We start from the raw sequence: 72089 nt of genomic DNA on the forward strand, positions 1-72089 counted from the left end.
CCCCTGTGTAAACTCTAGCCACCCCTGTGACCAACCCGATATGATTTTGCTGTTGACATTATTTATTTAAGTCTACTTACATAAATGCAATACAATGCAATATTTCAATAAATAAATAGCAGCCACTAAATTATTGTGGATTGATTGGTGCCACTGACGTAGCTGGCCTCTTCTGGCCCCCCTTAAGCAAATTTTCAGGGGGGCACCACTGGTCTATTCTCTGTCTTTAAGTGTTTGAAACTGAAAATATCTCATCATATAAAACAAACAAAAATGTTATGGTTTATTAGATTAAACATTTAATATGTAAGTCTATTTTAGTATTTTGGTTATTGTTATTAAACAGTGCAGCAATATGAATCATATCAAAAAGCATGAAAGGAAGAGGGAACACGACACAAATTGTGAGTTTGCATATAATCTCTGAGAGCGCTCAAGATAATTTGTGTGTGAGCAGTGCATATTTGCGAGCGAGAGAAAATTTGCGCATGAGCAGCGTATATTTGAGAACTCGCAATCAGTTTTGTCCACAAACAGAGGAAATCCGTGCACGAGCATCACACAAGGTAGCGAGCAAAGCTCTTCAACTTTATGTGAAGAAAACAACGTTATTGTTTGTATGAAGTAGCCTACTTCATTAACAATATGTGCTACCATTTTACATTGCTGCTAGACGGATTTGCAACTCCATCTCTTTAGCACACACGAGATTCAATTGACAAAATTCCAATTTCACTCAATTTAACTTTGCGGCATACAGGAGTTGGTCTACTGCTACCACATTGAGGTTATGTAATTTTGGTTAATCACAAGTTGATCACCGAAGACATAACATAGCACAACTAAACTTAATGAATTAGACAGCAGGAGACCTGAAATTTCTGTGTGATGTGAGGCAAAATGGAGTCTTTTTTTGGTGGAACTCGTTCTTGTGCATTATGCTGTGTAGACGAGACCCAGCACTGTTCAGTACTTTTTCAGAAAATTGCATTTGTATTTTTATATATCTGAGCAATGTTCTTTCATAAAAAAAAGGTTTGTTTAATTAATACAGATCTTACAACCATACCTAATCTGTTTAAATTTTATTTTTTTGTTAAAAAGACTCGAAAAGACTCGAAAATCAAACTAAAGGACTTTGGACTTGACTTGAGACTTGTTGCCTTTGACTCGGGACTTGACTCGGGACTTGCCTGTCTTGACTCGGGACTTGACTCGGGACTTGAGGGCAATGAATTGAGACTTACTTGTGACTTGCCAAACAATGACTTGGTCCCACCTTTGGTTTATTGTGGGTATGTTGTTTACATGAAAAAATCTGTGTTACAAGTTAAACAAAAAATCTATTAAACAATAATATTTTTGAATTTAAATATTTTTTGTCTTGCGTTTACATTAATTTGACATTTAAATAGCCAAAATTACAAGTTTCAGTATTTTAGGTGTGATTAATCGCGATTAATTTTTTAAAAAAAAGGTGCGATTAATTAGTTAATTTTTTTTAATCGATTGACAGCACTAATATATATATATGTATATATGTGTGTGTGTGTGTGTGTGTGTGTGTGTGACTACTATTACTAACAGCAATGTTAGGTGGGCAAAATAAAACTGAAAAAGGATACTTTTTTAAACTAGTATGGGTCTATAAATCTCATTGTCATCCTTTAAAAGGTTTAAAAACCAACATTTTTATAAATTTATATATTCATGAATGAAGAATATTTTGCAAAGCATAAACGGTTATTAACTACTTAATGCTGTGTACAATTTTCTTTAGTCACATTAAATTTAACTTGTTTATTGCTAAAAGGGTTTACATGGATATTGACATGAGACATGAGTATATGCAATTATATAAAACATGCTCAGTGTTTTCAATATGACTTTCATAACATTGGCAAGATCTCCTGCTTATCAACTTTTAATCTCAGGAATTCTTTTGATGGAGACACATCATTAATCATTTAAAGTGAAGTTCTTTAATTTTGGGTAGAATTGAATAAGAAATGTAACTTGTCTTATTTTTCTAATTCCTGTGAATTAAAATCTTTAAAAATAAATGAGGTCTGAGCTGATTAGGATGAAGCCTTTGAATAAGAATATTCCTTTAAAACTTATTACATTTTGGAAAAAAAAATTCTAAAAAATAAAGATGGAAGAGAGAACATTACAGAATAGTGTGAAAGAAAACCTCTGGTCAATACTGTGATGTTTTTAGGGATAATATTAATTATTGTTTTAAACTCTTTAGGGTGACAAGCAAAACCCCGTTTAAAGAATGGGTTGAATAATTTTAATTTAGCAAAAAGATTGTCATTTTAAGTTAAAAAAAAATCAAATGTGATTATAATCTATTTTTTTTATGCTTTATTTTTATCACTTTTAAGGAGAGAAGAAAAATAAATAAATAAATAAGTAAATAAAAATAAAACAAGGGGGGAAAAAAATACAAGAAGTAGGTAAAAAAAAAAAAATTAAGTAAATAATACAATAAAACACCAGAACTTAATTGAACGGTTGACAGGTCACATATTTCCTTACAGGTCACATGAACAGATACATATATAAATCAGATTACACTGTGTAAAGGCATAAGTACAATCCATTTCTCCCAATATTGCAGGTATTTGTCCATTTGTAGTTTTAAAGAAAAAGTCATCCTCTCCATATTTTGAACATTAGATATGATATCCAACCATTCAGATTTTGTAGGGGGTTCCAATTGTAGCCACTTTCGAGTCACAGTTTTCTTACTGGTTGCTAGGAGTATTTTTAATAAGTACTTGTCTTTTACCATTAGGTTGGCTGCAATATTTCCCAGATAAATTGTTGTAAAAGAAAGATCCACATCATCAACAAAAATATTACGTATTATTTGCTTTACATCCTTCCAATATGGCTGGATGGCTGGGCAACTCCAAAATATGTGAAAGTGGTTTGCCAAGTCTTCTCCACATTTCCTCCAGCACTGCCCCCTGTCCTTGTCCTGTGTTTGCATGTATGTTAATTTGGGGGTTATAAAGTATCTGGTAAGATTCTTCCAGCAAAAATCTCTCCACATACCAGAATTGGAAGAGGTGGCCTGTACTGAGCAGATATTCAACCAATCTTCCTCTGAGATAACTAGGTTGGATTCTCTCTCCCATTTTAGTCTGATATAATTTGTTGATTCTTCCTTGGTCGATCGGATGGCAGAATACAATTTTGAAACAAGTCTTCTATTATCTTTGTTCTTGTAGATGTCTATAACTAAGTCAATTAAATTGGGGGGATGGTTCTCTGAGCATCTAAACTCGCTATTAAAATAGGTTCTGGTTTGCAAATACCTAAAGAAATCACATTTGACCAGACCATACTTATCTGAGATTTTCTGGAAGCTATCTAATTCCCCATTTGAGGAAATCAAGCTAAATGTAGTGATGCCGAGCCTATACCAAGCTTGAAACCTCCCATCGATTTTAGTTGGTTTAAAGTCAGGGTCAAATGCTACCCATTTAATCAGTCTAGACTGTTTTTCGAGTAGTGGAGAATTACATTCTTTAAACCAGATTCTAAGGGGAACTTTGGACCACTGATTTAAGCTATTTAAATAGTGTTTATGTAAAATCTTGCTACCCAATAATGATTGTAGTGGGATATCAATTTGTGAAGTTTCCAGGTCTTTCCATTTTGCAGTGTATTCTGGGTTACAACAGATTACTAAGGGCCGTAACTGGGCAGCTTTGTAATAGTCAGACAAGCAAGGCAATGATCTTCCCCCTTTCTCCTTAGACAACTGCAATGTTTTATATTTAACTCTAGGTCTCCTGCCCCTCCATAAAAATCTTGAAATCCACTTGTCCCATTCTCTAAACTGTTTTGATGAAATTTCGATTGGTAGGGATTGGAAGAGGTATAGAAGACGAGGAACTATATACATTTTTATTGTCTCTATTCTATTGTGCATCTCTAAGGGCAACTGGGACCACCTATCTATGTCAGATTTTATACTCTTATTTATAGGGCCATAATTACTATCAAATAATTGTGTAAAATCTTTAGTTATTTTAATACCCAAGTACTTAAAACTTGTTGAATTCCATTTGAAATTAAATTTATTTTGCATATCTTTCTGAGGGTAATAATTAAAGCTTAAAATTTGTGTTTTTTGGATATTTAGCTTGTAACCAGAGTAGGTGCCAAATTTATTTAAAACTGACATCAGATTAGGAATGCTAAGTTCTGGTGTTCCAACAAACAAAAGAACATCATCTGCATACAGACAGATCTTTTGCTCTGAACCTCTAACTGTTATTCCTTTAATTCCCGGTTCGTCTCTTATTAACTGTGCCAAAGGCTCAATAAATAAAGCAAAAAGGGTTGGACTAAGGGGGCAACCTTGACGACAGCCTCTTTCCAGAACAAAGCTTTTGGTAAGATGACCATTAATCCTAATTTTTGCATTTAATGATGAATATAAATTTTTAATACATCTAATAAAGTCTTCATTAAAGCCAAATCTTGTCAGTGCTAAATATAAATACTCCCAACGAACTGAGTCAAATGCCTTTTCCGCATCTAAGCTAATAACTACAGCTCTGGTTTTCTTTTTGTTGACATGATCAATAACATGTAGCACCCGCCTAATATTATCTTGTGTTTGCCTATCCCTTATAAATCCGGTTTGGTCTAGGTCCACCAATTCTGGTATTATATCTTCCAATCTTTTAGCTAGTATTGATGCATATAATTTATAATCCGTGTTTAATACAGAAATTGGTCTAAAAGAACTACACTCTTTCTTATCTTTACCCTCTTTAGGAATAATCGAAATGATTGCCTCACTCCATGTTCTTGGTGGTTCACCACCTTTAAGCATGTAGTTAAAACACTCGTGAAGCATGGGGATTAACTGGTCTTTGAAGACCTTGTACCACTCAACTGGGAAGCCATCTGAGCCAGGTGTTTTATTTACTTTTAATCTTGAAATTGCTTTCCCTATTTCCTCTTTTGTGATCTCTGCCATTAGGGATTTATTCTGTGTTGTGCCTATAGAGGGTAAGTCTAATGATTCTAAGAAGATATTTATTTCAGTGGGATTAGTTGTACTTATTTCACTATATAGATTTCTATAGTAGGTTTCAAAAATGTTATGGATATCATCTTGGTTGTGTTTAATTCTATTAGTTATAGGGTCTCTAATTTCCGATATAGTGCGCTCCGCCTGCTGTTTTCTAAGCCTCCATGCCAATAACTTCAAAGCCTTTGGGCCGTTTTCATAAAATCTTTGCTTAGTGAATTTGGCTTTTTTCTCTATTTCTTCCTCATATAATGTATTTATTTGCTTCTTAATATTTTTTATTTGGTTTAAAATATGAGGTTTCTTTTCCATAATATGTTCTCTCTCTAAGGTCTTAAGGTTCTCCTGCAAGTCAAACATCTTTTTTACATTTTTCCTTTTTCTTATGTGAAGTAAGAGCTATGAGTTTACCCCTAATCACTGATTTTGATGCATCCCATAAGACACTCGGTGATACTTCCCCATTGTTATTGTTATCGATATAATCCTTTATTTCCTTTTGAATAAATTCTTTGTATGTACTATCATTCAGTATACTTGTATTAAGCCGCCACAGTGAGTTGTTCTTTTTGTTATCTAAATGTATCTTGCAGTCTATTAGCCGGTGTCTGTCTGAATTAAAAACAAAGAAGTAATCAATTCTTGAATAGGAAATTTGGCTTGCGGAATAAAATGTGAACTGTTTATCTAGTGGATGTAGCTCCCTCCATACATCTATCAATCCCAGTTCCATCAACAGTTTTTTAGTTACCCTTGCTCTAGGGGTTAGCCTCTTTAATGCATTAGTGGAATCAAGCTTAGGTTGCATCTGGGCATTCCATTCCAACTCCTGATGCTTCAGAAGCTATTAATTGAAAAACTTCCCTTATGCATGAGTTGTCTTGCTCAGGGGGTATATACACATTAATTAACATAACTTCTTTTTGATCTAAGAGGCCCTTAACAAGAACATATCGACCCTCTTTGTCTGTAAATTCAGCAAGCAGGCGGAAGTTCACACAGTTAGAGATTAATATTGCTACCCCTCTTTGTTTTCCCCTCCTGTAAGATGAATAAAATACATTCTTAAACCCTTTTTGTTTTAATTTTTCGTGTTCTAGATTATTAAGATGCGTCTCCTGCATAAATATAACATGCAACTTTTCCTTTTTCATCTTTGCGATAACCTTGCTTCTTTTGATTGGATTGTATAAGCCATTCACATTAAGGGTGATCACCCTATATTCCTGAAACTGCATGTGATCATGTTATAAAGCACTTTCTGTAAGGTATATGTTATTTGTGACCTAGTCTGAACTACATATGAACTATATACAATAAAAAAAGAACCCTTGACTTTACAGTCGGAAATAACAAAACTAAACAGAATGCATAGAGAAACCTCCATTCGAAGTAACAAACAGTTCTTACTTCTTATTGTAGGGGAATAGTCTAGATAAACACCAGAGCCCCTCTTCAGTGCAGCCTTAAGTGCCCTTTAGGGTATTCTGCGTGCACTAACGAACGTCAAAAGCAAATAATATATATATATATATATATATATATATATATATATATATATATATATATATATGCATATATATGTTCCCGTGTTTGTCGGTCAACTACGTTATTTATTAAGGGCGATTTTACCCGTTGCAGATCAACAGAAAAATAATTGAGGTAAGTAGGATAACAGCAACAGCCTACATGAGATAACAGTCTTAGAGTAGTAACGTTAGGGGAAAGAGAGAAAAAAAAAAAAGAATTCAGTCTTACTCCATCCCGTTGCGGGTGTTCGCAGCTGTCGCCTGGCACACACTAAAATGTCCATAACAAACGGCTGGTTCCTTCACCAACTGTATAGTTTACAGTCATTTGTCACTCACAGATAACAAACCATAAACCTTTAAATCTATCTTGGTCGGCGAAAATTCCGGAGCCTCTCTTTAATCCAATCCTGACGGGTTTGTCGTATTCGTAGAGCATTGCCAGCCGGTCGTCCGCGCTTTGCTCAAAACCTCAACTTCTGAAGATGTCTCGCGGCCGAACTGGAAGCCCCTTTTCTTCATGTCCTCGGTCGCTTCGTCTGCGCTTCCATAGGTGATCGGCCCACTGTCAAAGAACACTCGCAATTTCGCTGGCGGCGGTGTTTGAAATCTTATACCCTTCTCTTTGAGTATCCTCCTGATCTGAGAGTATGCCTTCCTTTTCGTCAAGGTTTCAGCAGGGTAGTCATGATCAAAATAGATCCTGCTGTTGTTGTGAAAGATTTCCTTTTTCTTCCACGCAGTGTGCAGAACCATTTCCTTAACTTTGAATTCTTGAAAGTACACAATCACCGATCTTGGCAGCGCCTCGTTAGGCGGTCTTGGTCCGAGCGCTCTGTGGCATCTTTGAATCCTGAGTTCAATATCAACGAGGTCCAGTTCTTTTTTAATAAGATTATCAATGAATTGGTAGATGTTGTTATTTTCAGCGCCTTCCGAGATCCCGAAAATGCGAACATTATTACGTCTCGAGCGTGCCTCCAGGTCCGTTAACTTCATCTGCATTTTTTCCTGGGCTTGTAGTGACTGGCTCAGAGCTTCCCTGAAGTCCGTGGACCACTCCTCGGCTTCGGCGATGCGGGCCTCGGCCTCACTCACTCTGTCAGTTGTAGTTTTTAGATCAGTTGTGATTTCGTTTAGCGTCTGATAAATTTCCTTTCGAAAGTCCACTAATTCTCTTTTCAGATCGTCCCGGAAGTTGTTTAGCTCTGACTTCATCTCCAAGGCCATCATCTTTATGTCTGCGCGGATGGCCGCGACGCTATCATCCACTGTTGCTAATTTTAGATTTTCCTCTTGTCCGCCATTACGCTCTCCTTGTTCCTCAGCCACGGCGGTATCCTCTAAATTACTACCTTTATCCGCTTTCCCAAGCTGTTTTCCTTTGCCCTTTTTGATCTTCTCCCCTTCCATCATTAAATTCGATCAGTAACTAAGCTTTAATTGTATTGTTTGGGGAATTAATCTCCGACCGAACGGGAGACAAAAAGTTAAGCGGCCATGCGCTTCAGTTAACCGCCGGAAGTCCAACCCTTTGCTACTTCTGATGACCCTCTTGCTCGTAGTCGAACTCTAAATGAACTCCCTACTCGTACTTTTGCTGAACTTTCTACCGAGTACGCACACCTGAATCTAAGTGCATAACTTTATAGCACATTATAAATCAAGGCTGATATTAAAATGCCTAAATGTTGATTTATATGATATAATGTACTCTGATGACTATATATCTGTCTTCTTACTGTTCAAGTGATTTAGCATGCTCCTTGAATGTATGATTTAAGTAGTTTATGCACCTGTGTTTAAAGTTGATTTATGAACACTGTCACTGAGACACTGGGTATAAAAGCTGACATGTACTCATCAGCTTTGCGCTTTTCCGACTTCTGTATACCGGGGTTTGTTGCCCTTTATCCTCAACGGAGGATAAAGTAAGGATTTTGTTTCTGTTATTGGTCTTTTGTTTATTCTCCTTTTTCACTGGATTTTATTTTATTAATAAAAGTATATTTTATTACTTATCTTCACTGGAGTGGACATTGAATTCATTCTCCAGAACCCATCAAAGTTACCCTGTGTGGTAAAGTATGAATCTAATTTGTTCTTTTGCAAAATACATTCTAAAGACGATCTTTTAACTAAACTCTAGCTGAGAAATATAGCAAAGGGAGGATCCTTATTTTATCTTTGTTTAATTAGGGTGATTAAATAAAGGCGAATCAGCACAGTGTCTGTAGCTCCGCTCACTCTCCGCCTCTTTGCCTTGTTTGGTGAGATGACGCGCAAACAAAAGGGCGATGGTTGGCCGCGCCTACTTGTGGCTTCTTTTGCACTCTTCAGAAACCTATGGGTGACGTCCCGGATACTACGTCCATATATTTTACAGTGTATGCCTTTAACCTGCGACGTGCATACCTTTTTGTTGTTGTTTTTTTTTACATGAATAAATCAATGCTGTCGTTCACCTTTTACGGCGGTCTGTTTTACAAATATAGATTAGGCAAAAACATCGAGGAAAAAAAAAAAAGCTTGTTAGTAAATCTCGTTCAAGCTGACAATCAAATCCATTGACTCTGCCCACCGTGTTGACCTGAGGTCATTTGATTACGGTAAGTAAAACAATTGTTTTGACCTTTAAATTGTTAAAATTAGATTTTGCCAAAACTTTTTGGCAAAATAGATCGCGCGCGTAGCTCACAAACTTTGTAATCTGCCGCTGAAAATGCAGTTTGGTTGTTTGTTTTTTTGTTTGTCGCCGATTTAATTATGGAAAATGGGCACCTTTCCACTGAGGTCAAGTTGGTTTTATATTCACACATTCGGACCTTGACCGTTCTAATATGATTTCAGGCGGGATTCTTTGCAAAGTCTAAGTGGATAAATCATATTAGCATACGAGACATGTTTACATTCAATGAAGTTACTTGGTGGTGCTCTGTTGCTATCAGTCTTACCGGCGATTTCAGACCCATATATTGTTCAAAATAATATTGTTTAAAGTTGTCACTCTTCAAAAACGGACGAATGCGTGAATATGAAAGCAGCTTTATCTCGATCAGATTTCCTCCGATTTTCTAAGAAATCTGATTTGCAACATGATGGAGGTAAAGTTGGTTTTATGATCGCACCCCAGGTGAAAGTGCACTTAAATACACTTATTTAAGTATACTTAGTACACTTTTCAGTAATGTACTAAAAGTGCTCTATTTTCGCACACTAATTTTGTACTTAATGTACTAAAAGATAGTATTAAGTATATGTTAAGATAAACTTAATACCATCTAAGTGTACTCAACTGTGCTATTTTGAGACACCCTGAAATTGAACTAAAATATGCTTTTAACACACTATATCTGTATTTTAAAAAAATATATATTTAGTTACAACTAGAAATACACTTAAACCCTAATTTTAAACATTTATGAATACATTTAAGAATAGCTTAAAGCATAATAGTAATATATTAAAAGAATATACAAAATGTGAAAGCAGTGTGCTAAAATACACTTTAAGTATACTTAGTACACTTTTCAGTAATGTACTAAATGTGCATCATTTTAGCACACTAATTTTGTACTTAATGTACTAAAAGATAGTATTAAGTATATGTTAAGATAAACTTAATACCATCTAAGTGTACTCAACTGTGCTATTTTGAGACACCCTGAAATTGAACTAAAATATGCTTTTAACACACTATATCTGTATTTTAAAAAAATATATATTTAGTTACAACTAGAAATACACTTAAACCCTAATTTTAAACATTTATGAATACATTTAAGAATAGCTTAAAGCATAATAGTAATATATTAAAAGAATATACAAAATGTGAAAGCAGTGTGCTAAAATACACTTTAAGTATACTTAGTACACTTTTCAGTAATGTACTAAATGTGCATCATTTTAGCACACTAATTTTGTACTTAATGTACTAAAAGATAGTATTAAGTATATGTTAAGATAAACTTAATACCATCTAAGTGTACTCAACTGTGCTATTTTGAGACACCCTGAAATTGAACTAAAATATGCTTTTAACACACTATATCTGTATTTTAAAAAATATATATTTAGTTACAACTAGAAATACACTTAAACCCTAATTTTAAACATTTCAAGAGTTCACACTTAGATACTGTTTGACAACTTGTTAGCAAGTTTGGCATGCTGTCCCGGGAGAGAACCCTGAGCTCGGAGATAGTTGAGCCCAGGGCTCCCGCCAGGTCCATAAAGCATGTGAGGGGAGTACGAGGTCAGGTGTTCTCGAGAGCTCCCCAAATGCATGAGACTCGGGACAGCAGCCGTGTATTCGAAGAAACTCCCCGAAAGGCTTGAAATGCTATATCCGGCTGCTGGATATAGTGGTTGAGAAGAAAGCGAAGGGGGCTCCGATGGGAGCAAAGGGTGATACAGGCTCCTGCGGGAACCCGAGCAGAGTTGGCGTGGGCTATGAATACTCCTGCTGGAGTAGAGACTTAAGGAAACCCCTGCGGGGGTCAGAGCTGTGGGGTGGACGGGGATCCAGTTGGAGTCAAATGATAAGGAGTGGGAAGTGAGGACTCCGGCTGGATGGGGGGTGACGAGGGCTGCGGGGGGGGAGTCATGGGCTCCAAAGGAGAAATTGCTCGAGGAACACTCCTTGCGGAGATAGAGCTGTGAGGTGACAGCACTATATATAAAGATATATGTATATGTGATATATAGATATATATATATATATATATAATGGGGAAAACTAAGGCCTTGGGAGGGCGATATTACTTGACTCCAGCGGGAGTCTAGCTCTTTTGGGCTCTCCAGCGGGAGATAGAGCTGCAAGTGCCATCTCCAGCTAGGGACGGGAAGGATGGAGGGCGGGTGGAGGCCCCAGCTGAAGGGTGAGTGGCAGTTGGGCGATGACCCCTGCGGGGGTCGAATGCTCGGGAGCAACTCTTGCGAGAGTTAGAGCTTGAGGGTGACAGCACTATATATAAATATATATTTATATGCGTGGGTGCATATAGATATATAGATATATAAATAAATTAAAAAAATAAAAGATAAATGTGAAAAATAAATAAGAATAAAGAAAAATAATGGTCTAGGGCCGGGGAGGGTCAGTGACGTGACTCGTGCTCGTGTCACAGCTCGGGGTTGGGTGAGCTATTTTGGCCAACTCCAGTAGGAGTCGGGAGAGATGAGGGGTAGATGGAGACACCTACTGGAGGCTGACGGGCATAATAGGTGCTCTGGGAGTGTTCCTGCGGGAACAGAGCATGAGGGTGGCAGCGCTACATATAAATTAATATTTATATGCGTGGGTGCATATGAATATAAATTTATATAAATAAAATCAAACAGAGAGAATAAATAAATGAGGCTATATTATATAGCATTATAAGAAATGATATATAATATATAAAAAGCTAGGGCTGGGGCAAGGCTAATATGATTCCTGCGGGAATTGAAGCTCTGTGTAACATTGTACGGGGTTCGGAGCCATGGGGCGGGGTCCTACAGAAGTCCTTAGGGGAGTGACTAGGGAGAGAAAGTTGAGTGCAACTCAAGCTATAAGAAGGAAAGGCAGTTAGGAGGCTGGGTCATGCCCGCGAGCTTGCGTGGTTGGGTAGCTCTTCCACTCCTGGGGAGCTGGCATAGCTGGGTCTTGTCATATCCCTGGATTATGCCTGTGCCCTTGGCCGCTGGAATTAGCGTGTCTGCTGGTAAGGGTCCTCAGAGCTTCCTTGAGATGGCTGTGGCTCAGCTTAAATGTAAGAATTAAAGGCGTCAGAAGACCTCCTTCCAAGTGTTTGTATGTGTTGTTAAGATAGCCCTTGTGTGCAGCTGTGGTGGCATTGTGAATTAGCAATAGAATCTGAAAAGGAGCCGTATGCGAGTTAGTGCAATTTTTTAATTCCCCTTAATAACTCTTGATAGAGTTGTCTTGGATGTGTTTGTGTGCATGTAGGAATGAGGTGTATAGTCTGAATGCAAGCGGGGAATCAGGAATAGAAGTGTTGAGTGGGGAATGGGATATTGGATGAGCTGAGCAGTGAGGAACTATTGAAATGTTCTGGGGTTACATATGGATCTTGATCCAATTTGTATGCAGTGGTTATGGGATATCATCTCAAAAGGAGGGATGGCTCTGCTTCCGGTACTAGTTTCTGGAAATAAGCAAGAAAGAGAGTCAGCAATTCTTATGCAACTAGGAACATGATACAGCCGTTATAATGAATCGTTTTTGGTTAAAGTCCAAATGCAGCGATGGAGAAGCCGCTTTAAGCATAATGATAACGCCCTTATTAGGGCAGTGACCAGCGGCTTCGTTGTAACGGTGCTGTGTAAAGAGGATATACTGGGGATGAATTGGATCGCTTATAAATGAATGGGCAGCTATTCCAGCGCTCAGGAAGTAAAACATGAAGCGGACCCCGCGCTTTTAGCGCCGCTCGGAGACGCGCTGCGTCTCGCCGTGCGTTTGGAATTCTTGACATGTTCAGTCGGGGTGCGTGCTCCGGCGCAGCCGTCAGCCATTAATATCCAGCTGTTGTCCGCAGTGCCCAGCCTCACTTTAGAGCAATTGTATTCTACGGCGCCGCGGAGCGCTACTGTACATTTAAATAGTTTCATTAAATAAATATTAATTATGTGTGTCTGGTTTGTATTGGCCTACCATCCCTTGTCATGAGCGCGCGCGGCGCCTCCGGTGCGCGACTCCTTTCAGGCCGGGACTGTTACGGCCGAGAATGGATAGATACTTCATCTACTACAGGGACCGGTGCTGCGAGTTGAAGGAGGCGAGTGACGGAAAGCCATCCCTGCGGGATACTGCGCGTGAGTTTTTAGTGTCCTAGGTTGGACAGCAGTTTGAGCTTATCGTGAACTTGGTCTTCAAGGATAAAAAGAGAGCTAATTTAAGTAGATTAAATTAGATTAAGAAGCTTGTAAATTATTATTTTTATTTCAATTGATGCTTAAGAATTCTAGACGGGCTTGGCCGGACGTTCATCCGCGATGGGGATGCCAATATTAGAAACCTGTCACGAGGTTTTGGCTCGAAGATATTATGGGGGAGATATAAGGAAATTATCTAATAGATGAACTAAGTGCAAACGCCGTGGTTATTGGTGAGAATCCAGCGAATGCTTAAAAGCGTGGATGAATGGGCTCAGGCCGGGCGCTACGGGGGGCGAAGGGAGGCATTGCCCCCTCAGAAGAATTTGAGCCCCTCAGTTTTCATAAAGGATTATTCACTCTAAAAATTATTTCAGTAGTTAATTAACACTCCCGTCATCCCGACCTTCAGACACGTTTAAATATTGTATAATATGAAATGGCAATTAAATTGTGAAATTGTGAGATTAAAGCTCCTATTCCAGAGATGTGGTCCCCGCATCAGGTCAGGTGCGTCCGTATAAACGTGCACACGGCGATGGAGGCGCACTCAACTCACGCAGGAAAAACTGAACTAGTGAATGACATGAGGCTATGGCAGCCTAAGTAATTACATGTTTTGGTTAACTAATTCTTTAAACACAATTCTCTGAAGATCTAAAGAGAAATGCAAAATAATATTGCCGTTAAATTAATTTGAGCAAAAACGCGACAATCTGCTCTGTACAGTTATGTAGCTTATTAAAATGTTTAGTTCACTATAATCCCATAGTAGTCTACACTATAGGCTTAATTATTATTTAAATGTATTATTTTCATTATTATCAATATTAATAACATTGACGAAACGCATTTTGACATGCTAAAGCGCACTTTTACAGTTGTGTAAGGAAACATCCCATTATTTAGCAGCAGTTAAGACACAATAAAATGCCTTTACGTTTAAGTGATCGGTCTGCAAGTCGAGTTACTGTGCTATAGATTAAATAAGTGCGTAAGTGGATTTGCGGATCATCCTCTCACTTGTACTGCGAGTAGGCTAAATGATAATTTATAAAAATATGTAAGGCTATACTGCTATTTGCTCATGCAAGATTAAACCCCAGAAAACATTGTAGGCTTGTATTTGAGGCGTGATAACTCGGTTATGCGGATTTCACAATTAGTTATTGCCGGTTATACGAATCTGACCGTGGATTAGCTTGCATGGGCAGCTACCTAAAACTTAAACGTTTATGGCCTATTATTGAAATAAAAAGGAAGAAAATATGGTGAATGAAATATGATTAAAATCACTGTTGACGCTGAAGCTATAATCTGCGTTAATAAAAGGTATTGCATAACCTTCGATAACTAAATAAGAATTAGCCAAACTGCAAAATATTAATACTAAAGTAGGCTATATTAATATTTAATTGCTTTAGGTCAGTAACTCAGGCAGTAATGCAAAGTAATAATAAATGTGAATAAGGCCTTAATGAAAGGATATATCCTGGCGCCAGGCCTGTATGGGCTACTTCTGCGTCCGCATATTAAACGGACTGCTTAGTAGAATTAAAATCTCCGATTAATGCCGAAATTCGGAGGAGATGCCCGAATCAGGTTTTAATTTAAGACAAGGAAATGTTGACTTGCAAGCCAATTGCTGCCGTCTAGATTCATCAGAGAGATTGCTTGTTTAATGCTGTGATAATTTAAAGCGTCATGTTTATGCGGAATGATGCTATTAAAGCTGAAAAAGGGTGGAATATATGAGGTGATTAAAGAGCCGTAATTAGACGTTTTTAGAAACGTTCTAATGCTCTTTCCAGTAGGGTTGATGAATGTGCTAAACTGGGATCGAGAAAAAGGGACCGATCGTGAATTTTCGATCTCTTTCTCGCATAAAAGCTCTTTGATTTCTGGTTCAGCGTTGGTGGAGAGCTAGTGAGGTTATATGGGAAGGGAGCGCCGAGATACCGGGCTGGGATCCGTTAAACAGACCTGAAATGAGAAATACAGAAAAATTAGATCAGGGTGCAAACATAAATCAATAAAAGATTAAACATATAGGCAGAACTCGACAAGTAATTTCAGTTTCCATGAGACTGTCGCCGCCGTAGTTGCAAGTGTGTAGAAGTGAAAGGAGGGAAGGCGGGGATATAGCGAGGTAGGATGGATAATTCTTAGTGCTGGGTTAATGTAGGAGATTTGGAAGAATAGATAAGAGGTCAGGATCGCTGGAAGAGGCGGGCGGGAGTTGTACTGGATTGGTGAGCTGCAATCTGGAAGGGTGAGGTGGAAATCCAGGAGTTGCGTTGATGTCCGGATATAGTCTTATTCATGTTTATTTAATTAATGAAGACTGCAGGATGTTCGATTCAGAGATTGCTTTAATGCTTTCCTTACTGCCCCGGAAGATTTTGCAGGGATATTGTCTGTTTGGGATAGGGGTGTAGCAGGAGCGCGTAGTTGTTATGTCATAGGGGGCGGAGTCGGTGAAGATGTGGATTCGTAAGGTCTTTCTGGGTTTAAAGCAGCGGCTTGTAATCATGGTTGCGGCGTTTAGGAGATTGGAAGAGTTCAATGACGGTCGTTTGTTGGATATGAGAGACGCATGATGATGCTGGAGAAGGTACGTGGCGGAGATTGGGATTGTGTTGTGTTCTGGCTGGAGTGGATAGGCCTTCGACCTCTTGTTGGAGCCTCGGTCTCGAGCCGACTTCGCGGCTGAGCTGGGTGTTGTTGAGGCGGGGCTGGTGTTTCGGGGAGCGCGGAGCTTTCCTTCTTGTCTGTAGCTGCGCTGTTGCTCTTGAGATCTCAGACGTCCACTGTTGTTGTCGTTTTTGTACATGCTGACGATGATGGAAATGGTGGTGTGGTATTGTAGTTGAAAATAGTAGGAGGTCAGTTTGTCCGTGAGTAGCTTTCGGAGGAGCAAGAGAGGACCTGTCTTCAGCTTCTTCAGAAAACGAAGATAGGGGTGTAGATCTTAGCTAGGTTATTTATAGTGAGTTTGGATCGATCTGATTGGTTAGCTAATGAGTGTAGATGAGTGGCCAGCTGCAGTCAATCATATCACGTGCTCCTCTCGAAATTAGTTTGTGAAACTTCATTTAATAATGTTTTCAGGTTACATTTTTTTATGTTTAGGCCCATGAGCTAGAAGACAAAATAAAATTGATATGCTAACTGTATTTTAGCCGTTAAAATAGGCCTACTGTATATTTTCTGGTGTTTAATTTTGCCTGAGCAAATATCAGTATAGCCTAAATAACATATTTTTAAAGATTATCATTCATCCTACCTGCAGCGAAAGTGAGAGGTTGATCTACGGCAAATCCACTTACTCACACACTATACCTATTTCATGTATAACTGTAAGCTTGACTTGGCAGGCCGATCATCTTTAAACTCAAAAGGCATTTATTCATTGTCCTAACTCGAGACTGCTGCTGCATAATGAGATGTTTCTTTACACAACAGTAAAATTGGCTTTAGCAATTTCAAAAAGAAAGCAACCATTCAAAATGTTTCCACATATTGTCAATTTCATCGGTTCATTTGAATACATTAATAATAATGAATATAATAGCTTATAATATTCATTATAGTGTAGATTACTGTGGGACTGTGCAGTGAACTAAACATTTTTATAAGGCTACATATCCCCTAACTGAAAAACTAATGTGAAAATGACTGACAGCTGCGTTTCTGCTAAAATTAACTTAACGGCAAACTTCTTATGCATTTTTTTCCTTTTAGAGCTCAGGAAAGTTGTATTTAAAGAATTAGTTAACCAAAACATGAAATGAATTAGGCGGCTCACCTTCATGCCATACACTAGTCCAGTTTTCTAGAGTGCGACTTAGCTGCCGCGTATGCACTTTAAAGGCTATATACAAGCCCACCCTGACCTAATGCGGGGACCAGATCTCCGCTGTTGCTTTGATTTTACAATCTTCATAATTTAAATGCTATTTCATATTGTGGCAGGAGAGATAATTAGTTGCCTAGCGTCAGTAATTTACGGGTCTTTGTCTCCGTCCTATCACCAAACGGCATTTGGGCTATAAAAAGAGGAAAGCATTTGCTACCAGGAATGCGTCACCTGATGAGCTGCGGCGCCGTGAACGCGCTTCCGTCTCTTCCCGCACCTACCGAGGGCAGTGGAAAGTTTGATCGGGCTGAATATTGCTTTGCCTAAAATGTTTCGCTGTGATTGCCAAAGCTAGAGTGAGTGTAGGAAAAGGTAAGGAAGCATCGTCTGTTTAATGTTGTGGTTAATGCGATCGATCTGGAAATGATGTGTGTCCTCTTTTCTCAGCTGTGAGAACCAGACGCCGGTGCGCGGCTGTGTTTGTTTGCTGTGCCGGCTGTTTGACTGAAACTTACGTGATCTCTGCCTTTGATTCAACCTCGATCCCCTTAGGTGAGCGGAAGGAAGCATGTTGTTTAAGAAGAGATTTTACACTTTCTACCATAATGATTTATTTCTCTGTTTATAGGCTGAGTGGCAATCTGTAAAGGGAGCTCCGTCGGACGCTCTGCATTTATTTGCGGCTACAGTGCTGTCCTGTTTTTTCCTTTTCGTTTAAATTTTCTGTTTTCTTAGATTTAGTTTTCTGTTTTGTTTTCTTTAATTTTCTATCTTTTCGATTTGTTCCTACAAGGACTGTTTATTTAACTTACTTTTGTTGGTATGTTTACCTATTATTGCTTGTTTGGGTCCCATTTTCCCTATTTGGTTCATTTGATTGGATTATAAAGTAGGATCCTTTATAGTTTGGCTAGATTTATTTGTTTATTTTCGAAATTTTGATTTATTCATCCAGCTTGTTTTGATTTGAGATTTTCCCTACATTTTGTGAGTCTCTACTGCTGTATTTTCTTCTTATTGATGTTTGGTTTATTTTCTCTTTAGTAATTAATTTGGCTTAAGATTGAATTGTTTCTTTTCATTGTTTAAGGTGGGATTTAATGGACTTTCTTTGTTTTCATTTATCAATTCTATTACATTTGTTTTGTTTATTTAATCATTTATTTGTGTAAATTGATTTATTTTTTTGCTTTTAATTGCAGGGCATTGGTCCGACTTTTCGGCTTGTGCCAGAGCTCCCAGGGCGGAAGGTTAATTTTATTGGAGATTTTAGGATTTTTCTCACAGTGTGTAGTGATCACTGTGTGCTGGTTTGTTGGCGTGTGTGCTCTTTCTTACACAGTGCATTGCAGTGGTTTTCATTTGCCTGAAGTACAGTCTGGCTGGTGAGCTCCCTGGGGCACAATTTGTTATTAACGATGTTTTTATTCAAGATTTGTTAAAGTAATTTATTTTGGTACCGTGCCAATGTCTCTGACTGTAATTGGTGGAGTGAACTTGTGCGTGCCTTTTTATATAGGTGGTGCATGTATTTTAATTCTTTGGGTGAAATTCCCAAGGTGGCATAGTCGAGTAAATTGCTGTAATTATTATTATATTGTGGGTCTTCCTCCATCCGCTCATCTGCCACCTGTCACAATATTATAAAATATATCTAAATGTGTTTTCTGAAGGTTGGAATGATGGGAGTGTTTAGCTGGTCGCACAGCAGAAGCGCCACGACCCAATGCACACATGACAGTTAAAAGTATCACACACCAGACGCACACATTCGCATGATATTTAACATGAAATTAATCAGATGGTGCTCTGTGGCGTGGCAGGTATATGAACAGTGTCCTGAGTCGTGGCTGGGTGCCACCGAGCGGCTATTCTGGTGTGCGACCTGCTTTAGTAATTAATGACAGAGAGTTTTCAGTTTTGATTGAACAATCCTTTTTGAAAACTGGAGGAGCACAAATTTCTTTCTAAGGGGGCAATGAACCTAGTGTCTGTTGCGATCAGATTTTTCCTCCGATGAAGTTCTGGCACGGTCCAAAGATTTCAGACACTTTCCTGCAGTGTGACATTTACAGTAGGCTATTTCACACTGTCATTGATTTGCAGTTATAATCAAATCATGTTGATAGAAAAGTTAGTAATGAACATTTATACAATATTTAGTTGTGTAAAGCATCTGTTCTGTGAGACGAGCTTCTCATAATGATATGTGAGACCCATATGGCTTTACTGTAGACATTACCTTAAGTAAAAATTATGTCGTCTGAAACTTTGTCATAATTTACACAACGCCCACCAAAAGGCAGTGGAAATGCAAGCCTGATGAAGGTGACCCGTACCAGACTGTACTGTACTTCTCAGTGAAAATGGGCCATTAGCTGCTAAGATCCACTCCTACTGCAGATATATCACTCTTTTCACTCAAAAAAATGGATCATGGCTTTAGTTGGTCCAAAGATTGTAACTATGTTCAAACTAAACAATTCACTTATGTTTGTCTGTTAAAACTAAAAGAGTTTTGTTGGGAAAAAATAGAAAAAGTAGATTTTCAAATTTAAACAGCTCACTTAATTAAGATGAATAAAAGGAAGTTGTGTTGCTTCTGCAGTGCCTCATTTTGGTCGGTAGGTTGTTGTTTCAAAACAACAGAGAATTCAAACCACACAAATCACTCTCATTAAATGGGAATCATTAGAGGAAGATTACAGTAAAAATTTTGAATGTTCAATGCACTGAAAAAAATATGGGTGATTTTAACAGTAAAAGGCTGTACAGTCCACAGTGAAAATCTGTTTAATAATTAGCAGCTCATTTCTGTACAAAATACGCAAAATAACATATCTAACCTTTGTTTTCTAGAATGTAATCAGAGTGTCTGAAATCTCGCCATACACCCTCATTCACTAGTCCCTAAATTAGTCGATTAGTTTAGTCCCCTAGACAGAGTGAATGACCACAATGAGTGAATTCAGACACTGATGAACAGCTGCTGTAGACAAGCTCAATCACTGAAAGAAAGAACAAGACCTAAACACATAGACACAGCCTCACACTAAACAAACTGAATTAAAACGGGATTAAACACCTCCATTAAATAACAACACTAGCAGCTTCACTGATTACAGTTTGAACACATTTCTGTCATATTTGCAGGAATATTTGATAATTAAAGGTTTATATGTTTTTTGAAAAATTTTTTTCATTTGACCTCACCATCATAGAGATCAGAGGCTGCTTTAGTTGGGCTCTTGATCCCTCACTCTTCTATCTTAATGTTTCTCTTTCTGTTTTAACTGTGTGTTTGTAACTCATCAGATAGAGCAAGAAAGGCAATGAGAAAATATTATGTACTAAATTTGAACAGATATAATTACTGGTCTTTTGTAAATGAAAATATATATGATATAACAAAAAGAATTGTGAGTTTATATCAATGCTGTTAGGGACAATACTTAAGGCTTTTCATTAAAGGTTAACAAATACAAAAAAAGTAAATAAATATAAAAAATTAATAATTAGAGTGTCATGCGCAAAACCTTGAAAGCTGAAGACATGCAGACATCAAGAATCAGGATATAAACCTCATCCATGGTTGCTAAAAAAAAAAGCTGCATAATTTATTTATACTGCAATGCATGCTGGGTGCCAGCCTAGTACAAAACTCCCAGCATGCATTGCAGCATGAATATATTATGCAGCTTAAAGTTCTTACACTTTCGTTTCTCTGCCTTTAGTGTATGTTGTTTTTTGAGTGTAATATTTCAGTACAGTATTTTTATAGTTCTGCGTTGTTTTTTTAATCAGATTTTTATTTTTGGTTTGTCACCATTGTTGAAATTCAAAGACTAATTGTTGATGTCTGTGTGTTTCTCATTCCTTCCATAGTTCAAACATTCTCATAGTGAATGGTGTATTTAGGGCTGATGCTCCAGTTGTTTCATTTACATATATTGATCATATCTTACACCAAGCTAACAAGATTTACAACAAATAAACAAGCAGGTGAAGGAGGTTTTAATATCGTAGCTAATTTCATCAGACTGATTCTTATATATTTCTTGGCTTTCATGCTATACAGATTCCACTATTAAGGATTTCGCTCTGGGATTTAAGGGGTTAAATGTGTTTGATGAAAAATACAGACTGTGGAATGTATTTGATGTATATGTATATGAATATGGATTTACAAATGTACCGTAGATTACTGGCAACAGCTGCCGGTATTTTTCCGTAAAATGAACAGAATTTTTAACAGTGTAAATAAATGAAATCTAAATTATAAATGTTATGTTGATCTAAAGATTACATTTATGTACCATGGTAGCATCTCTGTGCAAGTCCAATATGAACTAAGGTTAGATAATGTTGCGCTGCATCTTTTTTTGTTTAAAAGTAACTGTGTAGTTACTAATGCAGTGAAAATCTGTTTGCTAATTATACATACATGAACACATTAGTACGTTGAATGACTTCACGTTTTTGTGAGCTAAACTAGGCTTTTGTGAACTAAGCATTGTATCAGTTGATAAAATATGGTTATTTTTTTGTAAATTTAAACAGTCCTATAAAACTTCTGTATTTTTACAGAAAATTCCTGGCAACCACTGCCGGTATTTTTCAGTAAATTTAACTGATTTATTTATTTTTTTGGCAGTGTCAATAAATTAAAACTAAATTATAAATGTTGTGTTAATTGAACTAAACAACATTACCTTACCTTTATGTAACGAACTTAAGTTCACTCAAATAAATATTCTTTCTTTAAGGTAACTTAACTCTGTTACGTGGAACCTGTTGACACAAAGTTAATTATAGCCAACATATAAATTTTTTGAGTGTTCCTCCCTTACAAAGTCAAAAGAGTCCAAACTTTTCTCAGGGCAATTTATCATCAACCTGATTAATAAAAGGACTAAGCTGAAAATAAGTAAATTAATGAATGTACTATTGAAAATGATTTTCCTTATTTTAGAGGAGATTTTGTTTGTTTTCTGCTTTAGTTTTGAGAAATGTCACGATCTCTAAAATGTACAGGTTTAATAGTATTTAGACAAAAAAAAGTGTTAAAACAATGTAAAACAGGTGACAGTTATAGCCACAGCAGTTGTTTATCATCAGAATCAGTTAAAGCAGAAACACTTCAGGCAAACAAATGAAACCGGTCTGACTGCTGAAACTCTTCAGGGTTTTCAGCTCATGTATCAACACATTAGATTGTGTGATTCCACTGTAAATAAACTAAATGCCTTCATTAATACTGTTATTGCAGTGCGAGTTTTCTGCATTTAAGAGCTTCTGTAAGGGCACACACACACTATGCTATCCGAACTGTGCCAGGCCTGTTTCCCTGTACGTTTGAGAAGCTCCAGTGCTCTGAATCTTGTCAAAAGTGGCTGATCTGTTCGGTGAATTATTTGATTGTGTGTCACTGCATTTCAAACGACTAAAACGATTTAACTAAAGAAATGTCCACTGTGCTGAGCTTAATAAACACTCATAAAGTCAGATTTCAGTATCAGGATGAGAAGGTTTTTGCTTTCAGTGATCCTCTTCCAGAAACACACTCGACTTTAAAAGGTGTAAATAAAATCCTCAGAATGTCTTCAGCTCAGCAGTAAAGTCTCAGAAACACAAAGAGATGATCGACAGATAATCAGACGACACTCATAGATGATATAAAGCACAGAAAGAGCAAACTCTCACCTCAAATAATGCCTGCAGATCTGTCTATTTCTCCGCTGAACTGTTGAGCTGAACAACACATCTGAAAATTCTTTCACCTCTGGAAAACACGTCACATCCTGTTTGAGACATGAGAAAATAAGCAGTCAGATAAAAAAAAACACAGACACACAAATAGATAAGAATAGAAGATAGCAATGGAGGCTTTGCTCAGCTGGTAATAGCAGTGTTGACGGTACAAAAGTAAAGCAGTCGCTGTGATACAACAGATCACTTTTCCAAATGTGCTTTATATTGTACTTGTTATAATCTCAGTAACACAAGTCACAATGAGTGAATTTTAGCCCCAGTTAAGTCGTGTGATCCTGATATCATTCACAGCAGCTGGACTCAATAAAAGACTTTCTCCAGCTGATTTCACTGAATATACTCTACACATACTGTGATGTTTGTGTCTTCATAAGTGTGCAGTTTCACTGCTTCAGGATCAAGTATTCTGTGGAAGGAGGCAGTCCTCCAAATAAACCTGTTTTGTAAGTGCTGTGCATTCCTCGACAGGTTTCTTAATGTTTCTCAGCAGTTCCTTTAGCAGAAAACACAGATGAAAACTCAACTTTAATGACACACGACAGCAGCTCAATGTCCCGCTCTTTATTAGAGATAAAACACTGGAAAATGCAGCAAAACATCAGTCAGACAGATGAACTCAAATAGTCTTCATTACGGCTCCTTCTCAATTCATTTGACACTTTAGTTTAAGTAACAGTTTACACTATTAAATACTGGCTTATTACCTGCCAATTCTGAAAATATTAACACTTGATTAGGGCTTATGAAGTGTGATCTCATTCTACATTCCTAATCTTACCCAATGCCTAAACCCAACTGGGTCATTTCTACTATTCAGTGCCATTTGAGTCCCCGATGCATAATATGGCACAGAATATTTATAAATAAATAAATAAACCCTTAAAGCTTGTCTGACAGGATTATCCCATTCCCACCACAGAACACAATGATACGCACTCTAAATGAAATGAAATTTAAAATAATTACTATGATTTCAGCGCAGGTAGCTGAATCGTCATGTCTCAAGTCATGTATGCTCATGTTCAGTTACTAATATAACTATATATATATATATATATATATATATATATATATATATACATATATATATATATATATATATATATATATATATTAGATAAAAATCTAATAAATGCTAGACTTTTCATTGATCTTGCATTGTCATATATTTATTCATCTCACCAAATGCTATTTTTTTTAATAATTAAAAACATATGGATAAAATCTTTAACCCTCCTGTCTTGTTTATATCTTACCCCTTTAGTGTTCCCGGCCTGTTTTAACTGCTCTTATATTAGCAAAAAAAAAATCATTCTTTAGCTGTGAACAGTGTCTCAAAGTAGTGTTGAACATGAATTTTTAGAATTAGACATAAAATAACGGCAGTGAAAATACAAATAGGTGCTGACGATGTTTACAAAATGAACTATAGATGACAAAAATCAAATACTTTGTTTTATTACCGATAGACAGTACCGGCAACTTTCCGCATGGGAGTCGGTTGACTACCAAGGGGGCTAAAGACCATGACCTCTAGCATCTGTCGCTAGAGCACCTTTAGAGGTCAGAGGAGTGAGGTTTACCTGCACAGCACACACTAGCTGGCCTCCGTTACACTCACCCCCCTAAACCTCACTCCCATCCGGGTCACGGCACCAATGTAACCCCACTGGTCCTACGCCACCCAACCAGCTCCGAGCTGGGATTGAGCCAGCGACTTTCCGCATGGGAGTCGGTTGCTCTACCAAGGAGGCTAAAGACCATGGCCTCTAGCGTCTGTCGCTAGAGCACCTTTAGAGGTCAGAGGAGTGCGGTTTACCTGCACAGCACACACTAGCTGGCCTCCGTTACACTTTCACATCTGTGAATCGATTCAGTTGTTCCGAAACAGCGATTACAATTGATACAATGTAGCAATTATTCATTGGATATTCGATGGAAACACATCATATCTGCGAGCTTGTTGTTGCTTTTTTTGTTGCTGTTGTTATATTGATTCATAATTTTGAGCAGGAGTCAAGGGTTCGGCGAGAAAACATTTTTTAAAATTCATCTTCTCCGACGAAGAGCTGTAAGGCGGCATTATACACTGAAAAGGCGGGCTGTGATTTTGAATGGCGATTACGTGCTGCTAACCCACAGACGCCAAAGATCCATCAGGTATGTGTAATTTCCCTCCACACACATTCATACGTACACATGCATGTATGAATGAGTGAGTGAGAGAGAAAGCACGCGCGATGGTCTTGTTTTTATTTATTGCTAAGTGTTGACTTAAACCAATAAATAATCATGTAACATAGAATTAAATATTTAGAAAATGTAAAAATGCAGAATGTTCTATGAGTGGGTTTTTATTGTAAAATAGTTTATTGGAAGTGTACTATTAATACGTGCCTAAACTGTCATGAATTTAATTTTACTATTCCAAAAAAATATTTCAAGAATGTCTACATATATTTTTTCTCTCTCGTTGTTTATTTTTGCAAGACAATATGGTTATTCCCACGTAGTTGTGACTGGTGGAAATACATCAATAATACTTGGACGGACCACGAATGGCTGCAAAATCTCAGAATGGAAAGAAGCTCCTTTATTCTGCTGTGTGACACACTCCGGCCCTGGCTAACTCGGCAAAATACTAGATACAGAAAACCAGTTCCTGTCGAAATTCGTGTGGCAATATGTATTTGGAGACTGGCAACTAATCTTGAATATAGGTCCATCTCACATTTATTTGGTGTTGGGGTGTCCACATGCTGCATCATCACTCAAGAAGTTGTGACTGCAATAAATGTGATAATGAAGCCACAATACATCAAAAAACCCTCTGCAGCAGAGTTCAAAATGATTGTGCAGGGCTTTCGTGACAGGTGGGGATTCCCTCAAGTAGCAGGAGCTATTGATGGAACACATATAAACATTAAAGCTCCATCCAACACACCTGCAGACTATTACAATCGAAAGGGAAACTACTCCATTGTCTTGCAAGCTGTGGTTGACAACAAGATGAAATTTTGGGACATTAACGTTGGGCAACCAGGAAAAGTTCATGATGCCCGTGTTTTTTGTCTCTCTTCACTCTTTGATGGTGGTAGTAGTGGCACCCTTCTGCCGACCTGGACTGAAACATTTGAGGCAATTGATGTGCCACTTTTTCTTTTAGGGGATTCTGCCTATCCTCTGTCACACTGGCTGATGAAGCCTTATCCTGAGGGAAGAGGAGTGACACCTGAACAGATTAAATTTAACCACCGCTTAAGTCAAGCTCGAATGACTGTAGAGCGTGCTTTTGGGCGCCTGAAAGGACGCTGGCGTTGTCTGCTAAAGCAATGTGAGGCCCACATTACTCTTGTTAGTCGTATAGTCTCTGCTTGTTGTGTGCTACACAACTTCTGTGAAGTACGCAATGAAGAATTCTATGGGAGAGATGATGTAAGAGAAGAGGAAGAACAATCACAGGATGCAAGACCTCAGGAACAGGAGAATGTTCAAGGCAATAACGTCAGAGATGCTCTTTGCAGATATTTTTCAAGAATATGAATGTGTACATCATTTCCAAAATCCAATAAACATTGTAAGATATAGAATGTTAGAAATTTAAATATGAAAGCTCACCTAATAAAAATCGCCACAAGTGGTTTCTAAAAGAAGATAATTTGAAGAATGCTGAAAAACTAATCACTATATTCTTTATAGACATCTCAGATTTAATCTTAAATACTTTTTTATTCTAAAAAATATTCTATGAACACAGTTTTGCTCAGAGAAACTACTAAGATATTTTCAGCTCCAGTGGTTTGTGTGCTGCCCACAGTCAGGAGAATCTCATGAATCACACCGCCACACGGTGGAGCCAGTAATATTTCAGGATATACCTGTAGATCACACAGGTGTGTTTTAGTGAAGTGAAAGAGTGAAAGAGCTCAGATTGTGTTCCTGCTGCACAAGAGCGTCTGTACTTCTGCATGTGAGTTTAACACTTCTACATTACGCTGATTTGTGGAGATGATGAAGGGTTTATATGTGTGAGTGTGATTTAAATGTCTGATCCTGAAGATCAAATCCTCTAACTGATTAAATACGCTGTCAAAACAGTCATTTAAACATTATGTCAAAAAAACATTATTCCCATGAAAATGTTTGAGCTCTATATCAGGGTGACTTGATCATTTCAGATTATTCAGTAGAAAATATACCTCTTAGCATAGAGAGTCTTAAACTCAAAAGTAAAGTTAAACCAGACCTTCTAGTTAAACAGGAAGAAACTCTGCTGAAAAACAAGCGGATGTTCCTTACACTGTATTTAACACTTAGTTGTCAGCTGACATTTTAGTACATAATAACTAAATAATAATATTATTAATATGCTATAGCTGAGGTTATCTTGACATACTATTTTTATTTTACAGGTCCAATAAGGCTATTTTGGTTATTTCCAATAATACCTTTTTATCTTCTTGATTTATATTAACAAACTTGTGCTCAGTGAAACAATATAAATATTTTAAGTTTCAGTTGTTTAGGTTTTGTCTTGAGGACACGACCACAGTCAAGAGGTTTCTCACTGCAGAAGTGAAAAGAGAAGTGCCGAAAGTTTAACATCTATTTTATGTCTACTAAAAAGATGTTTTCACTGAAAAAAGTCATCACTAATAGTTTGTTATTAGACATTTTCTTCAGAAAACAACCATTTATTGGCTAGTGATAATAATCTTAAGATAAGATTTTAGAGCCCTCCTATAGCTAGACACTATCTTTGTATGCAATTCTTCAGACCTCTAATTTAGTGTTTTCAACTTACGTTTAAGGGTACAAGTTGCTGTTTTTAGTGTGTGAGTGTGATTGTTATATCATGGTGTAGTTTTATTCTCTCTTGATTTGATGAGGGCAACATTATTTGGTTGTGTTAGTGAAGATAGCATCCATACTGCTACATCAAGGTCATTTGTGTTCATGGGTGCATTTAGAAACACAGAAATATCAGGTTAGTTATTCACAAATTTGTCTTTAGTGGATGGGATGATAGTTCCAGCAGGGTGATAAATCTGTGCAGATCTGCTCATTTCAGGTATACACAGATTATAAAATAAGTGGCAGTTGCCTTATATGTGGCTTGAAACCAGCTAATTTGAGTCACATGTTTTGGGTTTGCCCTAGACTGGATCATGTCGTGTGCTTTGAATGATGTGAAATAATAAACACTATATAACAGTTCTGTCCCTCATCATGTGGTCTGTTTGAGTGCGGTGTTGTTAGTGAAGTGAGCATTGATTGCTATAAAGTGTGCTGTTCTTCATCTCAGTATATTGTCATCTCCAGGTGATGGTCAGCGGCTGATTGTTTTCTGAAAGCTCTGCTAATGTCTGCATTGGTGTTTTAGCTGCAGTATGGCAGAGGAGCGAGTAAAGGACTCTCTCTCAGAGAAACACAGGTATTGACTCTGTTTTTACACCATTATTTCAACATTACAACAGACAGATCTTCAGTCAACTATTAGTTTGTGCTGAATTAAACTGAACAAACTCATATTTGTCTGATAAACTCTTGTAAAGGAGACTGAAGTTTGTCCTGCAGTTTATTCCTCTGGTGTGTTTGTGTGTTCAGTGTGAGATCAGGATCACGTGTGTCCAGCTCTGTGTCTCTGAAGAGTGACTGGTCTAAAGGTGGTCGTCCTCCAGACCTCAGAGAGAAAACACCATCATCAGTCAAAAGGTATTTAGTGATTTTCATTATTGAACACACTTGGACTGTATTGAACATGTTATTGTGAACCAACAATCCAGAAAATAGAGTCATTAGTAAATGAATCAGTTGTTTGGATGAATCAAATGACTCAATGACTTTTGGTGAATTTAGACATTTACAGACACCTAGTGATGGTTTTAGTTTCTTATTCAGAGTAACTTTTATACAGGCAAGGGGACAAAACAGGAGTAATCAATCATAATCAAGGGTAATCCACAAAAAGTAATCCAATATCCAGACAGCTAACAATAAACACAGAAGATTAAACACAAACCAGCGAAACACGCTCTGAGTGTACATGAACGAGTAACACACCGCTAATCCACAAGAGTACTCCAGTAAACAGAGCTGATGGCTGATTTTGGAGCGCTGCTTCATGAAGCTTCAATACCTTTACATTTATTTTGTTGTAAATCAGTGGATCAGAGCATTTGACAGATCTATTGACAGCTCAGTTTAGCCAGTTCTGGAAAATGTTTGGTCGTCCCACACATCTTCCATTAAAGGATTATGGGGCCACTGTGCTCTGAGGAACCTTCAGTGCAGCAGAAATGTTTCTGTAACCTTGGCCAGATCTGTGCCTTGCCTCAAATCAGTCTCTGAGCTCTTCAGGCAGTTCATCTGACCTCATGATTCTCATTGGCTCTGAGATGCATTGTGAGCTGTAAGCTCTTATATAGACAGGTGTGTGGCTTTAATCAAGTCCAATCAGTGTAATCAAACACAGCTGGACTCAACTGAAGGTGAAGAACCATCTCAAGGAGGATCAGAAGAAATGGACAGCAGCTGAGTTCACAGCAAAGAGTCTGAACCATGTGATATTTCAGCTTTTCTTTATTAATAAATCTGCAAAAACGTCTACAGTTCAGTGTTGTTCTGTCAGTATGGGCTGCTGTGTGGACATTAATGAGGAAACAATGAACTTAAATGATTTTAGCAAATGACCACAACAGAACAAAGAGTGGGTCTGAATACTTTCTGTACGCACTGTAAGTCTAATCTGTTTAACAGACCTGATCAGCCTGACCTTGAGCTAAGAGTTACTTTCAATAATTGTCTCATCTGTCAGTCTTAATACAAGGTGTACTAAGGAGACTGAAGTTTGTCCTGCAGTTTATTCCTCTGGTGTGTTTGTGTGTTCAGTGTGAGATCAGGATCACGTGTGTCCAGCTCTGTGTCTCTGAAGAGTGACTGGTCAATGGGTCCTCCACCATACCTCGGAGAGAAAACACCATCATCTGCCCGAAGGTATTTTGTGTTTTACATTATTGATCACACATGGATTGTTTCAGGCATATTATTGTGAACCAAAAATTCAGTAAAGAGAATCACTTCTGAATGAATCAGTAGTGTGAATGAATCAAATGACTCAATGACTTTGACTCATTTACAGACACCTAGTGGCAGATTTAGTTTCTTATTCAGACAATCTCCAGTGGATCTTCCAGGTAGGAAAAACTCATTTAGATTCATATTTAAACTGTAAATATAACACAGAAAATGTTTACTGGAAAAGATCCTGCTTCAGCAACACATTTCATTTGTAACTGTTATTTTTCATGTAATTAAAGATGTTAAGAATTAAAAAGTATTTGTCAAGTGAGGAATAATTGACTGCAGTTCATTGAATTATTCGCGAATAGTTCACACACGTTACACATTTATTATGTATTATTTTCTAATAATTCAACAGACCAGAGTGGATTATTCAGCTATTTTTAGTACATGTCTAAACAATGATAGCCAGACCAAAAAAGGCTAAATTTAAGCTGATACACCTAAAATCTACTAAACATCTAACTATAGTCCAGAACTAGACTAGTCATCAAACACACAGATCAGACAGATTCACACTGCTGCATATCTGATGACTAGTCTAGTTTTGGGCTGTTGTTGAACATCTATTAGACCAGGGGTTTTCAAACTGGGGTCCCTGGGGGGCCGCCAGATGGCGCTAGGGGGGCCGCAAAGAAATTTTAGATCAATGAGCCCACATGGATGAATTTTGTGTCCCGCATCATTCTGAAGGTTAATATATTTTTATTATAATTTGAGCTCAAAAGTACTGCAAAAATAAAGCTTTATACTTATGTCATTTAAATGCAGTTGACACTTTCGTGACACAGGAAAAGAAGCGCAGCGGCCCGCCTCCGTGGACGGGGACTTTTATTGAATAAGCGCTTCTGGCCAGGCGCTTCCTGACTGTGATTTTTGGCGCTTGTCTGCTGCACCTGACGGCGTTTACCTTGCACTTACGCTTACCTCTTTTACGCTAAACAACTAAATGAATGCTCAGGTTTGACTGACTATATTTCAGTTAAAATACATGATCAATAAGAACATTATCGGTGGCTGAAAGCACTACCCTGTTTATGGCTTGCGTTCCTAAGTAACCGAGGTGCTGCGGAGTACGCGCCTCTCTGCGCAGGCTTCACTCATAGAGAACAAATAGCATTTTAAAGACACGGCACAACATTGCACCTCGTCCACAGCGCGACAGGATTTTACACTTTGCATTGTACAAATATCAGACAGTCCTCTTTGCAGCATGGCAAACAAACATATTAAAATTGTAAAGCAAAAAGTGCTGCAATAACAATGAATGGAGCTGTCATCACATCAGCGAGTTCTCAGTTTCACTCCTGTTACACTAATGACAGCTGGATGAGCTCTGCAGTGAATCTCTTACTCACATTGGTTCATAACTGGATGATTAAAAAAACTAAATTGTATACACACTGAGTAAAACCACTATAGCCTTTAAAAATTATAATGTATCTATTTGTATTATGTTATAGGGCTAATAATTATTAAATATTAAAATGTATTAGTGCTCTGTATTTAATGGAGCTCAACATACCTGATCAAATTTTAATACTCTGAATATAAATGCATTTTTGTTCCACTTTTTCCCATATTTGTTTGTGTAACTAATTTAAATGTAATGTTCAGTATTATTATTAATAGAACACACTGGTATGAACATTTTAAAGTCAGCAAAGCTTCTAAAATTATGCAAAGTAAAACTTGTGGCTCTTTGAACTTGAATACCCAATTCTAGATTGCATTTAGGAAATTATTTTTTTATCAGTGTAAGTCAGGATTGTCGACCTGAGTAAATTATGATGTGACGACTTGTACACAAAATATGGCTTGATGGAATAATCCAGTGAGAGCAGACCACAATGAGTACTGCGCATCAAGATTTGATCAATAGATTGAAGCACTAAAACCATGTCAACTCAACTAACATCTTACAAAAATTAATCCAGATAATGAATAATATAAATTTATTGAATAATATATAATAATATAAATGTTTTGAATAATACAATAAAAAAAATTAAGTACAGTTGTTAATTTGAGGGGGTGGCGTCATTTTTATTTTTGGGGGGTCCCCAAAAGAATTCGCCCTACACAAAGGGGCCCTCAGCTGAAAAAGTTTGAAAACCCCTGTATTAGACTTCTTTTAAATAAAAATGTAATAATTGAAATCTGTTCCAGACATTTGTCAGGTTTTTGTCCTCAATCTTTTCCTGTGTGTGAAACTAGTTTCTCATAAATCCAAAGCTTTCTGTTGTGTTTTGATGTGATGTTTGACTGTGAAGTTACTGGAATCATTCAGTGTAGAGATATGAAACTGTCATGTGCTCAAAATCTGCTTTAGCTGTGTGTTTATCTGAAAATATCAACACCTTACAAAGTTTATCAGCCAATCAGAATCAAGCGTTCAACAGACTCATATTATAATGTCTTTTTGTCTTTATTGAGTAGTTTGTGGACGCACAACTGTATGTTAATGAATGTTTTATTAAAATATTGATCTTCTCTTTTCTTCACTCATAGAATCTTGAGAGCAAAATGATCAAATTTCTGAAGAATCAACTGGAAAACTTTAGGAAAATCTTACAAGAAGAAGACAGAAAACAGTTTGTAAAGGAGTTTAATGAGAACAGAAGCAGAATCACAGAAGCAGCTCTTGATCTCACACTCTTCTTCCTGAGAGAGATGAAGCAAGATCAAGCTGGTGATACTCTCCAGGGTAAGAGACTCATGGGTATCTGTCAGACTGACACATACAAATATAGCTGGAAAAGTCAAGACTAAATCTCTCTGTTTCTTTGCTCCTGTGTTTAGGCGAGCTGTTCTTCAATAATCAGCTTAAATGTAGCCTGAAGAAGAAATATCAAAGTGTGTTTGAAGGAATTGCTCAGCAAGGAGACTCCACACTTCTGAATAACATCTACACAGATCTCTATATCACTCAGGGTGCGAGTGAACAGGTCAACACTGAACATGAGATCAGACAGATTGAAACTGCTTCCAGACGTCATCAGTCACTAGAGATACAGGTTGAATGCAAACATTTGTTTGAAGCAGCTGAACAAGACGAGCAGATCAGAACTGTCCTGACAAAAGGAGTTGCTGGCATCGGGAAATCAGTCTCTGTGCAAAAGTTTGTTCTGGATTGGGCTGAAGGGAAAGAAAATCAAGACATCAGCTTCATATTTCCTCTTCCATTCAGAGAGATGAACTTAAAGGAGAAAGAAAGACAAAGTTTAAAAGACCTCATAACTCAGTTTTTCCCAGAGACTAAAGGACTGAACCTTACAAGAAGCACACGATTCAAAGTCCTGTTCATCCTTGATGGATTGGATGAATGTCGTCTTCCTCTGAACTTTGCTGGTAATGAGACGTGTCATGATGTATCTTCAGCAGTCTCTCTGGATGTTCTCCTGACGAACCTCATCAAGGGAAATCTGCTTCCTTCTGCTCTCATCTGGATCACCAGCAGACCAGCAGCTGCCAGTAAGATTCCTGCTGACTGTATCGACCGGCTGACAGAGATAAGAGGATTCAATGATGCCCAAAAGGAGGAGTACTTCAGAAAGAGACTCACAGATCAGAATCAGGCCAGAGAAATCATTGATCACATTAAACAGTCAAAGAGTCTCTTTATTATGTGCCACATCCCAGTCTTCTGCTGGATTTCAGCCACTGTTCTCCAGAACATACTGAAACTGAAACACAGGGCTCATGCTGAAACACTGCAGGAATCTCCCAAGACTCTGACACAGATGTACACACACTTTCTCCGCTTTCAGATCCAGCAGAGCAGAAGAAAGTATGATGGAGAAAACACAGCAAATGCTTCCTGGGATCCAAAGCTCATCCTTTCACTGGGGAAACTGGCCTTCCAGCAGCTGGAAAGAAACAATGTGATCTTCTATGAGAGCGATCTGAAAGACTGTGGCATTGACGTCTATAAGGCATCGGTGTACTCAGGCATGTGTACCCAGATCTTTAAGGAGGAGACGGGAATCATTCTTGGTACCATGTACTGCTTTCTTCACTTGAGCATTCAGGAGTTCATTGCAGCCCTTTATCAACATCTGATTCTAGACAGAGACAAGACACAAGCAGAAAAAAGCAGAGATGAGTCCATGATTGATTTGCTGAAAACTGCAGTGGACAAGGCTCTGGAAAGTGAGAATGGACATCTGGACCTTTACCTTCGCTTCCTTCTCGGTCTGTCACTCCAGTCCAATCGACAACTCTTACGAGGCCTGTTGACACAGCAGGATGACAGAGACCAGAGCAAAAATAAAATAATAGCCTACATCAAGCAGAAACTTGAAGGGAATCTGTCTCCAGAGAGATCCATCAATCTGTTCTACTGTCTGAATGAACTGAACGACCAAACTCTGCTGAAAGAGATTCAGTCTCACCTCAGTAGTGGAAGTCTGTCATCTGCTCGCCTTTCACCTGCCCAGTGGTCTGCTCTGGTCTTTGTGTTGTTGACCTCAGAGGAGGAGCTGGAGGAGTTTGAGCTTCAGAAATTCCAGAGATCAGACGAGTGTCTCATCAGACTATCAGCAGTCATCAAAACCTCCAAAAGAGCTCTGTAAGTCAAAGTGCTTCTTTTTTTTTCATCTAAGTAGTAGACATTTCCTGAATTTAAATAATACAGTATATTATGTTAATGGTCATGAGATTTAGGTCATGACCGAAAGGACAAGATTTTGGATACAAGCAGCCAAAATGAGTTTGCTTTGCAGGGTTGCAGGGCGCACCCTTATAGACAGGGTCTGGAGCTCTGCCATATGGGAGGAACTCAGAGTAGAGCCACTGCTCCTCCACATCGACAATTCAATTCATCTTTATTTCTATAGCACTTTTACAATGTAGATTGCATCAAAGCAGCTTCACATAGAAGATCATAGTAAATTGAAACAGTGTCAGTTCAGTTTTGTGTTGATGTTCAGTTTAGTTCAGTTCAGTGTGGTTTACTTTTCACTGCTGAGAGTTCAAACACTGAACAGCAGAAGTCAGCTGAGTTGGCTCGGGCATCTGTCCCACCGGGAGGAGGCTTTGGCGAAGACCCAGGACACGCTGGAGGGACTATGTCTCTCAGCTGGCCTGGGAATGCCTCAGGATCCACCCGGAGGAGCTGGTGCAAGTGTTTGGGGAGAGGGAAGTCATGACATCATGTTAATGCACATGAACAATATTGATATCAACTAAACTGCAAAATACATTAATAATTGTTCATTATGTAATGTTTTAGTGTTTTTTAAATAACATTCAGATTCAGGTTTTGGCAGTTGTTGTTTAAGGGATAGTTTACCCAAAAAGTGAATTTACTAATTCTTACTCACTCTTTATGGTTATAAACCTTTCTAAAACTTTGTTTTCTCCTGTTGAACATAAAAGAAGATAATTTGAAGAAAGCTGAAACCTGTAACCATTGACTTACACACCAGTTGTTTTTCCTACCATGCAGGTCAATAGCTAATGGTGTTTAGCTGTCATAAAAAGACATGGCGATGATTGGGAGGTCATGATCGTAAGGGCCGATTGAGGGACTTTGGCCAGGACACCGGGGTTACATCCCTGCTCTTTACGAATAAGTGCCATGGGATTTTTAAAGCCCACACAGAGTCAGGACCACAGTTTAATGTCTCATCCGAAAGACGGCGCCCACTGACAGTGTAGTGTCCCCTTCACTTTTACTAGGGCATTAGGACTCACACAGACCACAGGATGTGTGCCCCCTGCTGGCCTAAATAACACCGCTTCCAACAGCAACCTAGTTTTCCCATGTGGTCTCCCAGCCAGGTACTGGCCAGGCTCAGCCCTGCTTAGCTTCATGGAGTAATCGGTCTTGGGCTGCAGTGTGATATGGCTGTTATCATCTAAATTGCACACAAGTCAGCTATAAAATGATACAGCACCTTTGAAGTCCTTTCTGGACTGGAGTGGAATGATCACACTGATGTTTTCTCCTTTCTGTCTATTTTGACTCATATCTATGCTGATAATTATAAGGTAACAATGACACAGACACACACTCATACACTATGGTCAGTTTTGTTCACCCAATTCACCTATACCAAATGTCTTCACACTGTGGGGTAAACTGGAGCTGGGACTCAAACCAGCGACCTTCTTGTTGTTAGGCGAAAGTGCTAATCACTGAACCATTGTGACACCCTCTTTTTTATTATCTTCTTCTAATCATGCAGGCAGGCAAAACAAATGCAAGAGGTGGATCTAGGTTTAGTTCTAATGTTAAATATAATCCATACACAAAGAAAATGCCAGAGCTGAAGAGCAGAAAACACAAGCAAGAGAAACACACACACATACAGCAAACTATGATCAACACATAATGACTGAAACAGAGCAGCTTAAACACACAGAGACTAGTGAGTTAGCAAGGGGGTGAATAGTAACTGGGCAAGTAAGATGGTGAAAACTGGGGTGAACACAGAGAACACAAGGACAACACAACAGTACAAGGACAGGACAACCAGGACCGTGACACAGCTCCCTTCTAGGAGAAGATTCCAGATAATCCTCAGAGTTCAGCAGCTGAAGGTGTTACAGTGGACAAGGGTGATGGGGGAGAGGAAGGTTAATGAAACCATGACAGAGTACAGGACAGATGGTGAGGGGGAAACTGACAAGCAGGTGGACAGGGAGGAGGACAAAGCCAAGGCAGGGACTACTAGACAGTAAACCAGAGCAGATCCTGTATATCTGACCTTTTATCTCAAAGGTTTTAGAGAGGATTGTGTCTGTACAGCTGAATGATTTCATGTTTAATAATTACGTTTTTGATATATTTCAGTCAGTTTAGAGCTGGTCATAGCACAGAGTCCGCTCTATTGTGGGTTTCAAATGATGTCTTGCTGGAGGTTGGTTCAGGTAGCCCTGTTCTTTTATTATTGGATTATTCTATTATTGGATCTCACTGCTGCTTTTGATACAGTGGATCATGACATCCTCATTGATCAGCTTAGAGAACACGCTGGTATCCAGGGTCTAGCCTTGGACTGGTTCTCTTCATATCTGAAGGATAGAACTAAATCAGTCAGTTTGGGCAACTCTTGTTCTTCTGTCATTCAATTAATGTGGGGGTTCTGCAGGGCTCGATGTTGGGTTCAGTTTTGTTTTCCCTTTACTTATTTCCAATGGGAGTTTTTTTTGAAAAGCATGGCATAAATTACCATCTATATGCTGATGACTCTCAAATCTACTTCCCCAAAAGATCTGAGGATCAATCCTCTCTTCAGGCTTTGTTTAATAGTTTGGCTGATATGAGAGATTGGAGAACTCAGCTGCCAGGCTTTTAACAGGCACAGAAAAGGCACATTACACCTGTACTGGTTTCTCTACACTGGCTGCCAATTCAGTACAAAGTACTGCTGTATGTTTATAAATCCCTCCATGGCCTCTGAGTATATTTCTAAGCTGATTAATATACACCAACCCGTGAGATCTCTTCACACTAAGGATCGACTCTATTTGCAAGTTTCACGATCATGCTTGATATGTGGAGGTGATAGAGCTTTTTTAGTAGCAGCTTCAAGACTTAACCGTCGCAGTTCTCGGCGAGTGGTAGAAACTGGAAATTGCGATATAGCAACCACTTTAGCTTCTACTGGACGTACTTTTCCCTGTCCAGCCTCCTTTCCAAGATATGTGACTGTGGCTTGACCAAATTCGCACTTGGCCAAGTTCAACGTAAGAGATGCCTTTAACAGTCTTGTAAAAACTGCTTTTAACAACGAAATGTGTTCACACCAAGTCATAGAATAGACTACCACATCATCAAAGTAAGCACTACAATTTGGTAAATCACCTAGAACTAAGTTTACAAGATGTTGAAATGTTGCGGGTGCATTTCGAAGTCCAAAGGTCATAGATGTATATTGTGCAAACGAGTCAGGTGTAACAAATGCAGAAATATCTGAAGCTTTGTCAGTAAGAGGAATTTGCCAGTAGCCTTTGAGCATGTCCAATTTTGTAACAAAACGTGCTGTACCAACATTGTCTACACAATCTTCCATTCGTGGTAACGGGTAACTATCCGCAACAATAACAGAGTTAACCTTTCTATAATCTGTACAAAATCTGTATGTACCATCAGTATTTGGTACTAACAGACATGCCGAACTCCACGGACTATGGCTAGGTTTTGCCAAATTATTTTCTAACAAATAGTTTACTTCCTTGCACATCAATGATCGTTTATTTATGTTTGAACGATAAGCATGCTGCTTAATAGGATGGGCTGTACCCACATCAATATCATGTTTTAACACATTTGTTTGTGTTGGAACATCGTGAAACACACCATTGAATTCAAATATTAAAGCAATAATATCTTTTCTCTGGTCACAAGACAGATGCTTCAGATATGAATTGAGATCACTGAAAATGTCAGAATTTTTCAGCCTCACACATTGTTGAGTGTGACGAAGTACTACATCATCATCATCAGCATCCCGATTCTCTTCAAAAGATGACTGCGTGACTGTAATGGTAGGAACAGCAGGTTCAGTGTTTGACACGGACGAGTCTTTTCCGAGTGTCTCTTTTGCATGATACGCTTTAAGCATATTTATGTGACACACACGAGTTTTACGTTTCCGATCAGGCGTAAGAATAATGTAATCTGTTTAGCTGATATTCTTTTGAACTATGTAGGGACCTGAAAAACGTGCAGAAAGTGAAGAGCCAGACACCGGTAGGAGTACTAACACTTTATCACCCGCAGTGAATGATCGTACAACCACTTTCTTATCATATTTACGTTTCATGCCTTTCTGTGCAGTAGTTAGTGCATCTTTAGCAAGGGTACACGCAGTGTGTAAGCGTTCACGAAAATTACTGACATAATCTAGTATGTTCGTTTTTGCACTGGAATCAACCGATTACATTCGCTCTTTCAAGACTTTTAAAGGACCTCTTACCTAATGAGCAAAAACCAGTTCTGCAGGACTGAATCCAAAAGATTCTTGTACCGTTTCTCGAGTAGCAAACAACATCAGAGGAACACCTTCCTCCCAATCTTTCTTTGTACTCAGTATTTTCGCAACATAGACTTTAACGTCTGATGGAAGCGTTCAAGTGCACCCTGGCTTTCAGGATGGTATGCACTTGACACTCGATATTTGATCGCAAGTGACTGTAAAGTCTGTTCAAAAAGTTTGGAGAGAAAATTTGTTCCCTGATCAGTCTGGATAACCTGAGGTAAACCAAAGGTAGAAAAGCTTGATTAGTGCTTTGATGATTACAGGTGCTGTGATTTTTCTAAGAGGTATAGCCTCTGTAAATCTAGTTGCAACACACATTATTGTAAGCAAAAACTGATTACCTGACCTTGTCTTAGGCAACGGTCCAACACAATCCACAAGTATGTGCTGAAATGGTTCACTCACTACTGGAATAGGAATCAAGGGTGCAGGTGGAATTATTGGATTCGGCTTCCCTACTACTTGGCATGTGTGGCAAGCGCGACAATACTTCACCACATCTTTCTTTAAACCAGGCCAAAAGAAGTGCCTTAGAATCCTATCGTAAGTTTTTGTGATCCCTAAATGACCAGCAAACTGATGATCATGTGCAAGATATAACACATGCTGGCGGTAAGGAGTTGGAACAGCAATTTGATACACTGCATCCCACTCCAGATCATCATCCGCACTCAGAGACCATTTTCGCATCAATAACTCTTTGTCCATGAAAAATGTACTCTTTGCCTTTTTGTTCTCAACACCTGATACAGCACCATTAACAAGTGACACAAGAGACTGGTCTTCTTTTTGAGCCATAGTAATTCTCTCAAGAGACACGGGTAACTGTAACAGATTATTGTCAGTCACATCAACATCAGCCTTTCCTGCCTGATTTTTCAATGAATCCTCAATAGTGAAATTTTCACCAGCCAAAAACGGAGAGAAAAAAGAATCAGCCAATTCAACCACATTTCTCATCTTGCGTGACTGTGCGCGCGTGACTGCGCATGCGAGAAAAATTTCTGGATCTGAACAGGAGTCTAATTGGATACTTACATCTGGCTTATCTAGAACCTCCAACACAGGTGTTACCTTTCCTCCAGCCAAATCATTGCCAAGGATGAAGTCAATGCCTTTTACAGGTAGTGACGACCAAACTGCAACTCGAACAAATCCTGTACATAAATCACTTGTTAAGTGTATACGATGCAGCGGTGCTGTAATACAAGTCATCTCAATTCCTTGAACTATTACATTAGATCCACAGTAGGTGTTGCCAGATAACTGTTTGTCTGCTACAATAAAACACTGCAGCGCACCAGTGTCCCTAAGTATTTTCACTTTCACCCTTTCATCGCAATTTTCTGATAAGGAAATGAATCCTTCTAAAATGAAAGGTTTGTACTTGTCATCAATGTCATTGTTTTTGTTATTGTCAGGAATCTTAAAAGCAGTGTGAGTGTTTAAAAACCCTACACTTTTAACTTGTGATTGTTGTTTTCTTTTTAAAACCAAGCAATCGGAAATGACATGACCTTGTTTTCGACAATAAAAACAGGCGTTCCACAGGAACGGTGCTCTTTTTAGAACGACTAGGTTGAGATTGAGCAATTTGTGATTTGTCTGAACGTACTGGTGCAAAGACATTCTTGTGTGTTAAAATGAACTCATCAACCAAAACAGCTGCATGTGAAAGAGAATTAACTTTCTGTTCATTCAAGTACACAACAACACGGTCGGGCAAGCAATTTTTAAACTCCTCTAACAATATTAGTTCCTGCAGTGACTCCATATCATTCACTTTGCTAGCTGTGCACCATTTATCAAATAGTAGCCTTTTCTCTCACGCAAATTCAACAAAAGTCTGTGTACCATTCTTTCTACAACCTCTAAAACGCTGTCTGTAAGCTTCTGGAACTAGCTCATAAGCTCTTACAATTGCAGACTTCACACAATCATACTTTAAACTATCTTCTAAAGATAAAGTTGAGCATACCTCCTGAACTTTACCGAGTAATTTACATTGCAATAACAATGACCAAACATCCTTAGGCCAGTGCAAAGAAGTAGCTATTCTCTCAAATGCAGTAAAGTATGAATCTACTTCTGATTCTCTGAATTGTGGTACCAAAAGCAAGCTAGCTTTCGACTGCACCGGCTTCCTTTTAAAGTGGGGAAGTCTGCTTGTGATTGGACAATGATGATGTCATCGCAAATGGTAATGTTGACTGGCATCTAGCTTGGCCAATAGGTAGATGAGCTGGGCGGACCTAAAGAAAATGATAGGTAGAGAAGGAGGGAGAGAGAAAAAAAATACAAACAAACACAGGCACAGATACTGAGCCATAACAATAGACATACATAATATTTAAAGCTAAAATCAGCAGATGTGCTCACTAATTAGTGAAGTTAAACCAGTCAGTACAGTCAGATGTGCTTCAGACTATTAAACACTCCAGATCAACATATACATATTGTGTTTATCCTCTACACAGGCTACAGTGCTGTAAACTCACTGTTCGGTCCTGTGAGAGTTTGTCTTCAGTTCTACAATCCTCAAACTGTGTGCTGAGAGAGCTGGACCTGAGTAACAATGACCTGCAGGATTCAGGAGTGAAGCTTCTCTCTGATGGACTGAAGAGTCAACACTGTAAACTGGAGATACTGAGGTCTGAGTTTAAACACCTGATTGATTGATTGATTGATTGATTGATTTTTTGTTTTGTTACATCAGACAGATCACATTAACAGTGTGTTTTTAATAATGTGGGCTCTTTCTCAGATTGATGACATGTAAACTCACTGCCGATTCTTGTGAGAGTTTGTCTTCAGCTCTACAATCCTCAAACTGTGTGCTGAGAGAGCTGGACCTGAGTAACAATGACCTGCAGGATTCAGGAGTGAAGCTTCTCTCTGATGGACTGAAGAGTCAACACTGTAAACTGGACACACTGAGGTAAATGATTCTCCACTCTACAATAACTACAGTCAGACAGTTTCATATTTGAGCTCTTCATGCTTGAACATGTTAACCCTGGGTCATACTAAACCCCAGATAACAGGAATTATGGTTCATCAGTAATTGTGTTTCACACTGCTCATACTATACCTGTAGTTAACCCTCAGGGGTCTGAGGTGATTTTGGGACCCCTGAGATGTTTTAACATGCCCTGACATCTGTGCTGATTTCAGCTACTTATTACACAGAACTGGTCAACATGTGTTTTATTTGTGTTCAGCACAAACTGAGCTACAATAATATGTGGGAAATATTGATCTCAGCTGTATGTGTGAGTGACAATGCTCATGAATAATTCACACCTGAGATACAACAGACACTCCCCCACTCACCCATCAAGGGCAGTGTACAGCAATGTCCATCTGCAGAAGCTAGCCCAAACTCAATGCTTGTTGTGTTACTGCTGTGTGACCATGTAAACACTCTGGGTGAACAATATACAGTGCTCAGCATATATAAGTACACCCCTCACTAATCTCTCTTTTACATTCATATTTTAATAGGAAGCTCTACAGTATTATATTTGTGCATATACAATAGATTAGCCAAATCTGGAGCTCATCTAACATAATAACTCATGATAACGGTCCAAAAACAAGTACAACCACATCTATGTGCTATAGAAGAATATTAAATACAACATGTAAAAAGAGCAAAATTAACAATAAAACATTTAGCTGAAATTTAGTAGTTTTTTTTTGCAGTTTTTAGCCTGAATTTAATTGTATTATCTTTCAATTTCTGATTATGTTTGGTGACTAAAATATGATGTTCATAAATAAATCAGTTTAACAAATGTGTTCTGTTTAAATGCAGCAGAATACACTGCCTATATTGACTGAGAAATGGAGGAAAGTCTTGGTTTTCAGAATGGGCTGTCCTCCATTATGCTGAGCGCTGTATGTGACTTATACAGCCGCACATATAATATATATTTGAAATGGTGTAAAACGTGTTCGCCAAACTCTCTTGTGCATTAATCCAGCATTTAATAATCATTTCTGAATGAGTCTGAGACACTGAAGTAGAGGAATGACAAACGCTTTAAACACAAGAATAAATCAGATTTAAACATGAAAAACAATTACTGTAAATCTAAATCATATTTGAAGAGCTTTAATATAGATTTCACTAATAGTTGCAGTCTCGGTTCACTGTTTGAAAACTTTACCAGGTCCAACAACAGTAAAATAACTAAAATATATATAATAACATGTGTAACATGTGTCATGCTCTGTACACTTCTACAGATGATGTCGAGTCCTTGTTGAGTGTGTGTGTGTGTGTGTGTGTGTGTGTTTGCTGATGCGAGGGCTCGATCATTAAGGAGAGCTGATCAGGATGTGTGTGTTCATCACTGCTGTTGACATGAGCAGAAACAGCAGTCAGCATCTTCACAACACAAAGAGATGTGTGATTGTCCAACTGTGTGATGTGGACTATTGCTGTGTTTGTAGATTGTCTGGCTGTATGGTGACAGAGGAAGGCTGTGGTTTTCTGTCTTCAGCTCTGACTTCAAACCCCTCACTCCTGAGAGAGCTGGATCTGAGCTACAATCATCCAGGAGATTCAGGAGTCAAGCTGCTCTCTGAACAACTGGAGGATCCAAACTACACACTGGACAAACTCAAGTATGTGGAGCAGCACTGCCTTTTTTATTGTGAATACAGATACTTTGATACTTCACTGCTCTTCTAGTGTCCAGATATGAATCAAAGCTGTTAAATATGTCAGTGCACTGGGGCAGTTCTCACATTAAGCGTGATATTATATCTCATATTAACACTGTACAGTTTCAGCATTGTAGTTGAGCAGTGAAACTTGTTCTCTACATTTCTGCTGAAGAACTGTACAGTATCAGGTCAGAGATGTGTGTGTACTGTTCTCCAAATACGTCCTGTGTATACTTTAACAGCAAGTTAAACTCTCCCTCATGAACTTCACAGACACAGAATGTCCTTTATCACACTTTAATAAGGGCGGAGTAAAACTATAAACAGGAAGAAAATAAACAATATAAATTTACATTCACAATGTGGACATAACAAAGATGTTTCTGGCAAATATCTCACATATCTTGTAATCTGGCTCTTTTCTGCTTCTAAACTAACATGAACACAAAATATCAGGCAATAAAAGTGATCAGCAGACAGTGATGCTGGTTCTGATATAGTCCAGTGACAATCACATGTTGAACAAACTCAAATAAAGCAAATGACAAAAAACTCCTAAACTAATCCTTTATAACTGAAGTATTATGAACAATAAACAGAACACAAACCCACGAAGCTTCCAAAGGGCGAGGAGGACTGCAGATTGGTCTGGATTCACTGCTCTCCAACTTAGCAATGTTTGGAGATGATGAAGAGGCATTTGACAGAAGATGAAGATCTCCATCATATTTCAAGTCATTTAACACTGAATTCTGCTTTATTATTGTGCTGCGCTTTTGTCAATTGATCATTGAATGAATCCTTCAGTCTTTATATCTGTCTGTTTCTGTGTTTCCATTCTGTTTTCTGTTTCCACATCTGATCTAAAAGCTCTGTGTGTCATTCAGAAGCTGATTTGACAGCTCCACACACACTCATGTTGTTTTACTGCAGTTATTAATGCACTGAGATCAGCCAATCACAATCCAGCATTCAGCACACACTCCACATGTCTTATTGTGTGTGTGTGTGTGTGTGTGTGTGTGTGTGTGTGTGCGTGCGTGCGTGCGTGCGTGCGTGCGTGCGTGTGTGTGTGTTATAAGCTGATGTTTGTGTACTGACTGAATGTCAATCTGTGTGTGTTTACAGTCTGGATCATGGAGGAGAGAAGAGGATTACAGCAGGACTACACAAATGTAGGACTACACACACACACTCTTATACACTGTCTCAAACACACACACACCCATGTACATGATCACACAATCAGACACACACACACACACACACACACACACACACACACACACACACACACACACACACACACAGCTGTGGTTGTAAATGTGTGTGTTCTTGTGTTCAGATGTCTGTTTCCTCACTCTGGATCCAAACACAGCACACACTCGACTCATTCTGTCTGAGGAGAACAGAGAGGTGAAGAGTGTGAGAGAGAATCAGCCGTATCCTGATCATCCAGACAGATTTGATCATTATCGTCAGGTGTTGTGCAGAGAGAGTGTGTGTGGACGCTGTTACTGGGAGATTGACTGGAGTGGAGATTATGTGTTTATATCAGTGTCATATAAGAGCATCAGGAGGAAGGGAGGAGGTGCTGAGTGTGTGTTTGGACGTAATGCTCAGTCCTGGAGTTTGATCTGCTCTTCCTCCAGTTTCATATTCAGACACAATGACACACACACTGTTCTCCCAGTGAAGCCGCTCAGCAGGAGAATAGGAGTGTTTGTGGATCACAGTGCAGGAACTTTGATCTTCTACAACATCTATAGAGACACAATGAGCCTCATCCACTCAGTCCAGACCACATTCACTGAGCCGCTCTGCCCTGGGTTTAGGCTTTATTATCCTGGATCATCAGTGAAACTGAGCTGAAGACTGATGAGAGATTTACCCAGAATCCTCTGCAGGAGCAGACAGCAGCTGTGTGTGTGTGTGTTCTTGTTTTTATATCCCGGTGGGGACTTAAACCTGAATGCACACCGCCTCATGGGGACTCATGTCACCGTGGGGACCTAAATTGAGGTCCCCACGGGCAAAGCCTCACTAGCCCCTCCCAAATGGTGTTAGAACACACCCCATGCATTTTCTCTAATGTCCTCTTGGGGATCATTTTCAAGAGAATATTCTGTGTGACTGTGTATCTATGCGCCCCTGGGGGTCACACAGAATATTGCAGTCCCCACCACTTCATTGTTCTGGAAAAGTGTGTCACTTTGTCTCCACTCTATAGCGCCCCCTTACTTGTCTTCAATTATTACATTAACTGTTGATGGACCAGCATAAAAACTATTTAATACATTACATTACAAGGCATCAACTGATTAGAATATATTAGATATGTTAAAAATTATGCTCTTTATGCAATTTATTGTAGATCTAACAACAGATTCCAAATATCCATTATGTGTTCAGGATATAAATATCCATTATTGATAAATAAATCAAAAGGAGCATAGCCAGTATTTCACTCTTGCATTAATACATTACCAGTTAAGGTTAAAATATTTTAGTGTGGTTTATTGTAATACTCAGTTCATATGCAATGGTATTACTGTATGCATCTATATTTAAAAAACTAAAGTTTGGCTTTGCCTAGATTAGCCTACATTTTATTAAAATAAACACAGGGTTTATTTCTTCCTTCAGACTTTAATGAGAAAATCACTATTGACTGTAAATGAGAACACAGAGAACAGACTTGTGTCCTTATGGAGACCTATAGCCAGGTTAGCTTGGAAGAATGAATGATGCGAGAACACAGAACATAAACAGAATATACCTGGCCCGGCTGAACCATGTTACTAATAAACATGGGTCAAAAAATTAAGTTTTGACCTACTGTTAGGTTGAATTGGTCGGCTACAGTAGGCTACATCTGTCTTTGTGAAGTTTAAGCATGTGAACAATGTGAAATAAATAGATCTGAATAAAGTTTAAAAACCTGTTCCAGCATCAAGACAGGGCTGCTATAGGGAATGAGCAAGTATAGGGGCAATGGCTGATTCAAGCATGCTATAGTGTCTGCGTTACACAAGGAGCAGCAAAAAGGCCAAAGTGCAGGACCGGTCATCACAGTACACAAGTTTTAGCTTAGTCCTTTTAGCAGAGCTGTCAATGGATATAGCATCTGCTTCAAGAGGGCCAGTACTTCTTACATCAGGTGCCTGGACATGATGGGCTTCTGCCATAAACATAGCAGCACATTGACTTCTGTGATTCCAAATGTTAAATGTCTACAGGGACCAAATCGTTATGGTTTTTTACCCTCACAAGGGTTACATAAATCCTGGAAATAATGAACAATGTCTCTTTATCACAATAGTCTATGGGAATTTACATGTACAGTAGATTTACATACATAAAACATTTTATTTCTAAGTTAAGGATTTCTGTATATTCTTTCAAGAATTATGGGAGTATTAAATTATGGAAGACACTTTTATGCCATCCTAAAGGTGGATCTAGCTTAAGAGAAGGCAGTAGCAACAGAAGTGCTGACATGGTTTCAGACCTTGTCTAGAACATTACAACTAAGTGTGAAAAGAGAGATAGTTTGCTTTTATTTTAAGGATGCCGTTAATGAGCTTCAAAATTAATAGACTGTTTCTCAGGACATCAAGGAGAACAACAGCTCTGAATCACTTTCTGTTCTGTTTTACACCTTTCATTTCAATCACTTCTAAGTATCTAAATAAACTGTGCATTTAAATAACACATTAATAACAGTAAACAACTTCAGTTACTTCTGGTGTTGTGTTGAAATCATTTGAAACTAGCAGGAAGAATCAGGTTCATGGACCTACAGTATGAGGCCATCTTTAGATGTCAGCTCTCTCCCTCCACACAGTAAAGTGTAGATAGGATACAAGGCCGGCCGGAACTGCAAATACACATCAATACAGAAGCATTTTTTATGACACTGTATAACAATAATTTATATTTTTACAGTACTGTGACGGTTAGGGTGGTTGTAGACATTAATGAAATACTATTTATTGGGTAATTTAATAGATAACATAAATCATATTCGTTAACTTCCGGCCACAAACGTATCTGATCCAGCAACAACCCCTCCACACTCTTGCTTCACTCGCTCTGCTGCTAGACTCTCTTTAAGAGCAGTGTAGGTGCTGTGAGGCTCTCTGGAGCTACCATCACGTAAGCTATTATACCTGCTCAGGAATATTATCACAAACCATTTCATTTTGCCACACTTTCTATTAGATAGGCCTGTGATGTGCTGGTATCAGTAGTTGAAGATGAACAAACCATTTTAAGGGCCTTGCATTTATTTAGGCCTGTTTGCCTTAAAGAATACCATAAAGATGTAGTTAGATGGTATTACATGCTCATATTAAATTGACTGGATATATTAAAGAGTTTTGATAATGATGTTCAGATAAGTTGCAATAAACAGTAGTTTATTCCCTTTTAATAATAAAGTAATGGATGTATGTAGGTGTGCATGGTCAATACATCACATCTAATACATTTATGTGGTCCAAAATGTTAAATTACCAAATGTTGGTATTATAATAAAACATAATGGACACATAATGGCAGTTTATTCCGCTATGGCGACCCCAATCAGGGACTAAACATGAATGAATGAATGGAAACATAATAAAACACATGTATTATGTACACCCTGACAGCAGGATCGAATGCCTTTATTTATTACAAGTGTTTGTAATAGTTAATGAATTTTTTTTTGTGAATTCTTTAATAGTTCTAAATGGGATCCATTTATTTATGTGTTGTCAGAATACAGCATTTAATAATAAGGGGGTTCTTTGTATCTTAATTATAACTTTTTTTCGTTAAGCTATTAAAATTCCCTTTAACCATAATGCATTTATTTAGTTAGAGCAAATATGTTCGGGTAATAAGCTGAATAATTTCGAGTAAAAGTTCGACTGACACATTAGAGCTGTCAGTGCAGCATTGCTGCTGAAGGCCATCCGCTGTGTATGCATGCGCCAGACTGCGGTTCAGTCGGCGACCCGCGCTAAAGCAGCGCGGGAGAGTGTGACATTACACGTGACCGGAGATTTTGCGTCCCCACCGCGACCATCCCCTCCCCCCCACACACACACACCTGCAACACAGCAGGACAGGGTCAAAGAGGATGCTGTGAGTAAAATCGCGAAGACGTCAACATGTCTGAAGGACAGGTAAGATGATTTGTACGATCACTTCAATATATTCGAATGTTTATGTTTATGTATTGTTTGCAACTATATTATATCATAAAAATCGCGTTATTTTATGTCTCAAGCGCTTTTGATAATCGGCATAATCTCGAAGCTGCTTTGCAGAAAGTACAGATTAATGTATCAAACTGACAATAATATTAGTTCGGGTAACTTTAACTGTAACGTTAAAGTTAGATTCTTACGATCGCGTTTTAAGCCAAACAATGGAATTGCTAAGAGATTTTGCAATTTAACTGTACATTAAACGTGTACTGTATTTGCGTACATTTACGTATAATCTTCGTTTACTTTTGAAATATTGTTTGAATTCATGTTCTTGCCAGACTGCATATTTTTACCAAGATGTTTTGATCATTGTTGTTATTGTTAACGTTAGCGGCCTGCACGTGCAGCAGGCCTCTGGCCAGGCAAAATCTATTTACTTTTATCCACAAAAATAGGAATGTTGTTCTTCAGTAATGCAAGAGACAATTTAAATTAATTCAGTACAATATTTCTAGTTTTATAAGGGAGTTTTCTAGATTAAAAAAATGCTAATTTTCAGTCAAATGTCATGAATATGTCTAGTCTTATTTCACAGTGTTGAATATTTAATTATTGTCAAATTATACTACAGTATTGCAGTTGTAATGACAGTATAAGGTAATGTTAGAGCATGATGTTTGACTGATTATCACACTTGTGCTTGCAGGACGATAAAAGTGACAGATACTCTGGATGCACAGGTAACGTTAAGATCATGAATTGTCCTGTTAGCTAGTACTCAAAATAATCCTTACATATAAGAATCATACTCCACTTTTTGAGCCAGACTAACCTGAGTTTAACTTTGTTAGAGCACAACCTTTAAATAAAAGAAATATCCAGCATAATCGTGCATTATTTTAATGGTTAACTAAACATAGACATTATTTTTTAAGTGTTCTGTGTGTTGTTGATAAGGCTTTTGCTAAGTCTTCTGGATTTGTTATCCTATAGTGATATTTATTTTAAGGGTTTTAGAACTGTAACTAGTACAAGGAAACAAACCAAAAATGTATTGAAGTTTTACTGAAAGGAATGTTTTACTTTAGTATGAACAGCCATATTGGCATTGTTCATTGTCAACCTGAATAACATTCCTGTCATCTGTGACAGAATTTGCAGTGGATGAGGTGACAGCTTGTGCTAAAGAAGAGACAAAAAGGTAAGCAGCCACTAGTGATTCATAGAACTGTATTTTTCAACATCTAAACTCTCCAAAGCCATCACAAGTCATTAGCCGCATTATGTTTTTTTATTATTCAATCAAAAATATTTAGTTTTAAAGTAAAATTAAGTATGTTGTAATTAAAGAATTAAAGATTTCAAATAAAAAACACGTTTAATTTTAAAAAATTGGCCAATGATAATAAAATATTTTGGATTACCACAATTTTCATTGCATACTCATTAATTTTGCTCTCTTTTCTGCTGTCTTTTATTGCACATCTAGAATCTTTGCTTGCAGGTTGAAAGATTTTGCTTGTGAGTTGAAAAGTTTTGAACCCTTGAATGCCGGGGTTAAATTTGTGTCTATTACTCAAACAAACATATGAAGTTTGACCAAAACTAGGTAGAATGCAATTAAAATTAAAATTAAAAAATTAAAGATTTAAAATGATAAAAAAAACATTTATTTAAAAAAATTCACACTGCAAAAAATAAACTATTGCCATGTTATGCGGTTACCACCAGATTAATGCATTGTGTGCTCATTTATTTTGCTTTCGGTTTTGTTTCATTTTTTGCGAATCTAAAATCTTTGCTTTTGAGTTGAAAAGTAGAGAGGTTTCCGGGCACTTTGTGTCAAGATGATTGATTGTTATTACCCTCATAAAAAGGTTGCTTCTATTTCAAGAAAAGGTGTACATTTTCACATGAAAGTTTTTTGACATGTTAAAAATCCGACAGTTTGTTTCGTTTTTCTGTCTTTCTTGTTTAGTTCAGATAAAAAGTGTTAAAACGTAATATTAAAACAAAAAACAAAACAATGTTAGAATTAAACTGTTAGTAGAGTAAATAATGTTAGTAAGAGTATTTGTTAAAGAAGAAACGGAGATGTATCTTACGGAGCCTCGGGGGAGCGAAATCCGTGTTTATTCCGTGTCTCTCTCTCCCTCCGGAGAAGAAAAAGCTGTCAAAAAGCGGGTGTGAAAACTCCGTGCGCGCGCGCATACATAGACCCTTAACTTACACAGCCAGATTTGAGATAGACTTTAAACCGTTTGAAACAAGTAAAAAAGTTTTTTTTTTTTTTTTAAAGTTAAGAAAAATAATTAAATAAAGAAAATAAATAAATAAATTCTTAAACGTAATGAAAACACATTTTAGGTTTTAAAAATGAGTCGAATAGTTTTAAACAAAACGACAGCTTGTAGCCTAAGTAATGCAAGTGAAATGTTTTTAAAATGTAAGTATATGTTAAGAAAACGAAGTAAGTTAGGAAAAAAAAAAGATTTAGTTGATCTTACGGAATATCCGGACTTAGATCCTCACTTGTTGCCTGTTAGAGAAGAAATGATGACAAAACTGAGTCTAAGACACCGCCCACCAAACTCCGCCTCTGTTTTTACTGCTCTGGGGGAGCAGTCAAAAATGCGACCACTCTCTCCTGATGTCAAATACAGAATGACTAAAACATGAAAAAACAATGAGACACACGTAACCCCGCCTCCAACCCCGCCTTTAACCACACCCCCAGATTCGGCCAACCAATCACGAAAAGGCAGAAAGGGGGTTGGTTCTAGGTTGAAACCAATGCTGAAAATAAAAATACAAAATGTTTTAAAACAATTTAACTAGTTAATAAAACATTTTAAACAAATAAATGTTTTTCACAAATACTTGTTTACTAAGTTTTATGAAAATAATAGGCCTATGTTTGAAAATGATTTGATAACTATGATCAATTGAATTTATGTGATAAAAAACAAAATAGTATGATATTGTTATAAGAGATTTGATTGTTTGTAAGTTTTTATTTATTATTTAAATAAGTATGTGTTATTTTCATTTAACATATTTATTTGTTTTGATAGAATGAATTATTATTTATTTTGTAAAACAGTTTAAAAGTGAATCTCCCTATTCACTCTTAGACGGACATACAGGCAACGCACGCAAGCATACGCGCACACACACTCTGTTGTCTAGTGAAACTTAAACACATATTGTCAAAACAACAATGTTTCATATTTTGTCAAAGAATACAAAATGTTATAAACATTACATTGAAGATGATGGTATAAATATGCACGATGCCATAACATTTTTGGTGTCGATATGTTTAAGCTGTTAATATCATTAAAAGAGGCAGTCTTATTTTATTAAGATCAATAATTTTGTTAGGATATTGAACCAACGATCGCTGACGTGATGCGAATGACTTTATTATACACTTTACACTTTCCCATTTGAAGATTTATCCGGTGTCATCGCGTCCTCAAGAGTTCGTTCTCCCATTCAAACTTTCAGAAACTTGGAAAAAAAATCTGAACTTAAAGGAAAGGATGCACCACCGGAGCGGACTTGTGTACCTTACATGATATTGAGAAACGGCCCCAATCAAATAGCCCTATCGCATGTCGGCCGCCACAGCTCGGATTTCAGATCTCTCCGTTTTTCTTCCATTTCAGTGACACGGAGCACTGGGGCGTTTTAATGCGAAAAAGATCTCTTTTTTCAAAATGACGTTTTGGCGTTTTCAAAGTGTTAAACAATGTATTGGTAAGAAGACAAAGTTGTTTTTATTCAGGAAAAGTTGTTCATCACACTACTCAGACACAAAGTCATCATAGTAGGCTAAATGTAGTGTATTCTTTTAGTCTTGTAAAAATGTTTTATGTTGATTTCAATACAAACTGGAACAAAGTAATTTAATTTACATCATAAAAAACATAAAACCATTAAAAAAAAACAACACGTCTGTAGTCTAACTGGTTAAAATTGTTTGTAAAGTAAAAATGTACCAAGTATTTTAAGCCTGTTAAACAATTTCAAGCGATATAAAAAGAGAAACAATGTTAAAGTATGGTTATTTTTTAAAACAGTAGGCTACATATACAATTTAATGTTTTTGGTTTGTTTTTTTAGAGCAAAAGGTATTGTTAAACCATTAAAAAGATGTATCTATAGTTAAAATTAGTTAAAATTTATATTTTTGACAAAACAATAATGTTTTTAAAGTAATGTACAAATACTGTTAAAATTTTTTATAACAAGATATTCTAAAAAGAGAAAAGTGTATTTTTAAACAGTACAAATACGATTTAGTGTTTTTTAGAACAAAATGTATTGTTAAACCAGTAAAAAAGTATATATAGTTAAAATGAGTTAACATTGAATAAAAAAGACAAAATATTTTCCAAAAGGAGAAACAAGTTTATTTTTAAACAATACAAATACGATTTAGTGTTTTTTTTTTAGAACAAAAGGTATTGTTAAACCAGTAAAAATATAGGCTATAGTTAAAATGAGTTAACATTTAATAAAAAAAAGACAAGAGATTTTCTAAAAAGAGAAACAAGTTTATTTTTAAACAATACAAATAGGATTCAGTGGGTTTTTTTTTTAGAACAAAAGGTATTGTTAAACCATTAAAAAGATGTATATAGTTAAAATGAGTTAAAATTTAATACAAAAAACAAAAGATCTTCTAAAAAGAGAAACAAGTTTATGTTTAAACAGTACAAATACGATTTAGTGTTTTTTAACAAAAAGGCAAAAACCTTAACTTATTGTTAAACTATTAAAAACATTAAAATAAAAATGTTAAAATAATAATAATTAGGAATAATTACAATTTAGTGTTTTTTTCAGTAAAAACTGCACAACGTATTCAATATTGTTAAACTGTTTTTTTTTAAGTCTAACAACCTTTAACAAAAGTCTAATTACACATTAAACATTAGTTCATATGACAAAACAAGTTTTGTGTTTAAAATGCATTTTAAGAAGTGTTCAACCATTTCAGAGATATCACAAGATTTTCTGAAAAGATAAACTATATGTTAGTTTTTAAACTGAACAAATAAGTTTCAGGTGTTTTTCAGTTAGAAAAGTATTTAGGAATATTTAAAAATTGATAAGGCATTCTTAAAAAGTAATACAGCCTTAGTCTAAATGCACATTAGTGTCTGACAAAGTCCATGTTTTTCGTAAAAGTATTTAAGAAGTGTTAAAACCTTTCAGATGTATCGCAAGATATTTTCTGAAAAGAGGCTTTTTCAAAATAATATTTCTTTAAACTACACAATAAAAAAACGAATAAAAATACTTTTAAAAAGTGTAACTTATAGTGTTTTGGAAGAAAGATATAATGATTAGAACAATATAGTTTAAATGTTTAACATTAAAATCTTTTTGTTAGGTGTTAACCTCAACAGACTTTGTTTGCAAATGCAAGTTTTTTATTAAAGAAAAATAGAGATTTATCTTACACAGAGACCAAATGTTAGTGTCCTCACTCTTTGCAGATGAAAAACTGAATGAAATGAGATCTGGCACTAGGCCACGCCCATAAACCTGCCCCTAAAACCTAAAGGGGCAGGAATGTTCAAATGTAAACCATGTTATATGTTTAAACAATGTTGAAAGAATTAAAGTCTAAAACAAAATTTGATGAAACTTTTAATAAATAAGCATATGTTTCAAAACTAACATTACCATGTACTTGACTTGACAAATGTTCTTTGATTAACAGGATGACAAAGTTACTAAAACACAGTAAGATCATTATTTGACTAATTTTAATTGTTTGTCACAAATTATATAAATAATATAAATCAATGTAATTTATTCACACAAAATAAAAAATGCACTAAGTTAAAACATTGTTATAGCAAGAGATTTTCTAAAACGAGAAACAAGTTTATGTTTAAACAGTACAAATACGATTTAGTGTTTTTGGAACAAAAAGGCGAAAACCTTAACTTATTCTTAAACTATTAAAAACACAAGACATCTATAAAATGAAGAACAAAAAAGTTTTTAAAATAAAAAAATGAACTAAGTAAAACAACTCATAGCAAGAGATATTATTTTAAAACAGAATAAAACTAACTTCTTTTTTTTTAACTAAAGTTTTCCAGATTTTAACCAGATTCTCCAAACCTAATTTAAACAAGAATGTTGGGTGTTTTACAACAGGGTGTCCTGCACCTCTACCTAAGACCCATGTGGTGGAGGTCAGAAAAGGTTCGGCACAGAAAAAAAACTCAATAATATACAAATTATCTATGGGTACTTTGTTCCTTTAAATGATATTTCCTGATCACTTGGTAATTCTAAATAAAATCTGATTTGGGGTAAACATTCCTGATTAGAAATAAACAAATTATTGTTTTAAAGTTAAATGGTGTTTTATTGATTAAGTGTGTTAAATGCTACGTATAGTTAATGACTTTAAGTAAGTCAAGTTCCTAGCTGTCAAAGTGTTAAAAATATGTCTAAAGTGTTTTTACAAGGTCACTTTGTCTAATGTAAATACAAACTATATTACCACTTCACTGATAATGTGCATTATAAAAAACAATACACAAATCTAAAATTAGTAAACAGTATACCACATAATACTTAAATAATATACTTTTACCTATTATTATTTTCACAAACACACACAGACACACACACACACACACACTCACACACAGCGACACACTCTCTCTCTCACACACAAACGCTCACACACACATGCGCATACAAGCACATACACACACACTCTCTCTCTCACACACACACACAGCTACACACTCTCTCACACACACAAACACACATGCAAATACAAGCATATACCTACAGACACACACACTTTGTGTCTCTCACACACACATGCACATACACACATGCACATACACACGCACATTCACTCACACACACAGATACTCACAGACAATTAAACACACACTCTCTCTCTGTCTCATACACACTCAAACATACACACACACACACACACACACAGTCTGTCTCTCTCTCTCTCTCTCTCTCTCTCACACACACACACACACACTCACACACTGCTGCTGACTGCTCCTGCAGAGGATTCTGGGTAAATCTCTCGTCAGTCTTCAGCTCAGTTTCACTGATGATCCAGAACTAACAGTAAACCCAGGATAGAGCGGCTCAGTGAATGTGGTCTGGACTGAGTGGATGAGGCTCATTGTGTCTCTATAGATGTTGTAGAAGATCAGAGTTCCTGCACTGTGATCCACAAACACTCCTATTCTCCTGCTGAGCCGCTTCACTGGGAGATCAGTGTGTGTGTAATTGTGCCTGAATGAGAAACTGGAGGAAGAGCAGAGCAAACTCCAGGACTGAGCATTAAATCCAAACCAACACTCAGCACCTCCTCCCTTCCTCCTGATGCTCTTATATGACACTGATATATCCACATTATCTCCACTCCAGTCAATCTCCCAGTAACAGCGTCCACACACACTCTCTCTGCACAACACCTGATACACATGATCAAATCTGTCTGGATGATCAGGATACGGCTGATTCTCTCTCACATTCTTCACCTCTCTGTTCTCCTCAGACAGAATGAGTCGAGTGTGTGCTGTGTTTGGATCCAGAGTGCGGAAACAGACATCTGAACACAAGAACACACACATTTACAACCACAGCTCTGTGTGTGTGTGTGTGTGTGTGTGTGTGTGTGTGTGTGTGTGTGTGTGTGTGTGTGTGTGCGCGCACACGTTCACTGCTGTGTGTATGTGTTTAACTTTTTTATCAATCTTGATGATTATTGAATAATTAATAAAGTTAACACATTGCTTAAAGGGCACATAGTTTACCCCTTTTTTATGATTTAACATTATTATTATGGTTCTTCTAAGTGTGCCAGTTTAGGTTCAGTTCAAAACACAATTCAGATTTTTTATTATAATGTGTTATAATGTGTCATTTTGGGGGCGTGTACACAGCTCGCTGTTTTAGGGGCGTGTTGCTTCACATGAAAATTAGTTTCAAATTCAGTCAGTCGGTGAGTAAATGAATATAATGAATGAGAACACACAGGCTTGTTCGTATAGACATACAATGTAATGTTGTACAGTAACGTGTCATTTGTTTGTCTCAGTTGTCTTTATTTGAATGGTTTCGTGAGGATGTGATGGTGTGCTTTTTCTGCCTGATTCCCGCTGAACTGGGAGGGTTGTGTGACGTTCGTTTCGGGCGACGTTATGGGGGCGGGGCTTGCGTGACGTGCTGTGAGCTACTAGCCCGAAAGTGGAAACGCGACATGATTTCAGCCTCACTGCTCAACCTTATGGACGATTGGCCCGGCCCAGCCTGGCCCGATTAAAACCCTGGCCTCTGCTCACAGCCTAGAAGTGCAATGCGCTATCCATTACACCACAGAGCCTGAGTGCTCTCCTGCCTCTAGCACTGTTGCACAGAAAGCACTTTTTGGTACTCTCTGGCCCATAAAAGCACAGCTCACTGCAGACAAGGACTAATTGTTTAATGGAAAAAAAAAAAAAAACTAACAACGGTAGCACTGCATGTTTGAATGTCTCGACTTGAAATACTAAAGTCCAATTGGTTACGCATTACCATACCATGCTATATAATGCCATTGTCCAAAACCCTCTTAAGCAAGCATCGTTCTTAAGGATTTGAGTTTTGTTTAGAAACAGACTGCTAAACAGCATAAACACTCGTAACTCTTAAGAAGAAGCAACCCTGGCTCCTGTACATTAGTCACTGCTGAGATATGAAACCAGAATCTCCTGTTTACTAGACAGGCGCTTTGACCAACTAAGCCACAGCACCAATGCTGATAAGAGTGCAAGACGTTTTTGCACAAAGGGACTAAAAAAAGACAGCAAGTCTTAAAATAGCAACCAAAGAAGGTTGTTTAACTCAATTTGTTGCACTATCCATTACGCCTAAAAGCTATACAATTTTATAATTCATTTCGTTAAGCTCTATAAAACAAGCACATGCACCAACTGGACTGATAATTGAGCCCAGAATCTCCTGTTTACAAGACAGGCTCTTTGACCAGCTAAGCCACAGCGCCACAAAAAAAAATTTATTGTAGGAATTATTTGCATGATAACAAAAATTGAAGAAAAAAACAATACACAAAAAAAAAAACCAACATGTCAGGATGCAGAAAATGCTGACAAGACGGACGTGGTCTTTTAGAGTCTGGATGATCATGTCTCAAACCTGACCGCTAACCTGGCCTCTGTTCAAGATCAAAGCAAAAAATGAATTTATTTTTATTTAATCTATCCTAAATCATGTGTAAAGTGTTTTAGTAACCTCCAGTTCAATTACATCCAAACCCAGAGTCAGCTCGGAAAATGGAAATCAGGACAAACATATGCTATCGGCCATTGAAAGAGCTTCAGATCAGAAAGCCACTCTCCCATAATCTGAGGGAAAGGTGCAGTTTGGATTTGGACAGGTGCTCTGGCCAACTTAGTCTTAACACTAAAAGAAAAAACATCTGGATACGATACTTCCAAACGCAGTTTCATCTAAGACAGTGGGGGAAAGCAAAATTTACTGTGCTTTCTACTCAGTGACTTTGCTCATGCATAAAGAGGCTCTTGTCCGACAAATCCAAAAAAAAAAAAGCAAAAAGCTTGATCTAAACAATTGGTGGTAGACACTTTTGCCCAAAACCACAGGTTGCCTTTGAGTCATTGCTCTAGCTCACTCGGCCCTGCACCGTTTTCTAATCTCCCTCATTTAAAACAGCTCAATTGAGTCATCAGCTTCATTGTAGAGTACCCCTAGTATCTGAGCCTGCACTGAGCAATGAAAGAAAGAAGCAAAACGGGATGGACAGATGCATAAAATGATGGAAACGCACCACACCTTAAGTCAGTGAAGACAAATGGCAAAACTTGCAACTCTGGTTGGACGGGAACCCACAACCTTTGAATGACTCAGCTCACAGCCTAGAAGTCCAACGTACTATTGATGGCGCCAGAGAGCTTGAGCGCTATGCTACCTCCAGCACTGTTCCACAGAAAGCACTTTTTGGTACTCTCTGGCCCATAAAAGTTAATCTCGCTATAGACTAGGCACTGCTGGGATTCAAACCCAGAAACTCCTGTTTATTAGATAGGCACTTTAACCAACTAGACCACAGCATCAGACAGGGGCTAAGTGTTCAATCAAAAAAAGAACAAAAAAAAAAAAACTTACAGCGGTAGCGCTGCATGTGTGAATGTCTTGACTTGAAATATTAAAGTCCAATTGGTTAGGCATTACCACACTATGCTATATAAAGGCATCGTCCAAAGCCCTCTTGAACGAGCAGCGTTCTTAAGGATTTGAGTTTTTTAAGAAACACACTGCTAAATAAACACTTGTTAATCTTAAGAAGAAGCAACTATGGCAACTGTACATTAGGCACGGCTAGGATTTGAACCCAGGATCTCCTGTTTACTAGATAGGCGCTGTGACCAACTAAGCCACAGCGCCAATAGTAAAAAGAGGGCAAGTCGTTTTGCACAAAGAGACTAAAAAAAAGACAGCAAGTCTTAAAATAGCAACCAAAGAGGTTGCTATTTATTGATTAGCAAACCATGTTATGCCATACCTGTCAACACTGGGATGTAAAAATATGGGACAACAATTAGCTTTAAAAAGAAGACAGCAAACATTAGAAAATATTAACAATAACATAAAATATTTTGCCTATTAAAATCAATGGCCTATACAGAAAATAAATCCCATTATAAAATCCCATATAAAATCCTATTCATTTTTTACTGTATTTAAATACTGATTAGCATTACTACAGTTATTTAGTGAAAAAAAATGTGTTTAAAATAATACAAGCAGAACAAACATGTTTTACATATTAAATGTATGTGTCTGTTTAAACACACCTAAATCTACAAAGTATGCTAAACTTTCGCTCCTCTTTAAATTGCGTGTACAGAAGCGGATCTGGGAACAGTATATCATACAGAGCACGTCCAGTAGTCAGACTGCATGCATACACTGATTCAGGGGTTGCGTCGATCGACGCACAGCTTTAACGGGAAAAAAGTGAATGCAGACATTTTTATCAACGTGCTTTCAAGCCAAAATAAAGCGAAAGCACAATTCTCTTGCACAGCTCTTGCAATTATAACACATTTGAAATCGGCTTTGTTTTGACGGTACTTTCACTATTCATAGAAAGTTTAAACATACGGGGCAACTACAGGGAAATACTTAAACGTGATGATAGCGGGGAAAACCGGAGAGTTGACAAGTATGTGTCAAGCTAATTAATGCCGTCATCAATCACGGATACAGTAAAATAATCATCTTTGTTGTAACATTACCTCTGTCTTTGTCGCGTTTTTCCTCCTCTTCTTTTCTTTTTTTTTGCCTCCCCTGCGCACTAGACTGTTTGGGACGTTTTGACATATTGAGCATGTTGACCCATCGAAAAAAATGAACACCGTAGTAGTTAAAGTCTAATTATTTGGAGGGGGGCGTCTTAGGCGAGTAGGTTTGATTATTATTATACTACTACTACTTAGTAGGCCATGCACTATGCAGTTAAATTAATGTGGGCTTATTCTTTTCTGAAGTCATACCAACTAGTTTTTGGCATAGTGGAAGTTACTTTTTTTTTCTTCCCCCATTTCTGGCGCCCCCCTGGACGTACTGCGCCTGTAGCAATTGCCTATACTGCCTATGCCACGGGTCGACCCTGCTGTGATTGATAATGTGACATTAGAATTTAACAACTCTTAAAGCCAAATTGCTTAATTTGTGAACTTTTTGTACTTGGGGTTTAGTTGCACTGAAAAATCATCTTATGTCTATTTTCTCTGTCATTTTATCCAATACATTAAACTGCCAGGCAAGTTTATTTATACTGTAGCACATTTTATACACAATAGTAATTCAAAGTGCTTTACATAAAGAATGCAAAACTATCCTAAAATAATCACAACAATAAAAACAAAGAATTAAAAAAATGTTTTAATTTTTTCACATTTTAATTTTAAATTAATTGAGTTACTTAACAACAGAATAGAAATTGATTATACAAAAATACAGTGGGGTTAGTTTGGACGTAGCACAGTGTTCATGAGGCAAATGCACCGCTAGACAAAATGCTTATTGCGGTCCTTAATGTAAAGTTAACATTATGCCAAGTGGTCACAAATGAAACAATGCATGGGAAACGGCTTTATCGTTCGCAACAAGCTAATGTTAACTAGACAAGTAATTTGAAGTAGCTAATAATTATATATAATAATAATAATTATACCTAATACTTAATAACTAAGTAACTAATACAGCAGATTGACACCCGTGCTTTTAATATGATTTTCCTATTTAGAGTTTGCAAATAACACTTTTTATGAAATTATGTTATTAAGGGGAAAGTCCGAATGTGCGAATATAAAACCAAATTTACTTCTATAAAAACATGGGAGAAATGTATCAATAAGTCATGACGACTGCAACAGTAAGTGGAAAAAAATTGTTAAGAAAAAAGACTTTTATTTTGGCATGGCATGTGACGTCATCAGGCGGCGCCACTACAGCGCGGTGATTCAACTGGAGAAAGGTTTGTTTTAAAAGTTTTACAGATATAAACCGATTTAAAGTTAAAGTACTAAAGTTTTAGTTTTTTATATGATGTTAAATTATGTTCCTGCTTTTGAAAATATGTTAACATTTTATACAACGTAGTATTATTTTATTCTCAGTAATCTGTTGTTTGAATAAAGTAACAGAAAAGTGTATAATAAGTGTTTTAATGAAACATTTTACCCGATTTCTTTTTGTTAATTAAAAGCAGTGCACAATTCTGCCCCGGCCTATGTCAGTGAAGTGAACTTATTAGACTTTATTCAGCTTGTAGACCGTCAAGATCCCATGACCAGTTTTTGTCTGTCTCGGTCTCGCTTTTTTTTTTTGTCTGTCTCTTGGTCTTGCTGCAAATCAAAAGGTGATAGAGGTTTCTGTGTTGCGACCTCAAGGCTCTGGAACAGTCTTTCTCTGAATATCGGGATTGCTACATCATTGGATGCTTTTAAATCTAACTTAAAGACTTATTTTTACTTCTTTCCTTTGAGTGACAAATGCATGTTATTTTTTATTTGTATTTTAGTATTACTTTTAAACATACATTTTTCTGTATTTTAAATACTAGTTTTTTTATTCTATTGTGTAGTTTATTTTATTGTAAAGTATTTTGGATCAACCACGGTTGTGTAAAATTGTGCTCTATAAATAAAGTTTGCCTTGCCTAGAGTGGCAAAAAAGCTAAACAAAAGACTTTTATTTTGGCGTGACGTGACGTCATCAGGCGGCGCCGCTACAGCGCGGTGATTCAACTGGAGAAAGGTTTGCTTTAAAAGTTTTACAGATATAACCCGATTTAAAGTTAAGTACTAAAGTTTTAGGATTGTTTATACGATGCAAAATCATGTTCTTGCTGTTGGAAATATTATTTTAACCCTTTATACAACGTAGTACTATTTTATTCTCAGTAATCGAGGGCTATTGTTTGAATAAAGTAACAGAAAAGTGTGTAATACGTGCTTTAATGAAACGTTTTACCTGATTTATTTTTGTTGTAGCAACAGTAAAGTGTGTAATGAGTGTTTTAGTGAAGGTTTAATTTAATAAACAGCATGATGTCAATCTATTCTAAGTATACATCACTATATATAAGATATGGAGTACTAGGTTTCATCAGCTCATTTTTGGCTATAGTTACCTGATTTATTTTTGTTAATTACTCTCATATAAAGAAACTGTTGAAGCAAGTGTTGAAGAGAAGTTATTTTATTTCTGTTCATTGTTTTATAAATTTTAAACAGGACATTTTTATTGTTTTGTTCATTTTAAACAGGATAAAGTGTCCAAACACAGAGAAAAACTCCTGCTGAAGCGACTGATCTCCACACTGTTATAAAGATGGCGTTTATTAAAGAGGAGAGTGAAGATGTGAAGATTAAAGAAACATTCACAGTCAAACAGGAAGATCTGCAGGAACAAACAGGTTGGTTTTCATTCTCAAAGACCAACTCAGTCATTTGATCCTCATTCAGATATATTTTAATAAGAAGAATACTAAATTAAATCTATCTTGCAGACCTGAGTGTGCTGCCTAGTTCTTCTAAATGCACATAAGCACTCATTGAAAGACAGAATGAGTTTCTTTCTTGTTACTTGTTCTCATGTCTTTTGTCATTATTTTATGTATTATTAGTCTCCCATTTTCTGTACCTTCTTAAGGTTATTGCTTTTCTTGTTCTCCTACTGTTTGTGAAGCGTCCTTGAGCACCGGCGCTTTATGAAATAAATTTAAAAAGTTTAACTGAGCTGACGATATTTGACCTAGAGTATTCTCATAGAAAAAAAATCTGCTATTACAGTGATGGTGTTGACTTAGTACTTTCCATTTGCATACGTCACGATGATCACAATTCCCCTATTTTCATCAACTTCTTTATGAGTTTAAACTTGTTTCTAGTAGTTGTTACTAGTTCTCACAGATAATATCTGAGTTAGAAGTACATCATTATTACAATAACTAATTACCAGGGCTATTGTGTTTAAACAGGGTTTCCGCTGCGTCATAAAATGTCTTAAGATCCAAAATCAAACAAAAAATTTAAAATCTTTAGCTAGAAATATCTAAAATACATATAAAAAATAATTTATTTATTTATTATTGTTTATATATATATATATATATATATATATATATATATATATATATATATATATATATATATTTATAATTTTTTTCATTTATTTTTTTATTTTTTTAATGGGGCAAATGAAATCTTTTCCATCTAGACCATTGGAAAAATTCTTTAGCTTTATCCCTTTATGGGTCTAAAATTTCATTCATAATGGTCTTAAAAATGTCATAAAAAGAAACCTCCAGAAACCCTGGTTTACAGTTTGTCAAATGATGTGGATGCCCCCAATATTAAATATGCTGAATGAAATGGACACTACAATAATTGTTATAAAACATTGTACAGTATTCTAAGCTATAAGATGTTGCTGTGGGATGACGTGAGACAAAACAAACTAAATATAGAGGAACAATAACGTTTAGCATTGCACTGACTACAACTGGCCAACAAACTAGTCTAAAAATGACATTTTCTGCTTAAGAAATGGATTACAGCATGCTGATGATATGCAAACATTAGAGTGTGAAGTTCGTCAGTATTGACCAAATTCTTCAATTACCAGCAGTTGTCGCCATTGGAATCTTTTTGCTTGAGACTTTTTCTTAAAGAATTTATTTTTAGATCCTTAAAACAGGTTTATTCTGCTTAGGTATGGAACGATAACCGTTTTCAAGTTATACCACAGTACAACAGTATATGTAAGGTTTTTCTTTTTACATTTTGTTATAAGTTTTTCAAGACAACAGTATCTCCAGCAAAAAAGATATCCAAATATGCCATTTTAAATTGTAAAGAAATCTGTGTTTTTGAAACGAATGATTCATTTGAATGATTCAGCCTGATATGTTTACTGCTCCATAATACTTTCTCCCCCGGTTTCACAAACAAGGTTTAAGGCTAGTCAAGATTAAATTGCATGTTTGAGTGGTCTCAACTCAAAATAACTTTCAGTGAGATAAAATACATCAGTTTATTTTTTTTCTCCAGGTGCACACCAGTAATATATTTTACTAAGGCCATTTTTATAAATTTGGCTTAAATAGCCTAATTTAACTAAGGACTAGTCCCGGCTTAATCTAAGCCCTGTTTGTGAAACTGAGCCTCAAAGTTTCTTAAAAGAAATTATATTGTGTTCAAAGGGAAAAATTTCTTTCCCCTAGAGATTAAAAAGAATACATTTTAGAGCAGTAATCACAATACAGTGAAACTGTGATATTTATATCCAAGCTTATCATACCGTCAGAATCTTATACTGGCCCATGCCTAATGCTGCTTGATGTTGCAAAGTCATATTTTCTCATTTTATTGTTTTTCTTTGTATGAATAGTCATGAACACATTTGTTTGTAGAGCAAGTAGCCATTTATTATTCCAGGTCATTTCTCCGATAGGCAACTAAATTGGAGGTTCTAAAACAATAGCATATGAGATCAGGTCACTACTATGGCCCCATTTACACTAATGCGTTTTCGCATTTTTTTTTAATTGCGTTCGCATTCATCAAATTTGCTTAAACCATGTGTTCTTAAGTATGGCTATATTCCACAAGGATTCTGACAAAGCAACGTGAAGCACGCACTGTACAAAATTTCCGTTTAAGGGGGAAACACATCAAACTTAATAAATCATTTGAGCGCACATGGAATCATCTTAAAGGCAGACGAATGCAGATGTCTTGGACAGCTCACGACATCATCTGGCACTTTCGCTGAGTACATTTATATGGACACCAATACTCCCATTTTAATATGATTAATACTCTTATTAAGAGTCTACCATGTAAACAGTTGTTTTTTTATTACCTTAAAGGAACACCGAGTCACGAAATGCGGAATTTTTTCTTTCAGTTCGGTATGTGGTATCAATTTCTATTACAGCAAAAGTCTAAAGATTAAAAATGAAACGTACTAAATGAGATGAAATGCTGGAAAGCCTGGTAATGTAGCATTAATTCTTTTCATGAATTAATTTATATTAAAACGTTGCTTCTAAAAGTTCTTCTTTGGTCTTATGCATATTTATTTGCATGTTGAACACACGTCGACTACAACAGGAAATATAACAGCAACTGCGTTAATTTTTTTAACACAATATATATATCAAATTAATGGCATGAGTTTACGCTCTAATTTTGACAGCACTTTAAATAAACAAATGTTTTCAAAGGGCAACAAATGTTTTCAAAGGGAAAGCAGCAATATGCAGCAGTTTCGAGAGCAAATTAAAAATCCCACTGCTGGTGTGAGCACGGCTCTAGCCATTATTTTAAAGTTACTGTGCTGACGTAAAGTACATTTTAAATGTTACAGTGAGCCTGCAATGCATTAAGACTTTTCCTTGCAAGCTACAATTGGCAGAAACGCGTATTCTCTCTCTTGCGCACAAGTACATATTTCAATGTATTGTGACAAATATTTAACAATGTTAATAGGCCTAAATAATGGTCTATATTTTAAAATCTGCAGTTTTCTGTCAGCCCTCTTTCTTGCTTTGTTAAAAGCCATAGTTTTTGATTATGTTTAAATTATTATATATTTGAACCAGGCCCGGATTGGCTAATCGGGAGGACCGGGAGAATTCCCAGTGGGCCGGTCCATTTTTTGGCCACGAGGGCCGGTGTCCCTAGCTCCAGAATCTGTTGCTTAAAGCAGTCACACTTTTTAAATTAATGTATTTATTTACTTGACCACAGTCTTCTTATTCAATATTTTACCGCAGCTCTGCTCTTTTTATCTACTTTCTCGCAGCCTTTGTGATCAACATGCAGCCTGCAGGCTGATTATCAAGTAGCTGTTGTGGTTGAGTGGTTGGCACATTAGGTTTCAACACCACTGATCTGGGTTTGATCCTCGTCTGAGTAATGTTTTTTTTTTATTATTGTTAAGACATAAAATACTGTTGGGGTTGTTGAACATTTGAAGTTCTAAAGCAGCTGTTTTCTCAAAAAAGATGTGATAGTTTAAATAGAAACTGAATTAGAAATTACCTTATTTCAATATAGTCAGTCGTAAACTGAGGTGGGCCGGTCTGAGGCTTGAAACTCCAGGGCTGAAAAGGAGTCCCACTCCGGCCCTGATTTGAACTCAAAAATCAAATGCTATTCACTTGCTGTGAACATTGTGGGGTCTTGTTTCAGAGCTCTTTCTTTCATTGTAGTTGCCAGGGTAGCATACAACATAATCATAATGATGCATCTTTGATCGACCTTCAGGGTTTCATGACAGTAACGTGCACGAGTAGTTATCTAGATTATTTCAGCTGAACTCAGATTAGTTACATCAAATGATCTTCAACTTGCTGTTATGGAACCAATTAAAGTGTGGACATTTAGTTCGGCTCACTAAAGTCAAGTTTTTGACTTTAATCTCCGCTTTTTTAAACCACTTTTATGAAACAGCCCCTAGGGGTTATAAAATAATCCTGGGTGTTCATTAACAGACGTTTCACATTGGTAAACCCTGGGGTAACGCTTTTATTTGTATATTTACATTGTCACTGTTCCCGATTAGACAAACAGCAGGTAACCTTTTTAAATGGCATTTCTGCTTCTTGTCGGGTATATAAAATGTCACCATAGAGGTCTTCAGCTAAGCCTCCGGACATGCACAAAGGCAAGAAAACTGAGACAAAAGTACAAATGAATGAAAACAAGTAGCAAAGTATGTCATCTTGCCATATTCTCATCACTACAGTTAAAAGCAAATGTGGCATTAAGCATTTGCATAAGTTCATTCATTCATTTTCCTTTAGCTTAGTCTCTTTATTCATTAGGGGTCACCACAGCGGAATGAACCACCAACTTATCCAGCATATGTTTTAAACAGCGGATGCCCTTCCAGCTGCAACACAGTACAGGGAAACATTTGCATAAGTTATATACAATAATGCAAACTCACAAATATAAGCTGAATTATCCGTAATTGCTATGAACATGCAGGATTTGTCTCAACCAGGTCTTCCAAGCATGTTAAAAATGTTGAGTGGAAGATACACATGAGGGAACACAACAGGAGTAATCTAGACCGAGTGCATTTGATCATTTGCATTTAAAGCCACAGGCACAAAAAGAGCTGGGTTTTCCTCTGACCCCCAAAATGAAATATTCTGCAAGGTATATGATCTGATTTTGAGCTGAAACCCCAGACCCATTCTGGAAACATTAAAGACTTACTTTACATCCTGTAAAAAAAGGTTCATAATAGGAACCCTTTAAAGGGATAGTTAATGCAGAAATGAAAATAGCCTCACCATTTACTCTCCCTCGTGTGGCTTTAAATCTTTGAGTTTCTTGATTCTGCTGAACACAAAAGAAGTTATTGTGAAAAAAATGCTGGCTTACTTTGTGTTCCAGAAGAAAGAAAATATTTAAAAGACGCAGAGTAAATGGTGAGGTCATTTTAATTTTTGGGTGAAACATCCATTTCATGCTTGTCGCTTTGTGCCTTCATACTAAAGTTCACTTTTTTTTTTTTTTAAGACCTGATAGTGCTGAAGGAAGAGACTCAACAATGCAATAAAATGGAAGAGCAACACCAAGAAATAACAGCTGATGAAAAACCCACACTGACTGAAAAGACTTCATCACTCGGAAGACCTCGGAAATCCAAAACTGAGTGTAATTTTAGCTGTAAACAGCGTAGAAAGAGTTTCATTCAAAAGCTTAACCTTGGTGTTCACATGAGAGTTCACACTAGGGAGAAACCTTACACTTGCGAACAGTGTGGAAAGAGTTTTGGTAAAAAGAGAAGCTTAAAGACCCACATGAGAATTCACACTGGAGAGAGGCCGTACACATGCCAACAGTGTGGAAAGAGTTTTAAGCAAATTGGCACCCTTAAAGGCCACATGAGAATTCACACTGGAGAGAGGCCGTACACATGCCAACAATGTGGAAAGAGTTTTAAGCAAAGTGCCACCCTTAAAGGCCACATGAGAAGTCACACTGGAGAGAGGCCGTACACATGCCAACAGTGTGGACAAAGCTTCTATTATGCAGGAAACTTTGCAGCGCACAAGAGAATTCACACTGGAGAAAAGCCCTACACATGCCAACAGTGTGGAAAGAGTTTTAAGCAAAGTGGCACCCTTAAAGGCCACATGAGAACTCACAATGGAGGAAAAACACAGTGTGGGAAAAGTTTTGCTCAAAAACAAAAGCTTGACACCCACATGACGATCCACACTGAAGAGAAACCTTACACATGCACAGAGTGTGGTAAAAGTTTCACATGTAAAAGCTCACTCATTAACCACATGAAAACTCACACCAGAGAGAAGCTGTTTGCATGTAATCAGTGTGAAAAGAGCTTCACATGTAAAGCTAACCTCATGAACCACATGGATGGTCACTCTGGAATCATAGTGTTCATATGTGATCAGTGTGGAAAGAGTCTCACACGCAAAGACTACATTAAGCAACACATGAAGACTCACTCAAGAGAGGATCGTTTTAGATGCAGTGAGTGTGGAAAGAGCTTTAAACAAAAAATAAACCTCAGCGCTCACATGAAGCTTCACAATGCAGAGCAGAGTCCTCAACATTGAGACCTTGTCCACACAAACACGAGTATATTGAAAACGGCAGCTTTTTCATGTAGTTTGGCTGTTCATTGACATGAAGTTTATTTATAAACTACTTTCGAGAGGATCACATGCTTATTATTGTTCACGACTGGTCCAGCATTAGCTAACACGATTCACCAATCAGATGATTCCTGACGCCCTATAAAGGACAAGAGATTCTTACCTCTGTTATCTTTGTCGTTATCTTTTAGACTCCCTAAAGCCCTGTTCAGACTACACAATGCCATTTGTCAGTTACGACAGATGAGATTTGTTTCAGATTATGAGATTTTGACTTGATCAAATCTTGATGTGTTGTGGTTAACAAATGAAGACTTTGGTTTCAAAACACTACACATTTATTTTGATGGACTAATCTCAGAAAAGAAACAAGTTTTCTTCATGAAGACAATTAAACTTTCTATAGACAACTGCTCGCCTTTAAATATACGTTCATGTGAAAACTCCACCATTACTACAAATAAATCGTTGTATGAGAAACCCTGTGTCTCGATTGTGAATGAGAACATGAGTGATTTGTTAGCTTACATGCTAATTTCAGTACTCAAATGCAAATCTAAATGTATTTACGTGCATTTTTTTGTTTTTTAAGGGATAAAACAAAAAAAATTTCATCTTATTAAAAAAATATCAGGCAAAATATTCCCATAATTCTGATAAGTAGCCCAAACTGTGAACAAATGCAGATTTGAACTACTGCGCACATGTCAACGCAGATCGACTGATGAGCGTTTACACAAGCCACAGTCAAAACAAATGCAGAATCAAAACTTTTACAAATCCTGAATCAATATTGGAGTTAGTTTTGCACGCTGGAGGAAGGACGACACCATGGCTGAAGTATTACTGTTAGACAGGTAATGTTCTGTTTTAAAAATCTTTCAGTCATGCAGAGCTGATGTAGATTGGGTTGTTATGAATGGGTTATATGCACAGAAGTGTTGTTCAGCCACTGAAATCTGACGAACAAGTTATGTGACTATTTACAGTTTATAAGGGACCTTTTACAGCATCGATAATTCATTCATTCATTTTCTTGTTGGCTTATTCCCTTTATTAATCCAGGGTCACCACAGCGGAATGAACCGCCAACTTATCCAGCAAGTTTTTACGCAGCGGATGCCCTTGCAGCCGCAACCCATCTCTGGGAAACATCCTCACACACACACTCATACACTACAGACAATTTAGCTCACCCAATTCACCTTTACCACATTTCTTTGGACTGTGGGAGAAACCGGAGCACCCGGAGGAAACCCACGCAAAGGCAGGGAGAACATGCAAACTCCACACAGAAACGCCAACTGAGCCGAGGTTCGAACCAGCGACCTTCTTGCTATGAGGCAACAGCACTACATACTGCTCCACTGTCTCACCTCCTATCATTTAAAAAAATGTTTGCTCCCTTCTGTACTCCTTTCTCTTTTCTGCTCTGATCTGGATGTCCTAAAACAGGTATATGTTTTATTATCCAACATTATTGAAACATTTGATAGATCAGTGAGTTATAAAACAGGTTCATTACTTGAAATGTTGTGTAAAGCTGTTGTGCTGCAATATATTTTGAGTGTGTTTTAGGATTATTTATTTATTTAATAAAACATTGAGTTGATAGCCCATTTGAATGTCTTTATTATAGAGGTACATTTTACCTTCTCTGAAACAGTAATAACTATTAAGTAAATTATATAAATAAACTATGATTTAAAAAGATATTTTTTACCGAATAAGTAGTTGTTGAATTTAAATGTGACGTATTTTTTTACCCAATTAATATCTGTTTTTAATAACTTTTTACTTCAGGTAGTTAATACTCAAAATATGGGATTAAATCTACCCAACCAAAGTCTGTGAAAATTGTTACCTCAGATTTATTGGGTAAATTCTATAGATTGGTTTTTACAGTGAGGGTTGACACAATTTGAGGTTTACATGTTAAACTATGTTTATGTAACTCATGTTATGAGTTCAACAGAATGTCTCCCTCTTTCTTTTAAAATGTTTGTTGCTGTTATCCCTGATTCTCCGTCTTTTTGACCTGAGCAACCTATTTTATTATGTGTCCATTGCCTTTTTGTGGCAGCTGGAACTGATGCCTCTTCGTTTAAGTACACTCTAGTTCATTTTTATCCTTTAAAAAGAAGAAGAGTTATTCTTAGTGTGATTGGTAAACATAATGTGTTTTCTGCAATATTAGAGTAAATATAATTAGTAAATTATTATAAACATTTATTAAACATTTTTAATAAAATGAGGTATAAAAGCAAAATTGAAATCAGATAATACACTGCTGCCAATATTGTATTGGTCTATGTTATACAAGTATAATAATTACAATATTTTAAGTTATTAATGATGACTAATATATGTGTGTGGGTGTATTATTTGGCAAAATGCACTTGAGTAGACACATTAAAACAAACATTCTTTATAGACTTTTTTCTATAAGAAAATAAATTCATTGTTTGTGGAATAGTTGTGTTTTAATAAATCAGCTTTACAGGTTCATACAGATAGTCTATCATACTTAAAAAGACGCTTGTTTTTGCCACCTAGTGGCATAACAGTGTGGTTTGCATTATAAATGATAAAATTAATCATTCAGAAAAAAGATTTGAATCATTGAGAACTGAATCGCTTCACGTCGCAGATTCGAATGCTTGTCAGTCAACTGTCACCAACCGTCTTCTGAAGGTAAAGTACTTTTCTTAAGTTATTTTATTGTTAAAGTGCTCTATTTACTGCTCTGTTTTAACGTTAAATCAATAAATTGCTTTGTAACATCAAAA

General features: G+C 37.1%; 3 protein-coding genes and 2 long non-coding RNA genes across 8 annotated transcripts; 3 read left to right on the forward strand and 2 right to left on the reverse strand.

Moving 5' to 3' along the window:
• Positions 1–17292: 17292 nt before the first annotated feature.
• On the forward strand, positions 17293–18485 carry LOC147845105 (uncharacterized). Its single transcript, XR_015484552.1, has 3 exons — positions 17293–17701; positions 17777–17881; positions 17958–18485. It is a non-coding gene; the product is annotated as an uncharacterized LOC147845105 (long non-coding RNA).
• A 1621-nt stretch (positions 18486–20106) lies between these two features.
• Positions 20107–23478, reverse strand: LOC141381920 (uncharacterized). Its single transcript, XR_015484491.1, has 3 exons — positions 23453–23478; positions 23033–23130; positions 20107–20337 (listed from the first exon to the last, which is right to left on the reverse strand). It is a non-coding gene; the product is annotated as an uncharacterized LOC141381920 (long non-coding RNA).
• Positions 23479–26950: 3472 nt separating this feature from the next.
• LOC137491079 (NACHT, LRR and PYD domains-containing protein 3-like) lies at positions 26951–47591 on the forward strand. 2 transcript variants are annotated; one of them, NM_001444351.1, is made up of 12 exons: positions 26951–27071; positions 28424–28535; positions 28709–28816; positions 29993–30097; positions 30243–30297; positions 32696–32891; positions 32987–34754; positions 41652–41825; positions 41939–42112; positions 43633–43806; positions 44977–45023; positions 45194–47591. In NM_001444351.1, the coding sequence occupies exons 2-12, from the start codon at positions 28492–28494 to the stop codon at positions 45718–45720; spliced, it is 3372 nt and encodes a 1123-aa protein (NP_001431280.1). In that variant the 5' UTR covers positions 26951–27071; positions 28424–28491; the 3' UTR covers positions 45721–47591. The 2 variants fall into 2 exon arrangements, with proteins under 2 accessions (NP_001431280.1, XP_087102064.1); XM_087245938.1 differs by having other exon boundaries at positions 28485–28535; positions 45194–47226.
• Positions 47592–55176: 7585 nt separating this feature from the next.
• On the reverse strand, positions 55177–56695 carry LOC147845106 (tripartite motif-containing protein 16-like). The gene has a single exon (XM_087250616.2). It carries the CDS (start codon positions 56693–56695, stop codon positions 56150–56152), a length of 546 nt encoding a protein of 181 aa, XP_087106742.1. The 3' UTR covers positions 55177–56149.
• Positions 56696–61599: 4904 nt separating this feature from the next.
• Positions 61600–69780, forward strand: zgc:173709. 3 transcript variants are annotated; one of them, XM_088649577.1, is made up of 3 exons: positions 61600–61626; positions 62920–63069; positions 68195–69780. In XM_088649577.1, exons 2-3 carry the CDS (start codon positions 62985–62987, stop codon positions 69259–69261), a joined length of 1152 nt encoding a protein of 383 aa, XP_088505703.1. In that variant the 5' UTR covers positions 61600–61626; positions 62920–62984; the 3' UTR covers positions 69262–69780. The 3 variants fall into 3 exon arrangements, with proteins under 3 accessions (XP_088505703.1, XP_087101639.1, NP_001373791.1); XM_087245513.2 differs by lacking the exon at positions 61600–61626 and adding an exon at positions 62355–62746 and having other exon boundaries at positions 62845–63069; NM_001386862.1 differs by lacking the exon at positions 61600–61626 and adding an exon at positions 62356–62408.
• Positions 69781–72089: the final 2309 nt, after the last annotated feature.

Source organism: Danio rerio, chromosome 4, assembly GCF_052040795.2.
Source record: "Danio rerio strain M-AB ecotype USA chromosome 4, GRCz13ab, whole genome shotgun sequence".
NCBI classification, from domain to species: Eukaryota; Metazoa; Chordata; class Actinopteri; order Cypriniformes; family Danionidae; genus Danio; species Danio rerio.

Bases quoted from the DNA above. Each gene is read 5' to 3' on its own strand.
- zgc:173709 (XM_088649577.1), top strand. From the start codon at position 62,985: ATGGCGTTTATTAAAGAGGAGAGTGAAGATGTGAAGATTAAAGAAACA. The intron at 63,070-68,194 runs GTTGGTTTTCAT...TTTTTTTTTAAG, and splicing joins AGATCTGCAGGAACAAACAG to ACCTGATAGTGCTGAAGGAA.
- LOC137491079 (NM_001444351.1), top strand. From the start codon at position 28,492: ATGGCAGAGGAGCGAGTAAAGGACTCTCTCTCAGAGAAACACAG. The intron at 43,807-44,976 runs GTATGTGGAGCA...GTGTGTTTACAG, and splicing joins TACACACTGGACAAACTCAA to TCTGGATCATGGAGGAGAGA. The intron at 45,024-45,193 runs GTAGGACTACAC...TCTTGTGTTCAG, and splicing joins TACAGCAGGACTACACAAAT to ATGTCTGTTTCCTCACTCTG.
- LOC147845106 (XM_087250616.2), bottom strand. From the start codon at position 56,695: ATGTGTGTGTTCTTGTGTTCAGATGTCTGTTTCCGCACTCTGGATCCA.